This window comes from Rhinolophus sinicus, linkage group LG01 (genome assembly GCF_036562045.2).
Source record: "Rhinolophus sinicus isolate RSC01 linkage group LG01, ASM3656204v1, whole genome shotgun sequence".
Taxonomy (NCBI): domain Eukaryota; kingdom Metazoa; phylum Chordata; class Mammalia; order Chiroptera; family Rhinolophidae; genus Rhinolophus; species Rhinolophus sinicus.
In genome coordinates this window covers 111,973,059-112,045,147 of record NC_133751.1, presented here as the reverse complement: position 1 = coordinate 112,045,147, position 72,089 = coordinate 111,973,059, and the positions used below count along the sequence as shown (strand labels likewise).

Sequence of the window (72,089 nt, the reverse complement as noted above, 5' to 3'; positions counted from 1 at the left end):
GAACAAAAAGAGGATAGAAAAAATTAATATGACAAAGAGCTGGTTCTTTGAAAAGATTAATAAAATTGACAAACCCTTGGCTAGACTCACTAAGATAAAAAGAGAGAAGACACTGATTAACAAAATCAGAAATGAAAAAGGGGAAGTTATCACGGACGCCACAGAAATACAAAAGATCATCCAAGAATACTATGAAGGACTATATGCCACCAAATTCAATAACCTAGACCAAATGGACAAGTTCTTAGAAACATATAGCCTTCCTAGGCTGAACCATGAAGAACTGGAATATCTAAACAGACCGATCACCAGTAACGAAATTGAATCAGTCATTCAAACCTTCCCAAAAGCAGAAGTCCGGGACCAGATGGCTTCACTAGTGAATTCTACCAAACCTTCAAAGAGGATCTAATACCAATCCTGCTCAAACTATTCCAAAAAATTGAAGAAGAGATAATACTCCCCAACTCCCTTTATGAGGCCAACATTACCCTGATACCAAAACCTGGTAAGGACAACACACACAAAAAACTACAGACCAATTATCTCTGATGAATACAGATGCAAAAATCCTAAACGAAATTCTCACAAATTGAATACAACAATGCATTAAAAAGATTTTTCATCACGACCAACTGTGGTTTACCCCCAGGGCACAAGGATGGTTCAACATCCACAAATCCATCAATGTGATACATCACATAAACAAAATCATGGACAGAAATCGTATAATTATATCAATTGATGCAGAGGAAGCATTTGACAAGATACAACATCCATTTATGATTAAAACACTTAATAAAATGGGTGTAGAAGGAAAATACCTTAACATAATAAAGGCCATATATGACAAACCCTCAGCTAATCTCATAATTAATGGTGAAACACTGAAGCCCTTTGCTCTACGTTCAGGAACATGACAGGGCTGTCCCCTATCACTTCTGCTTTTCAACATAGTGTTGGAAGTCCTTGCCAAAGCAATCAGGCAAGAGAAATAAATAAAAGGCATCCAAATTGGGAAAGGAGAAGTTAAATTATCACTCTGCAGATGACATGATGCTACATATAGAAAACTCTAAAGACTGCACCAAAAAGCTATTAGAAACAATCAATGAATATGGTAAAATTGCTGGCTACAAAATCAACGTACAAAAGTCCATTGCATTCCTATATACTAACAATGAAATCTCACAAAAAGAAATACAAAAAACAATTCCTTTTGCAATTGCAGCAAAAAGAATAAAGTATCTTAGAATAAACTTAACCAGCGATGTTAAAGACCTATATTTTGAAAACTATAAGACATTTTTAAAAGAAATTGAAGAAAACAAAAAGAAAAGGAAAGACATTCCATGCTCATGGATTGGAAGAATCAACATAGTTAAAATGGCCATATTACCCAAAGCAATATGCAGATTTAATGCAATCCTCATCCAAATCCCAATGGCATTTTTTAAAGAAATAGAACAAAAAATCATCAGATTTGTTTGGAACCACAAAAGACCCCGAATAGCCAAAGCAATCTTAAGAAAAAAGAGCAATACTGGAGGTATCACACTTCCTGACTTTGGCTTGTACTACAGGGCTACAATAATCAAAACAGCATGGTATTGGCAGAAAAAAACGACACATAGACCAATGGAATAGAATTGAGAACCCAGAAATAAAACCACATCAATATAAACAGATAATTTTTGACAAAGAAGCAAAAAACATACAATGGAGAAAAGACAGCCTCTTCAATAAATGGTACTGGGAGAATTGGATAGCCACGTGCAAAAGAATGAAACTGGACTGCTATCTGTTACCACATACCAAAATTAATTCAAAATGGATCAAAGACTTAAGTATAAGACCTGAAACAATAAACTGCATAGAAGAAAACATAGGACTAAACTTATAGGACCTTATAAACTTATAGGACTAAACTAAAACATAGGACCTTGGGTTCAAAGAGCATTTTATGAATTTGACTCCAAAGGCAAGCGAAGTGAAAGCTAAAATAAATGAATGGGACTATATGAAACTTAAAAGCTTCTGCACAGCAAAAGAAACCATCAACAAAATAAAGAGGCAACCAACTGAATAGGAGTAGATTTTTGCAAACAACGCCTATGATAAGAGGCTAATAATCCAAAATATACAAGGAACTCATGCAACTCAACAACAAAAGAACAAACAACCCAATTGAAAAATGGGGCAGACGACCTGAAGAGATATTTCTCCAAAGACGACACACAAATGGCAAATAGACATATGAAAAAATGCTCAACATCACTAATCATCAGAGAAATGCAAATCAAAACCACAATGAGATATCACCTCACCCCAGTCAGAACGGCTATCATCAACAAGACAAATAGTAAAAAGTGTTGGAAAGGCTGTGGAGAAAAAGGAACCCTCATACACTGTTGGCGGGAATGCAGACTGGTGCAGCCGTTACGGAAGGCAGTGTGGAGGTTCCTCAAAGAATTACGAATAGAATTGCCATATGACCCAGCAATCCCTCTCCTGGGTATCTACCCAAAAAATCTGAAAACATTTATCCATAAAGACACGTGTGCTCCAATATTCATTGCAACTTTATTTATGGTGGCCAAGACATGGAAACAACCAAAATGTCCTTTGATAGATGAATGGATAAAGAAGTTGTGGTATATATACACAATGGAATACTATTCAGCGGTAAGAAAAGATGAAATAGGACCATTTGTGACAACATGGCTGAATCTTGAGAGTATAATGCTAAGCAAAATAAGTCAGACAGAAAAAGCAGAGAACCATTTGATTTCACTGATATGTGGTATATAAACCAAAAACAACAAAAGAACAAGGCAAACAAATGAGAAACAAAAACTCATAGACACAGACAATAGTTTAGTGGTTGCCAGAGGGTAAGGGGGGTGGGGGATGGGAGACGAGGGTAAGGGGGATCAAATATATGGTGATGGAAGGAGAACTGACTCTGGGTGGTGAACACACAATGGGATTCATAGATGATGTAATACAGAATTGTACACCTGAAATCTATGTAATTTTACTAACAATTGTCACCCCAATAAACTTAAAAAAAAAAAAGGAGAAAAAGAAGAAACAGCCATCTGGCCCATGACCCTGTGTCACCTTGAAACTTCACAGGCAATTCTTTTGAGACCTCTACCCCGAGTACAGAGCACTCCCCCTACACACACACACACACACACACACACACACACACACACAACTCCATTTCCCCCGAGTCAGATTGGATCCAGCCCCTAAAGCTGGCCAGGTGGTTTTCTGGAAGGAATGACCTGCACATACATGGGTGTCTCTCTAGTCTCCACTTGCTTCTCAGACTTTTATTCTCTTTTCTGCCCTCCACCAGCTGGCATCTAGCTTTCCATTCCCACCTTATTTCAAAGTCCACCTGGCCCTCAGTGCTTCCACAGCTCTCTTTGAGGTTCTGACCTCTTCCATAGACACCCTGAAACCGCTGTCCCCACTTCTTAGTTCACGTTCAAGCTGAGAGAATGGAATCCATTTGGCTCAGCTCAGCCTCTTGCACCAGGCGACAATCACCCATCCATCACTGACTTAGCCAACAGGGATATAGGTTGTGGGTATTCCCTGGACAGAGGTGAGGCCCGAAGGCAGGGATTGACATTTCCAATACTCCAACAATACTCACGGAATTGTTCTTAGGTTCAAAGGAGATGGGAATATGTGGCTCCTAATTCCAAACCTGATGCACGGCAGATGTTCCCTTCCCCTTTCACCTCCACTCCTTTCAACAGCAGGACAACCTTGCTAGTAGTCTCCACCCTCCCTGAAAAGTAGCCCTCATGCTCCCAGTACTTCCTACCTTCCCACCCAGACCTCCTCACAGCCCCCACTTCTCAGCAGCACTGGCAGCTAGCAGCAAAGCTGGCAGTGTGAGGGCAGCCATTTCCTCTTTCACTTGGAAAGGATGGACAAATGCTTTTAGAGAAGAAAAGAGGCCAAGAGTAAGAGAATGCAGCTGTCCCACACTCTCAGCCTTGCCACTTGCCCAGCTCTGACCTGAAAATCTCCCCCATCCGGCAGAGAGGGCAAAGGTTGGTCTAACTGTTTCCATAGTCTATGCCCCATCTCTCCCCAAAACCTCTTTCATGCCAGAGAGTTTCTGAGCAATCTTGAATGTTCACCCTTTCTCCTCGACGGTGGGCAGATGGTCAAGGGAAAAGGACAAATGACAAACACTGGAAAGTACAGCCAAACAGAAGGCATGTGATCAGGGCCAGAAGTAGAGGCAGTACTTTCACAAAACTTAAGAGCATGGTTTTCTCTGGACCCTTGTACCTGTGGGTTTGAACATAAGCAACAGGCTCCTACCTCACTCATTTTACAGGTGAGATCATGGTTATCCTTATTTTTTAGCGGAATCCTGGCTTCTAATCAGGCTCACACAGCAGTGTGGAATCCTCAAGCACGTTACACAACCTCAGAGCCTCAGTGTTCTCATCTGTAAAATGAGGATAACTGTAAGACCTGATTCACAGAGTCAATGCAAGCTCTAAATAAAGAGATATGTATACAAAACTGAGTACAGAAACTGGCATTTGCTGAGTGGTCAATAAGAGATGGCCATTATCCACTTTATCGGAGAGAGACAACAAGTTCCATCATGTCCCTGTCCTTGACAAATCTGCCCCACCCACTGCCTGCCTCGCCCACTGCTCCACCCCACCCCACCCTGCAATGTTCCAGGAATGGGGCTGGCCAGCTAGAGAAATTGTGTGCAAAGCTAGACTGTTCTCATCCCTTTGGTTAATAGTCTAGCATCTGCAGAAACTACTAAGGCTTGCTTGATAAGACAGCTCTGCCCTTTTCTGTCCCAAGGAAAGTTCTGGTCTTTGAAAGCCAAACTGTGCCATTCTCCAACTCATTTCCTTAGTGCTTTGCCAAGTTCTGGAGAGTAGGCTCACCAAAACTCTCAAGATTTCCATTTTCGTTATTGCTTTGCCTCTTCCTTCTCTGTTTTTCCTATTCCTCTCCAATTTTCGTGCCAAGCTACAGTGAAGACTTGAGGCTTATCAACATTACTGTCCCTTCACCTTCTCCACAGAGTGGCTGGGTGTCAGAACATCATAACCTGGGCGTCACTCAAGCTTTCTCCTTGTGTCAGGCATCACTCGCACAGCACCAAGCAGAATCAGAAGCAGCCCAGACCTGAGCCATAATCGGTGACAGGAATTCCATGCAGCAGGCGTGCGAGGTGACAGACTCAGTCTTACAGTGATGGACAAGGTGACTGCCACTCTGGGCTCTAGCATGTTCCACCACCCATCCTGTGTCTAGACCCAAGTCTCTCAATAATCCAGGAGGCATTCCCCACCCTACCACTTAGGTCCCTGTAAAAGGCAGCCCTCTGGCTACAGGTCATAGGACACTTGTCCAGATACAGCCACTCCTAATCCACATGTTTAAAAGGAGAAGGAAGGAAGCTCTGCCCCATGCCTAGCAGCCCTGGTCTTCCCAACCTCTGCAAGGACATGTGACCTCACTTAGGAGAGAGGAAGGGAGGGAAAGGAATAAAGGAAACAAAGAGAGAGCTGAAGAGAGGCTCCTAGCAGCTAGTGTCAAAATCTACAGGAGATGCATTTCTGTGCAATTCTCCACAAGCCCCAGTGGTCAGGCAGGAATAGAGGGGGCTGACGTGGCCTCTGCTCACATACGCAGCCCTCCACTGAACCCTCTGCAACTCCTTTGCCCCATCCACAGCCCACTTGCTGTTTGGTTTATTCAACAGACATTTATGAGATGCCAACACTGTGACAGTCCCTGTAGCACTGTCCCACCACTGACCTTCATGGCCAATGCCAGAAGTTGGGACAATGGAGAGCTTCCCAGCTCTGGCTCTTGCCAGCAATTACCCTGGAGGGACCAGACAGATCCAGAGCACAGACTTAGTCGTGGTGCCAGAGGCTCCTGGAGAACATAGGAGAGGAGCCCTGAGCCTGAGCCTGGACCAATGGGGACACAGAAACAGAAGGTGAAGGCCATGTTCCTGGGCAGCTCCACACAAGGTGTGGGGAAAGCCCTTATAAAAGATGCCTCCAGGGCTGGAGACTTTGAAGATTTGGTTAAGAGGTCCAGATGGAAATGTATGCCACCTCAGCCTACCCTACGCCCAAGATGCCTGAATAAGAACCGTATGGACTGAGCTGGGGGCAGGGAAAGCGAGCTACTCTAATGCCTGCCGGATGCATGATGCAGCCAGCCAGCCCTCTGACATTTCATTCCTTTGCTCAGAATTATTTTGTTTGTTGGCTTGCTTTCATTCTGTTTCCTTTCCCATTTTTGGCTTCCTCATTAACATCATGTTCCACTGAGAATTATGTGCTTCAGAAGCTTAGGGAAAGGCCAGGAAGCTCAAGCAGGACCTGTGTTTGGAGGCAGCCCTGAAGCCACCACAGCCTTTAAACCTGGTAGAATCATTTGTTTCTAGTGCCATCTTTCGGCCATTTCTGAGAACTGCAACTGATGGAGCTGTAGTTACGGGACTACTTGCCCTTGACACTGAAAAAGCCTTTTTCTTTACTTCTAATTTAGGGAAAACGGCAGTCTAGCGTGGCAAAAAGTCTGAGCTGGAAATCACTGCTGAGTAAATAGATGGTTTTGAAATTTCCAAGAGCTTACAGTAACAGTTAGTGGGCCAAGGGAGGCAGGTAGTTTTCTAAGAAACTGGGAGTTCTTGATGGATAAGGTTTAGCAGGTAGCTCATTCCTCATTTTATTCAATACCTGGATCACATTAGTTTTATATGCGAAAATAACTCTGGATTTTGCCCTTAATAAGAGTTCAATATCCATTTTTCCAGGCCAGCCAGGGCCCCTTACTGTTCTGACCCTTTGTAGCCATCAGCCCCTCACCATCCAGCAGTTCCTGCCTTGGGCTATCAGAGAAAAATAACATCTTCTCAAGGCTGTGCATTCCTTGTGGGTCTAATCCCACCATGGCTGCAGGCATGTGTAGGTGCCGGTGTTGTCTCTCGGCATACAGTGCCCACATGGGGTTTCTCCTGCAAAAGACCTATGACCCATGCTAATCATAAATTCAGGTAGCCAAACCCAACAATGTCATTTCTAGGAATATATTCTCCCAAGAAATACACTAGTGTGCAATGCTATTTGAATAAAGTTATTCATAGTAATGCTTTTAATAGCAAAATATAGGCAGTAATCTGAATGCCTCTCAACAAGAGAATAGAAAATGAATTGTGGTACAATGTAAGTACAATGGAATACTAGGTAGTCATAAAAAAGGAATGATGTGGAAAGATCTCCAAGATATATTGTTATATGAGGAAAGTGCACATAGTATGCTAGCATACACAAGTGTCTGTGTGTGTGTGTGTGTGTGTATAATGTATGCAATTGAATATTTCTAGAAGAGTACACAAGAAACCTATAATACTGGAGACTTTGGGGAGTGGCTGTGGACAGGAATGAGAAGGAGACTTTTGTATCTTTCGATTTTAAACCAATGTATTTTAAATAAGTATATTTACTTTTTCAAAAGTATGTTTTAAAAAGTGGCCTCTGGAGGCCATTGAATGGCTCAGTTGGTTAGAGCGTGAGCTCTGAGCAACAGGGTTGCCAGTTCAACTCCCACATAGGATGATAGGCTGTGCCCCCTACAACTAGATTAAAAACAGTGACTGGACTTGGAGCTGAGCTGCACCCTCCACAACTAAGATTGAAGGACAATAACTTGACTTGGAGCTGATGGTCCTGAGAAAAACACATTGTTCCCCAATAGAGTCCTAGAAATACACACTGTTCCCCTTCCCCAATAAAATCTTAAAAAAAAAAAAAAAAAAAAAAGTTGCCTCTGTCATATGGAGACTGACCAGGAGCTGGAAGGGCAGCATTCCATAGTAGACCATAAACAGAAAATGAATGATACATTTTGCAGATAAATTAGCAAATTTCACACATTTCTCTGTATTTGCTTCTTTTTCTTTTCTTTTCTTTTTTTTTTTTTTATTCCAGGGCTTTTAATAAAGTACTGTTTGAATATTCCAGGCTTATGTCAGCCATGCTGCAGGATTTAGCTAGCAATACCAAAAATACTAAGATACGGGTTCTGCCTTCGAGAAATACTTACAATACCTTGAAATTAATAAATTTGGGTTATCTTTTCTATGCTATTAACTGCCACAAAAATGAGTGGCTTAAAACAATAATTTATCCTTATCTCCTTAACTGGGTTAACTAGGATCAGCTGGCGATTGCAATCTGAAGGTGTTTAATGTGATTGCATTCTAAAGGTGGCTGGGGTTGGAGTCACCTGACCATTCAACTCTGCTGGACATTGAAGGTGACTTCTTTAATCACACGTCTAGTTCTACAGCTGGGTGCTGGCCCAACACCTCTCTCCATGTAGCCCCTCCACATGGCTAATTTGGTTTCCTCACTGTATGGCTATCATAAATGGTAAATGGTTTCTCCCCAAAGCTGCAAGACTTCTGATACAACCTCAAGTCATGGAGTCTCTTCTGCTATATTTGTCAAAGGTGTACCACAGGGCCAGCCCAGATTCAAGGGGAGAGGACAATACGGGGCATGAATACTGAAAGGTATGGTTCCTTAGGGGGTCATCTTTGGAGAATGGCCACCACAAGCTAAGATACAGACAAGTCCAGAGTGCAATAGGAGCCCAGAACTTGACCCTGACTGACTGACTGTCTCTCCCAGAGCTTATTCCAAACCGGAGTCCTTTCATGCTTTTGGGGGGGAAAAAGCTTTTGGAGAGTTATTCAGGACTTCAAACTGCAAGCCCAGAAAAATGAGGAAACAAATCATACGATTTTAAAACTTATTTCTCCTTTACTGTATTAGAAAGACATCGGGCAAACATGCACACACACACACACACACACACACACACACCCTATGGGGAAAAAATGGCTTTCTCAATCTGTCCACCATGAAACAAGACCATCATCCCTGCGGATTTTTTTCTTTTTCTTTTTCTCTTTTAACATTTTTTTATTAGTTTTAGATGCACAAAATAATGTAATACTTAGACATTTATCATTTATGTCCCTCACACAGTGACAACACCCCTCTCCCATCCACTACCCCTCTGAAATCGCACACAGCCATTACATTTCTTTCCACTGTCTCTATTCCTAATGCTGTACTCCGCTTCTTGTAAGTATATACCTATATATAAATATAAACTTATAGTTGACATTCATTATTGTTCAGCTTCAGCTTCAGGTGTACAGTGCAGTGATCAGGCATCTACATCATCCCTGAAGTGGTCTCCCAAATGAGACAAGTGTCCATCAGATACCCTACAAAATCTTTACAACATTCTTGATTACATTCCCCAAATTGACTTTCGTATCCCTGTGGAAATCTTGTGGTTACTGACTGTGCCTTCTAATCCCCTCACCTTCCCCCTTACCCGCGCCCACCCCCCCACCCCCCGCCATCTAGCAAACCTCAGTTTTATCTCTATGTTTCTGAGACTGTTTCTGATTAGTTCATTCATTTATTCTTTTCTTTAAATTCCACATATAAGTGAGATCATATGGTATTTGTCTTCCTCTGTCTGACTTATTTCACTTAGCATAATGTTCTCTAGGTCCATCCATATTGTTGCAAATTGTAAGATTTCATTCTTCTTTATGGCTGCATAATACTCCATTGTATAAATGTACCACAGTTTCTTAATCCAGTTATCTACCGATGGGCATTTCGGTTGTTCTTATGTCTTGGCTATTGTGTATAGTGCTGCAATAAACATAGGGGTGCATAAATGTTTTTTGAATTAGAGTTTTGGATTTCTCTGGATAGATACCTAGGAGTGGAATTACTGGGTCATAAGGTAGTTCCATTTTCAATTTTTTGAGATACCTCCATACTGTTTTCCATAGTGGCTTCACCAATCTTCAATCCCACCAACAGTGCATGAGGGTTCACTTTTCTCCACATCCTTGCCAGCACTTGTTGTTTGTTGACTTACTGATGATAGCCATTTTGACGGGGTGAGGTGGTATCTCATTGTGGTTTTTATTTGCGTTTCTCTAATGGTTAGTGAGGTTGAGCATTTTTTTTCATATGTCTGTTTGCTATCTGAATGTCCTTTTTTTAAAATATCAGTTCATGTCTTCTGCCCATTGGTTGAGTTGTTGTTTTTTTGGAATTCAGTTGAGTACATTTTTTATAAATTTGGGATATTAACTCCTTATCGGATACATCATGGGAAATATCTTCTCCCATTCAGTAGGATCCCTTTTTGTTTTATTGATGGTTTCCTTTGCTGTGAAAAAAAAACGTTTTAGTTTGATGTAATCCCACATATTTATTTTTTCTCTTACTTCCCTTGCCTGAGGGGTTATATCAGTAAACATCTTACTCTGGGTAATGTCTGTCAAGTTTCTCCCTATATTTTCTTCTAGGAATTTATGGTTTCATATCTTACTTTTGAGTCTTTAATACATTTTGAATTTATTCTTGTATATGGCATAAGGAGGTGGTCCAGCTTCATTTTTTTGCATGTGTCTGTCCAGGTTTCCAGCACCATTTATTGAATAGACTGTCTTTACCCCACCGTAAATTCTTGCTTCTACTGTCGTAGATTTAACGACCATATAGGCATGGATTTATGTCTGGGCTCTCTATTCTGTTCCATTGATCTATGTGTCTGTGTTTATGTGTCTGTATCTGTGTGTCAGCCAGTACCATGCTGTTTTGATTACTATATCCTTGTAGTATAATTTGATATCAGGTATTATTATACCTCCCACTTTGTTCTTATTTCTCAAGATTGCCCAGGCTATCCGGGGTCTTTTATGGTCCCATATAAATTTTAGGATTATATGTTCTATTTCTGTGAAAAATGTCCTTGGTAGTTTGATAGGAATTGCGTTGAATATGTATATTGCCTTAGGCAGTATGGACATTTTAACGATATTAATTCTTCCTATCCATGAGCATAGTATGTGATTCCATCTATTTGTATCTTCTCTAACTTCTCTCATCAATGTCTTATAATTTTCTGAGCACAGATCTTTTACTTCTTTGGTTAAATTTATTCCCAGGTATTCTATAGTCATTGAAGTAATTTTAAATGGGATTGTTTTCTTAATTTCCCCTTCTGATATTATATTATTGGTACATACAAATGCAACTGATTTGTGAATATTAATTTTGTATCCTGCTACTTCACTAAATTCATTTATCAGTTTTAATAGTTTTTTGGTGGAGTCTTTATGGTTCTATTTATAGAGTATCATGTCATCTGCATATGATAATTTTACTTCCTCGTTACCAATTTGGGTGCCTTTTATTTCTTTTTCTTGTCTGAGTGCTGTGGCTAGAACTTCCAGCACTATGTTGAATAGAAGTGGAGAAAGTGGGCAACCTTGCCTTGTTCCTGATCTTAAGGGGAATGGTTTTAGCTTTTCCCCATTGAGTATGATGTTAGCTGTGGGTTTATCATATATAGCCTTTATTATGTTAAGATATGGTCCCTCTATTCCCACTTTGTTCAGAGTTTTATCATTAATGGCTGCTGGATTTTGTCAAATGCTTTTTCTGCATCTATTGATATGATCATATGATTTTTATTTTTCGTTTTGTTAATGTGGTGTATCACATTAATTGATTTGCGGATGTTGAACCACCCTTGCATACCAGGAATGAATCCCACTTGATCATGGTGTATGGTCTTTTTAATGTATTGCCGAATTCTGTTTGCTAATATTTGTTGAGGATTTTTGCATCTATGTTCATAAGGAATATCGGCCTGTGGTGTTCTTTTTTGGTAATGTCTTTGTCTGATTTTGGGATCAGGGTAATAGTGGCCTCGTAAAAAGTGTTTGGGAGGCTTCCCCTTCTGGACTTTTTTGAATAGCATGAGGAGAATAGGTGATAATTCTTTTTTGAATGTTTTGTAAAATTCACCTGTAAAGCCATCCAGTCCAGGGCTTTTGTTTGTTGGGAGCTTGTGGATTACTGATTCAATTTCCTTGGTAGTAATTAGTCTATTCAGGTTTTCCGTTTTGTCTTGAGTTAGCCTTGAAAGGTTGTATGATTCTAAAAAATAGTCTAAAAATTGTCCATTTCTTCCAGATTGTCTAATTTGTTGGCATATAGTTGCTCATAGTAATTTCTTAAATTTTTTTTGTATTTCTGCGATATCTGTTGTCACTTCTCCTCCCTCATTTCTAATTTTATTAATTTGAGTCCTCTTTTTTGTTTTGATGACTCAGGCTAAAGGTTTGTCAATTTATCTTCTCGAAAAACCATCACTTGAATTCATTGATATTTTGCTTTTTTTTTTTTTTTTTTTTTGGTCTCTATTTAATTTATTTCCACTCTGATCTTTATTATCTCGTTCCTCGTACTCCCTTTGGGCTTATTTTTCTGTTCTTTTTCCAGATGCCTTAAGAGTAAGGATAGACTATTGATTTGTGACTTTTCTTGTTTCTTTAGGTAGGCCTCCATTGCTATGAATTTCCCTCTTAGGACTGCTTTTGCTGCATCCCATAGATTTTGGGTCGCCGTTTATTCATTTTCGTTTGTCTCAAGATATCTTTTGATTTCTTCCTTGATCTCATGTTTCATCCACTCATTATTTTGTAACATGTTCTGTTATTCAGCCTCCATGAATCTATGTGTCTTCCATTTTTTTTCCTGTAGTTGATTTCTAATTCCATAGCACTGTAGTCAGAGAAGACAACTGGTATGATTTCAGTTTTCTTAAATTTATCAAGACTTGTTTTGTGGCCTAACACGAGGTCTATCTTGGAAAATGTTCCATGTGAACATGAGAAGAATGTGTATTCTGCAGCTTTGGCATGAAATGCTCTGAGACTATTGACTAAACCGAACTTGTCCAATGTGTCATTTAAGGCCGTTGTATCCATATTGATTTTCTGTCTGGAAGACCTGTTCCATGTTATCAGAGTGTGTTGAGATCCCCTACAATTATAGTGTTACTGTTGATCTCTGTCTTTATGTCAGTCAATATCTGTTTTATATATTTAGGTGCTCCTATGGTGGGTGCATAGCTGTTTACTAGGATTATGTCCTCTTGTAGGGTTGATCCCTTTATTATTATATAGTGCCCATCTTTGCCTTTCAAATATTCTTCATTCTTTTTTTTAATTTTATTTTTTTAATTTATTGGGATGACAATAGTTAGTAAAATTACATAGAATTCAGTTGTACAATTCTGTATTACATCATCTATAAATCCCATTGTGTGTTCACCACCCAGAGTCAGTTCTTCTTCCATCACCATATATTTGATCCCCTTACCCTCATCTCCCACCCCCCCTTACCCTCTGGTAACCAATAAACTATTGTCTGTGTCTATGAGTTTCTGTTTCTCATTTGTTTGTCTTGTTCTTTTGTTGTTTTTGGTTTATATACCACATATGAGTGAAATCACATGGTTCTCTGCTTTTTCTGTCTGACTTATTTCGCTCAGCATTACACTCTCAAGATCCATCCATGTTGTCACAAATGTTCCTATATCATCTTTTCTTACCACCGAATAGAATTCCATTGTGTATATATATCACAACTTCTTTATCCAGTCATCTATCGAAGGACATTTTGGTTGTTTCTATGTCTTGGACACCATAAAGAAAGCTGCAATGAACATTGGAGCACACGTGTCTTTATCGATAAATGTTTTCAGATTTTTTGGGTAGACACCCAGGAGAGGAATTGCTGGGTCATATGGTAATTCTATCCGTAATTTTTTGAGGAACCTCCACACTGCCTTCCATAACGGCTGCACCAGTCGGCATTCCAACCAACAGTGTATCAGGGTTCCTTTTTCTCCACAGCCTCTCCAACACTTGTTACTATTTGTCTTGTTGATCATAGCCATTCTGATTGGGGTGAGGTGGTATCTCATTGTGGTTTTTATTTGCAATTCTCTGATGATTAGTGATGTTGAGCATTTTTTCATACGTCTATTTGCCATTTATATGTCCTCTTTGGAGAAATGTCTCTTCAGGTCCTCTGCCCATTTTTCAATTGGGTTGTTTGTTTTTTGTTGTTGAGTTTTATGAGTTCCTTGTATATTTTGGATATTAGCCCCTTATCGGAGGCACTGTTTGCAAAAATCTTCTCCCATTCAGTTGGTGGCCTCTTTATTTTGTCGATGGTTTCTTTTGCTGTGCAGAAGTTTTTAAGTTTCATATAGTTCCATTCGTTTATTTTAGCTTTTACTTCCATTGCTTTTGGAGTCAAATTCATAAAATGCTCTTTGAACCCAAGGTCCATAAGTTTAGTATCTATGTTTTCTTCTATGCAGTTTATTGTGTCAGGTCTTATGCTTAAGTCTTCGATCCATTCTGAATTAATTTTGGTACATGGCGACTAATAGCAGTCCAGTTTCATTCTTTTCCACGTGGTTATCCAATTCTCCCAGCACCATTTATTGAAGAGACTGTCTCTCCTCCATTGTATGTTTTTAGTTTCTTTGTCAAAAATTATCTGTCCATATTTATGTGGTTTATTTCTGGGTTCTCAATTCTAATCCATTAGTCTATGTGTCGTTTTTTTCTGCCAATACCATGCTGTTTTGATTATTGTAGCCCTGTAATACAAGCCAAAGTCAGGAAGTGTGATACCTCCATTATTGTTCTTTTTTCTTAAGATTGCTTTGGCTATTCAGCGTCTTTTGTGGTTCCAAACAAATCTGATGATTTTTTGTTCTATTTCTTTAAAATTGCCATTGGGATTTTGATGGGGATTGCATTGAATCTGTATATTGCTTTGGGTAATATGGCCATTTTAACTATGTTGATTCTTCCAATCCATGAGCAAGGAATGTCTTTCCATTTCTTTGTGTCTTCTTCAATTTCTTTCAAAAATGTCTTATAGTTTTCAGCATATAGGTCTTTCACATCCTTGGTTAAGTTTATTCCTAGGTATTTTATTCTTTTTGCTGCAATTGCAAAAGGAATTGTTTTTTGTATTTCTTTTTCTGAGATTTCATTGTTAGTATATAGGAAGGCAAAGGACTTTTGTGCGTTGATTTTGTAGCCGGCAACTTTACTGTATTCGTTGATTGTTTCTAATAGCTTTTTGGTGGAGTCTTTAGGGTTTTCTATATATAGCATCATGTCATCTGCAAAGAGTGATAATTTAACTTCTTCATTCCCAATTTGGATGCCTTTTATTTCTTTCTCTTGCCTGATTGCTCTGGCAAGGACTTCTAACACTATGTTGAAAAGCAGAGGTGATAGGGGACATCCCTGTCGTGTTCCTGAACGTAGAGCAAAGGGCTTCAGTTTTTCTCCATTAATTATGAGATTAGCAGAGGGCTTGTCATATATGGCCTTTATTATGTTAAGGTATTTTCCTTCTATACCCATTTTATTAAGTGTTTTAATCATAAATGGATGTTGTATCTTGTCAAATGCTTTTTCTGCATCAATTGATATAATCATATGATTTTTGTCCTTTATTTTGTTTATGTGATGTATCACATTGATGGATTTGCGTATGTTGAACCATCCTTGTGCCCCGGGGATGAACCCCACTTGGTCGTGATGAATAATCTTTTTAATGCATTGTTGTATTCGATTTGCTAGAATTTTATTTAGGATTTTTGCATCGGTATTCATTAGAGATGTTGGTCTGTAGTTTTCTTTTTTTGTGCTGTCCTTACCAGGTTTTGGTATCACAGTAATGTTGGCCTCATAAAATGAGTTAGGGAGTACTGTCTCTTCTTCAATTTTTTGGAAGAGTTTGTGCAGAATTGGTATTAGATCCTCTTTGAAGGTTTGGTAGAATTCACTAGTGAAGCCATCTGGTCCCGGACTTTTGCTTTTGGGAAGGTTTTGGATGACTGATTCAATTTCGTTACTGGTGATCGGTCTGTTTAGATTTTCCAGTTCTTCATGGTTCAGCCTTGGAAGGCTATATGTTTCTAAGAACTTGTCCATTTCTTCTAGGTTGTTGAATTTGGTGGCATATAGTCCTTCATAGTATTCTTGGATGATCCTTTGTATTTCTGTGGTGTCCGTGATAACTTCCCCTTTTACGTTTCTGATTTTGTTAATCAGTGTCTTCTCTCTTTTTATCTTAGTAAGTCTAGCCAAGGGTTTGTCAATTTTGTTAATCTTTTCAAAGAACCAGCTCTTTGTCACATTAATTTTTTCTATTGTCTTTTTGTTCTCTATTTCATTTAGTTCTGCTCTAATTTTTGTTATTTCCTTTCTTCTGCTGACCTTGGGTTTTACTTGTTCTTCTTTTTCTAGTTCTTTAAGGTATAACATGAGGTTATTTATTTGGGAGTTTCCTTGTTTCTTGAGATAGGCCTGTAATGAGATAAATTTCCCTCTTAAAACTGCTTTCGCTGCATCCCAAAAATTTTGTAGGATGTATTTTCATTGTCATTTGTTTCTATGTATCTTTTGAGCTCTCCTCTAATTTCTTCTTTGACCCAGTCCTTCTTTAAAAGTATGTTGTTTAATCTCCATGTATTTGTGTTTTTTCCCGCTTTCTTTTTACAGTCGATATCCAATTTCAAAGCCTTGTGATCAGAGAATATGCATGGTATGATTTCAATCTTCTTAAATTTGTTGAGACTGATTTTATGTCCCAATATATGGTCTATCCTTGAGAATGTTCCATGTACACTAGAAAAGAATGTATAGTCTGATGTTTTAGGATGAAGTGCTCTATAAATGTCAATTATGTCCATTTCATCTAATGTGTCATTTAGGGCTACTATTTCGTTATTTATTTTCTGTTTGGATGATCTATCCATAGCTGTCAATGATGTATTTAAGTCCCCTAGTATAATTGTGTTTTGGTCAATTTCTCCCTTTAGTTCTGTTAGTAGTTGCTTGGTGTATTTCGGTGCTCCCTGATTGGGGGCATAAATATTGATGACTGTTATCTCTTCTTGTTGTATAGTCCCTTTACCATTATGAAATGTCCATCTTTGTCTCTTGTCATCTTTTTCACCTTGAAGTCTATGTCATCTGATATCATGGCTACACCTGATTTTCTCTGGGTACCATTTGCTTGGAATGTCAATTTCCACCCTTTCACTTTGAGTCTATGCTTGTCCTTGTAGCTGTGATGTGTCTCTTGGAGACAGCATATGGTTGGGTTTAGTTTTTTGATCCAATCTGCTACTCTGTGCCTTTTTATTGGTGAGTTCAGTCCATTTACATTTAGGGTGATTATTGATATGTGAGGATTTCCTGTCATTCTATCTTTAGTTTTCTGGTAAGGCTGTGTCTCCATTGTTTCTTTGCCTTTTTGTTGTTGTCTATTATTTCTGTGTGGTGGTATTCTATGATGTTTCCCTCTGTTTCTTCTTTATTTCAGTATATATTTCAATTCTGGATTTATTTTGAGTGGTTACCCTTAAGTTTATGTAAAAGAAAGTTTGATATTTAGAGTATTCCATTTTCTTCAGCACGCTTACTTTCTCCATTCCCATATTCCGGTTCAGGCCTTTACTCTCCCCCTTTTTGAGTTTTGTTTGCCACAGATTGTCCCTGTTGATGGTGGTCGAATAGCCTCCTTTAGTATTTCTTGTAGTGCAGGTCGTGTATTAGAAAATTCCCTCAGCTTCTGTATGTCTGGAAAGGTCTTTATTCCTCCTTCATATCTAAAGGATATCTTTGCTGGATATATTATTCTTGGCTCATGGTTTCTCTCTTTCAATAGTTTGAATATTTGGTTCCACTCCCTCCTGGCTTGTAGAGTTTCTGCTGAAAAATCTGATGATAATCTAATGGGCTTTCCTTTGTAAGTTACCGTCTTCTTTTCCCTGGCTGCCTTGAGGATTCTTTCTTTGTCGTTGATTTTAGACAGCTTCAATGCAATGTGCATTGGAGAAGGTCTGTTGGGATTGAGGTAACTAGGTGTTCTATTTGCTTCTTGGATTCGAAGGTCCAGTTCTGTCCCCAAATTTGGGAAGTTCTCATCGACAATTTGTTTGAATATATTCTCTGTTCCCTTCTCTCTTTCTTCTCCTTCTGGTATGCCCATTATTCTTATATTGCTCTTTCTGATGGAGTCAGAAAGTTCTTGTAGAGTTCTTTCATTTCTTTTAAGTCTCAAGTCTCTTTCTTCTTCTATTTGTGTCATTTCCAGGTTTCTATCTTCGATGTCACTGATTCTTTCCTCCATCTGGTCAACTCTACTACCTAAGCTGGTTATTTCATTCTTAATTTCTTCTATTGAGTTCTTAATCTCCAGAAATTCTATTTGGTTCTTTTTTAAGATTTCAATCTCTTTCGTAAAATGTTCATGCTGTTCTTTGATTGAGTTTCTGAGTTCATTTAACTGCCTATCTGTGTTTTCTTGTATCTCGTTGAGTTTTTTCAGAACTGCAATCTTGAATTCTCTGTCATTTAAGTCACATATTTCTGTATCTTTAAGTGCCTTCTCTGGAGATTTTTCACTTTCTTTCTGAGCTATCTTGTTGCCTTGGTTATTCATGGGGATTACTGGTTTACTATTTCTCTTCCTAGACATCTACAGGAGTGACTTCTGCAACAGGTTGATAGATAGCGGTCTTTCTTTTGTTTGCCAGTACTTGTTGGTAGAATGTTTTATTATTTCTCCAACTGCAACTTATTTTTCTTCTCCCACACAGTAGTGCTATGTTTTCTCTGCACTATTCCAACTTCTCACGCAATGGGGGCATTCCCTGGGAGACGGGCTTCTCCTCTGTTAATAGTTCGTCTAGGTCACAGGGCGCAGTGTCCCGGTGGGTATGCGGAGAGCTTTTGATGTTCGAAAGCTCTTCCAGCTGCTGATTCAGAGCCCGTATATTTCAGCAGTTCTGTTTACTCCTGCAGGGATCCGCCCAGATAGGTGGGGTCAGGGGCGGGGTGAGTTGTGAGAGGTGGCCCAGAGCAATGGCGGCGACTACCACCACCGCCGGTCGTGCTTCCACTGCTCTCTCCCCTTTGCCGGAACTAGTTAGGCTGTGAATTTGTGTTTGCGGTCCACAGATCTCAAAACAGCAAATTTTCTGTTGTTTTGATCTGACACTGCTACTGTTTCGCTTCTAGCACCGGGCAGGTGGGGGCGGGGCGAGCTCTGGGAGGGGACGGAGGGGGCGGCTAGTCTCAGTGCCTAAGGCTCCGTTCTCTGCTCGGCAGTGCGGGCTTAAACCACCGTTTTCAGCCTTTTTCCCTCAGTCTTTTCTCTGAGGTCTCTGCCGTGAGCGTTGGGTTCAGCCGTGTTATATGCTGTCCCCTCAGCCCTGTGGAGCCCTGGCGGAGCCCTAGCAGTCCGATCTCCCGCAGCTGCAGTAGCTCCGGGAAGCAGCGAGCTCGGTGCACTGAGCTAGGTCTGAGTCCTGCGCCTGCGCGGTTCCGTCTCCGCGCCCTTCTCCCTTTCCTCCTCCCTCCTCTCGCATGAATCTCCCACCTGTAGGTGATTTCAGTCGGTAGTGGGCCTCTTCGTGTTGCTTGTCTGCTGTGCAGGGAGTCCTTTGTGGAGTTTTTGTTGTTCGATTCTTTGTAAATTCCAGGGGAGCTTTACAGAGGCTCACCTCACTCCGCCATTTTTCCGGAAGTCCCTGATTTTTTTTAATTAGTGTCTTCTCTCTTTTTATCTTAGTCTAGCCAAGGGTTTGTCAATTTTGTCAATCTTTTCAAAGAACCAGCTCTTTGTCACATTAATTTTTTCTATCCTCTTTTTGTTCTCTATTTCATTTAGTTCTGCTCCGATTTTTGTTATTTCCTTTCTTCTGCTGACCTTGGGTTTCACTTCTTCGTCTTTTTCTAGTTCTTTAAGGTGTAACATGAGGTTATTTATTTGGGAGTTTTCTTGTTTCTTGAGATAAGCCTGTAATGAGATAAATTTCTATCTTAAAACTACTTTCGCTGCATCCCAAAAATTTTGGTAGGATGCATTTTCATTGTCATTCGTTTCTATGTATCTTTTGATCTCTCCTCTAACTTCTTCTTTGACCCAGTTCTTCTTTAAAAGTATGTTGTTTTTCTCCATGTATTTGTGTTTTTTCCTGCTTTCTTTTTGCAGTTCATACCCAATTTCAAAGCCTTGTGATCAGAGAATATGCTTGGTATAATTTCAATCTTCTTAAATTTGCTGAGGCTGATTTTATGTCCCAATATATGGTCTATCCTTGAGAATGTTCCGTGTACACTCGAAAAGAATGTATAGTCTGATGTTTTAGGATGAAGTGTTCTATAAATGTCAATTATGTCCATTTCATCTAATGTGTCATTTAGGGCTGCTATTTCGTTATTTATTTTCTGTTTGGATGATCTATCCATAGCGGTCAATGATGTATTTAAGTCCCCTAGTATAATTGTGTTTTGGTCAATTTCTCCCTTTAGTTCTGTTAGTAGTTGCTTGGTATATTTCGGTTCTCCTAGATTGGGGGCATAAATATTGATGACTGTTATGTCTTCTGGTTGTACAGTCCCCTTCACCATTATGAAATGTCCATCTTTGTCTCTTGTTATCTTTTTCACCTTGAAGTCTGTTTCATCTGATATCACTATGGCTACACCTGATTTTCTCTGGGTACCATTTGCTTGGAATGTCAATTTCCACCCTTTCACTTTGAGTCTATGCTTGTCCTTTTAGCTGAGATGTGTCTCTTGGAGACAGCATATGGTTGGGTTTAGTTTTTTGATCCAATCTGCTACTCTGTGCCTTTTTATTGGTGAGTTCAGTCCATTTACATTTCAGGTGATTATTGATATGTGAGGATTTCCTGTCATTCTATCTTTAGTTTTCTGGTAAGGCTGTGTCTCCATTGTTACTTTGTATTTTTGTTGTTGTCTATTATTTCTGTGTGGTGGTATTCTATGATGTTTCCCTCTGTTTCTTCTTTTATTACAGTATATATATCAGTTCTGGATTTCTTTTGAGTGGTTACCCTTAAGTTTATGTAAAAGAAAGTTTGATATTTAGAGTATTCCATTTTCTTCAGCACGCTTACTTTCTCCATTCCCGTATTCTGGTTCAGGCCTTTACTCTCCCCTTTTTTATGTTTTGGTTGCCACAAATTGCCCCTGTTGATGGTGGTCGAATAGCCTCCTTTAGTATTTCTTGTAGTGCAGGTCGTGTATTAGAAAATTCCCTCAGCTTCTGTATGTCTGGAAAGGTCTTTATTCCTCCTTCATATCTAAAAGATATCTTTGCTGGATATATTATTATTGGCTCATAATTTCTCTCTTTCAATAGTTTGAATATTTGGTTCCGGTCCCTCCTGGCTTGTAGAGTTTCTGCTGAAAAAATCTGATGGTAATCTAATGGGCTTTCCTTTGTAGGTTACCATCTTATTTTCCCTGGCTGCTTTGAGGATTCTTTCTTTGTCGTTGATTTTAGACAGCTTCAATACAATGTGCCTTGGAGAAGACCTGTTGGGTTTGAGGTAATTAGGTGTTCTATTTGCTTCTTGGATTCGAGTGTCCAGTTCTGTCCACTAGTTTGGGAAGTTCTCATCGACCATTTGTTTGAATATATTCTCTGTTCCCTTCTCTCTTTCTTCTCCTTCTGGTATGCCCATTATTCTTATATTGCTCTTTCTGATGGAGTCAGAAAGTTCTTGTAGAGTTCTTTCATTTCTTTGAAGTCTCAAGTCTCTGTCTTCTTCCATCCGTGTCATTTCCAGGTTTCTATCTTCGATGTCACTGAGTCTTTCCTCCATCTGGTCAACTCTACTATCTAAGCTGGTTATTTCGTTCTTAATTTCTTCTATTGAGTTCTTAATCTCCAGAAATTCTATTTGGTTCTTTTTTAAAATTTCAATCTTTTTCGTAAAATGCTTATATTGTTCTTTGATTGTGTTTCTTAGTTTATTTAACTGCCTATCTGTGTTTTCTTGCATTTTGTTGAATTTTTTCAGAACTGCAATCTTGAATTCTCTGTCATTTAAGTCATATATTTCTGTATCTTTAAGTGCCTTTTCTGTAGATTTTTCACTTTCTTTCTGAGCTATCTTGTTGCCTTGGTTATTCATGGCGATTACTGATTTACTATTTCTCTTCCTAAACATCTGCAGGAGTGGCTTCTGCAACAGGTTGATATGAAGCGGTCTTTCTTTTGTTTTCCAGTACTTGTTGGTAGAATGTTTTATTTTTTCTCCAACTGCAGCTTATTTTTCTTCTCCCACACATTAGTGCTATGTTTTCTCTGCACTATTCCTGCTTCTCACACAATGGGAGGATTCCCTGGGAGACGGGCTTCTCCTCTGTTAATAGTTCGTCTAGGTCACAGGGCGCAGTGTCCGGTGGTTATGTGGAGAACTTTTGATGTTCCAAAGCTCTTCCAGCTCCATATTCAGAGCCCATGTGTTTCAGCAGTTCTGTTTACTCCTGCAGGGATCCGACCAGATAGGTAGGGCCAGGGGCAGGGTGAGTTGTGAGAAGTGGCCCAGAGCAATGGCAGCAACCACCACCACAGCCGGTCCTGCTTCCACAGCTCCCTCCCCTTTGCTGGAACTAGTTGGGCTGAGAATTTGTGTCTGCGATCCACAGTTCTCAGAACAGCAAATATTCTGTTCTTTTGATCTGACACTGCTACTGTTCAGCTTCTAGCACCGAGCAGGTGGGGGCGGGGCGAGCTCTAGGAGAGTAGGTAGTGGGCGGCTAGTCTCAGTGCCTAAGGCTTCCGTTGTCTGTTCGGCAGTGAGGGCTTAAACCACCGTTTTCAGCCTTTTTCCCTCAGTCTTTTCTCCGAGGTTTCTGCCGTGAGCGTTGGGTTCAGCCATGTTATATGCTGTCCCCTCAGTCCTGTGGGCCATAAGCAGAGCCCTAGCAGTCCGAGTTCTTCCCTTTCCCGCAGCTGCGGGAGCTCCGGGAAGTAGCGAGCTCGGCGCACTGAGCTAGGTCTCCGTCCTGCGCCCACTGGGCTCCGTCTCTGCACTTCTCCCTTCCCTCCTCCCCTGCTCATGCAATTCTCCCACCTGTAGGTGATTTCGGTAGTGGGCCTCTTCATCTTGCCTGTCTGCTGTGCTGGGAGTCCTTTGTGGAGTTTTTGTTGTTCGATTCGTTGTAAATTCCAGGGGAGCTTTCAGAGGCTCATCTCACGCTGCCATTTTTCCTCCTCTGAGCCACATATTCTTCATTTTAAAGTCTATTTTGTCAGAAATAAGTATTGCAACTCCAGCTTTTTTTCTTATTTCCATTTGCATGAAATATCTTACTCCAACCCTTCATTTTCAACTTGTGTGTGTCTTTTGATCTAAGGTGAGTCTCGTGTATACAGCATATACAAGGGTCTTGCTTTCTTATCCACTCAGCCACCCTATGTCTCTTGATTGGAGCATTTAATCCGTTTACATTTAAAGTGATTATTGATAGGGACATAGTTATTGCCATTTTTTTTTTATTTGTAGTTAGATTGTTTTCACCTTTCTTCTGTTTACAGAAGCCCTTTAATATTTCTTGCAATGCTGGCTTGGTGGTAATGAATTCCTGTAGCTTATTCTTTTCTGGGAAGCTCTTTATATCTCCTTCAATTTTGAATGATAGCCTTGCTGGATAAAGCAATCTAGGTTGTAGGCCTTTGTTGTCAATCACTTTGAGTACCTCCTGCCACTCCCTCCTGGCCTTCAATGTTTCTGTAGACAAGTCATTTGATAGTCTTATGGGAGTTCCCTTGTATGTAACCCTCTGTCTTTCTCTTGCTGCTTTTAGGATTCTCTCTTTGTCTTTAACCTTTGCCATTTTAACTATAATGTGTCTTGGTGTGAACCTGTTTGATTTTATCCTGGTTGGAACTCTCTGTACTTCCTGGGCTTGTATGTCAGTTTCCTGCACCAGGTTAGGGAAGTTTTCGGACATTATTACTTCAAATATGTTCTCGATCCCTTGCTTCCTCTCTTCACCTTCTGGTATTCCTATGATGCACATGTTGTTGCGCTTGTTGTTATCCCAGAGGTCTCTTAAACCATCTTCATTGCTTTTTTTATTTATTGTTTTTCTTTTTGTTGTTCCGTTTGGGTGATCTCTGCTAACTTGTCTTCTAAGGTGCTGATTCGATCCTCTGCCTCATCTAACCTGCTGGTAATTCCTTCAAGTGTGTTCTTTGTTTCAGTTATTGTATTCTTTAGTTCTACCTGGTTGTTCATTATGATTTCTCTGTCCTTCTTTATGTCATCACTAAGCTCCTTAAACATTCTTATCGTCAGTGTTCTGAACTCTGTCTCTGACAGGTTGGTTACCTCTATTTCATTTGGTTCTAATTCTGGAGGTTTCTTCTGTTCTTTTATTTGGGACGTGTTTCTTTGTTTCCCCATTCTGTGTTTTCTTCGATGTATTAGGTAGATCCCCCAGGGTTCTTGGTTTTTGCTGTGTTATCTTATGTAGTATGTGTCCTTCATATTTCAGTTGTACCACTTCCTTCTTCTCCTGTGTGTGTGCTCCAAAGGTGACTTTTGCATTGTGTATATTGTCCTGTTAAAGTTGATCATTAATTGCTTTTGGCTTGTCGGTAGTGGGGATTGACTCCTAGGCTGACTAGTTGTGAGACTTGGGTCTGCCCACAGCGGGATGTTTTGCTGGGTGAGGGTTGATCGCTCAAATGAGGCTTGGCCCCTATGGGCTCTTGTCCCTGTAGAGAAGTCCCTCTGGGTGTGTGTTCCTTGTAGGTCAAATCCGATAACACTCTGGTTTGGTCTGGAGTTGGCCTCTGGGTGTGTTGAATCTTGTACCTCTTGAGCTGGGCCCTGGAGTAGGGCAATTTCAGAACAATGCAAATAACCAAGCATAACAACAACAACAACAAAGAAAAAACCAAACACACTCACATGCAAAAACAACCGATAACCCATAACCCACACTCAACACAGGCAAAAATGTTAAAAATACAAAAAAAAAACACCAAAAAAACAAAAAACCCAGTGCCAGTCTTGACTTAAGCCCACCAAACAATCTCCAGGTTGTCCTCTGTTGTACAGAGTCCTCTGTGTCTTGTGCAGGCAGAGCCGGCCACCTGGTGCCCAGAGTGACCCTGTCATTGCAGTTCTAGATGAGTGGGGCTATGGGGTCTGGATAGTAGTTTTTACAAAGTCAGTGCAGTTTCTGCTCTTGCCTGCACATACATGCACTGAGAGTAACACAGCCAGCCCTGTGCCCAGGTCTCCTGAGTCTTAGGGCACTTCTTCCGTGTGTGTGTGTGTGTGTGTGTGTGTGTGTGTGTGTGTGTGTGTAGGGAGCAAGATTTCTGAGCTGTTGAAAGCACAGAGCTGTGTTTGCCACCTGCTGCTGTCCCCTGGGTGTGTCTCCACAGTTGTAATTGCCCTGTCGTAGGCATGCCAGAAAGGGCCTGGGCTGGGAATGGAGGGGTCTTCTCTCTCCCAGCCCAGCAGTGTCACATCTTCCCAGCCTCTTCCCAGGGTTAGAGCTGCAAGGCAGGTCTTCCCAGAGCCTGAGCACTAGGGCTCCTCTGTAATCTGACACTCCTCCTCAGTTCAGGGGCCAGCTTTACTCTCTGGAAGGGTAGGGGTAGGATTGGGAGTGTGAGGGTAGGGGCCCAGGTATGGTTTTTACATCCTTTGTCCAACCTAGGGCTCAGCTGGAGGTCTCAGCTGAGGTTACTACCTCAAATACTGGATACACTGCTCTCTGGGCAGGAGAGATCAGCTGTGGGATGCAGGAAAAGAGCCCACCTCCTGGCTTGTGGTCTCTGTTCTGTCCTGGGACCTCCTGCATCTCCACAGCCACGGATGCTGGCCGTGTCTCCACTCTGCTCTCTTCCCTCTTCCCCTGCTCGCCCAATTTGCCCACCTTCAAGTAATCCTCGTATGAGTCTCTTAGCTGTTCTGTGTGATGAGCAGAGAGTCCTTTGATGGGTTATAGATGTTCAATTTGTGGTAAGTTCTGGAGGAGAATTCAATCGCTGCTGCCATTTCTATGACATCACCCCTGTGGGGTTCTTGCTCTATCCAAATATGAACCCAAATAATCAACAAGGAAGTTTTAAAAATCTTTAAAATACTAGTGAGATGAATTCTTAGACTTCATTCAGATATATATGATATAAAGAAAATAAAATATAAGTACAATAACATATAACTAATTAGAGTAACATCTTTTGAACAAGATTTAATAATATGAGGAGGTGATCATGATACGCTATTAACTGAAAAAAAGAAGACAAACTATTCAGTTTTTATAAACACAGGGAAAAAAGATTAGTTGAAAATATTAACAAGGACTCTCTCTAGAAGTACAATTATGGAAGGCTTTTATTCTTTATTAATTTCTATATTTTCTAAAATGAACACACACGCCTTTTATAAACAAAAAAAAAAATCTATACGTGCATATATATCTACTTTGTTTTCTTCTCTTAAATCCTCTTTCCCAATTCTTACATTAGAATTTCCCTGTTGACTCCAGTGTGAATTTTCAATATTTTTTTTACACCTAAAGCAGAATTTATTACCCTTTAACTTTTCCGTCATGTAGAAGCTAACGTCTAAGAAATAGTTCAGCACACATGTCTTAGTTTCTCGTGTTTTCAATACAGGGTATTACGTATTTGGCATGTTTTCAAAGAACAGTGATGCACACATCATTTTCAAATTTCTTTCAGATTACTAAAATGTCTTTTGCTGAAAATCTCTGTTGATTTTAAAATAAAAAATAATGGGAAATTCCCCATTTGTCACTGGATTCTAGTAAGTAAAGTTCGTGAACCATGTTTAGAAGTACAAAACATCCTGCTGTATTGTTTTGAGATGAATTATATGGGGGAATCATTGGTTGATAACCTGATATAAATTTCAAGTGTACAATCTTACAACGCAGCTTCCGTATACTCCATTGTGTGCTCTGCACCCAATGTCTAGTTTCCATCCCTCACCCTATAGTTGACCTGTTCACACATTTTGTTCTCCCCCCACCCCCATTCCCCTCTGGTCACCACCATTCTGTTGTCTTTATCTATGAATTTCTCTTTGTTTTGCATCTTTGTTTCTTGCTTTCTCTTGTAATCTCACATGGAGTGAAATCACATGGCCCCTGTGCTATTTAGACTGACATATTTCACTTATCTTGGTGGAGAGGGGACTGGTGACAAGGGCCAGTCTCACAAAATAAGTATCAGAAAATTATAGCTAGTGAGTGGCAGAGCCTGAGGCTGCTGGCTGAATGCAGCCCTGACATGCCCAGTGCTGTCCGGTGAGCACCCACCCAGACTAAGGACTCATGGCTGGATGAGCCGCCAGGCTGAAGGTGGGAGCTTGTAGCACTAGGGCAAAGAGAGACTACCAGTGCGGCCACCACTTGGATGGTGAAAGAGGTCAGCGCATGGCAGACCAGGGTGGGTTCCCAGGAGACCGGTGGGTAATAGCAAGCTCTCAGGCAGAAGCCAGAGCTGGCTTACTGGGCCTGGCTGCTAACTGGGGCTCCAGAGGTACTGGGGGCTATGAAGAGTGAATATCCTGCCCCTCAGGTCTGGCCTGGGGTAAGGGTGGGGAGGAGGTGGTGCTATAAACTAGTGGGGGCTCCAGAAGGAGTCTAGTATTTCCAGGGCACCTGTAGTATGCTGGAGTCCTGACAAGTCAGCTCAAGTTCAGGACAAACAAATCCAAGGTTAGCTGTTGAATGAATTTCTCTGCCAGTGGCCTGGTAAAGTCTGTTATTACAAACCTCCATCCACCCATGCCACCTGAGACGAAGAAATTAATATTCAGAGAAGGCCCTGGAGTAGGGTTTGCTGAGTTCCTGGGGGACAGGCCTGGATGTTGCCTAAAATTGGGAGGTCAGGCAGTCACCATTTTGCGCTTCCTAGAGAGTCAACATGGTGACAAACACCAGGGGTTCTGTGGGGCAGCTGGCCACTTGGGGTTCCAATCTCACACCTGCCCTGACTGTCCAGGTCACCCTTATTCATGTTTCAGCTCCAAGTCTGCTGAGTGGCAAGTAAGTCCCCAAAACCTACTGTTTCTGCCTGCCCACACCCCCCTTGGAGCTTTCACTCACCCTGTGTCCTCAGTTTCCTCTTTTGCAAAATGGAACCGGTCGGGCACAAAGCAAGTAGACCCCAACGAGAGTGTTCTGTGATATCAGAGGCTAGTTGACATGCCCTTGGTTCCCCAGGGCTGCCTGGCTGGCAGGTGAGTTGTCCAATCAATGCTTCTTTGAGGGAGGACTAGCCCTTGTCGCCAGCATGGCGTGGGTTGTGGGGAGGGAGAAGGGTGGCGCAGGGTTAAGAAAAGACAGTAGCCATGAATAGAGTGCAAGCACAGGTCAAGGGGAACAGTCTCAGGGACTGAACCCCGTATCAGGCCAATGTGTAGTTTTTATTGGTAAACTTCTAAAGAGGTAATGATTGTTAATCTCAAGATCTGTGTGTTAGTAGCCTGCTGGCTGTCTTTCCGAAAGCTTCCATTGTGTTACAACATGAACTTTGCCTTCACACACACGCACATCTCCAAGGAATCCATTGAAGGGGAGGGACCGATATTATTCTATCGGGTCTCAGTTTGCTGAGACTTCCCCTCAAAGGAGCTTTTCCGATATCTCTCCATCCAGCCTCAGTTTGCTGAGGCACTCCCTTGTGAAATCCTGGGAAGAGCGCGGGGAAACAAACGGTTTGGCAGCTATAAGACAAGAAGCCCTCAATAAAAAATAGCTGTTGTCAGTGCTATTGATGCTGGCCTGTCAGCGACCTCCCTTTTCCCCACTCTCCCTTTGTGTTTTTTCATTACCCTGGAGCCACACTCCTTCCCGACACACGCATTCCATTTGTCTTCTGCTGTAAGCCCTGACCACTAACCTTCTGTCCCTTCAAACTCTCCCTACCAAAATACCAAATTCCCTTGTTGCTCCCAGTCCCCTTAAACCCACCCATTTCTTCTCTTCCCTCTCCCACTTTCCCACATTCTTCATCACCACCCCAGCCTTACCCAGAATCCAGAACCCAACTATTTCACCCTTTTCCAGCTCATTCTCCCCTCTCCTATCCTCACCTTGAATAACCCCCACCTACACAGCAGGCTGCTGTGCCCCCAGCTCTGGGTCCTTTGCTCCTCTCAAGCCCACCACCCAGCCAGGCAGGGACAGCAGGGGAGTGAGTTCCTGGGGCTTGTGGTTTTGTGGTTCTTTTTAAAAGTGGCCTATGGCTCAGGAAGTGCATATGCTGTGCACACTTCTCCCCAGCCATGCTGCCAGGCATACTCCCTCACTTCCTGAGTCAAAGCCAGTCAGAAGGCTGAGGAGACTGACCAAGGTCCAGGCACACAGGGCACTCAAGAGAAAGGCATGGTCGTGCAAGGAAAGGTTGGCTGGGATGTTTGAGGGTCTTTCTGTGTCGGCGTTAAACTGGGACAGCCAAGGCCATCCTAACTTGGATTGTCCTGCTGCAGACGTTGTGTTGAGCCATGTCCCTAAGTGTGTGGGCACTGAGTTCATGTGAGCGCCTGGCTGTGTTTGTTTGTTTTCTGTTAGGGGGGGTGGGAGGGGAGGGCTGTTGTGTGGATGTGTGTGTGTGAGAGGCATGTATGTAGACATACAAGCATGTGTAAATGCGTGTGTGTCTGCATGTGTGTGACTGTCCGAAAATGTCCCTGAGTGCCTGGGTGTGTTTGATTATATGGGGGTGTCATGTGTCTGCTGAAGTGTAAGTGTAAATCGGCATGTGTGCGTCAAGTGTCTGCTGTGCGTACCAATGTCTGGATGAGTGTGTGAAAATTTCATTTTTCCCCACAGAGTTCTGTAAATCTTTTTTTGGGCATTGGTGTGGGGGTTGGATGGAAATGGTAAGGCGAATACAGTCAATAATATTGTGATAGAACGCATGGTGACAGATGGTTACTAGATTAAGTGTGGTTATCACATTGTAAGGTATGTAAGCGTCAGATCACTATATTGTGCTCCTGAAACTAATGTAATGTTGCACACCGGCTATACTTAAAGTACACGGATTTAAAAAACATAAAAGAAATCAAACGAATGAAATCAACAAAAGAAACCTCTGCAAAAAAGACCGTGTGAGCTTCATGCGCTGCATCCCTATGGCCATCAGGGGGCGCACAGCCAGTTATTGCTGGACTGCTTTGAGAGCACGCTTGGTGGCCTGCACGGGTTAAGGGCAGAATCCATCCACATGATGAGGAGACCTTCCCGTCCTCAGGAGGAGGAAGCCCCGCCCATGCTTTGGGAGACTTGGAATCCTAGTCCACCTAAGGGACAAGCTTGAAACTACAGAATATCACACTGAGGGCTAAGTGATTTCATTATGGAAGGAAGGAAGGAACTTTTAAACTCTGAAACAAAGTAAAACACACAATTCATTAAAAACCTCAAAAAGGATTTCTTCCAGGATATTGCAGACCTGTGTGTCATGTTAGGACAAGGTGATGAAGTGTCTACTGTGGGTCGCATGTGTGGTCATCAGTGACTGACGTCAGCCTTTTACCTTTTCTCTAAAGCATCCCATGAAATATTATACTAGGCTTCTTGTTGATCCAAACAGCAGCTCTTTCTAACTGAACTCTGCCAAAGTCCTCAGAACTGTTTCTGAGACAACCACCCCCAGCCCCTGTGAGCACAGCATGGTGGACCCTCTGTCTTAGGATGCAGTGGTCCCCAAAACCTGACTGGGTTATGATGAAATCATAGATTGCAGGGAAGAAGGAGAGTGCCAAACCTGTTTTTCTGAATTGTTTTTCACCAGGATATGAGGAGACAGGTCTGGGCCCCAGGGCAGTGTGATGCCCAGAGCTCCTCAATGGAAATGAAGGAAAGCAGTGAGGACAAGGGAAGGCCAGGCTGCTCTCATCACAGGGACCCAAAGGACAAGGTCTAATCACTGTGATTTCTTTACGAATGCCTCCTTTCTGCTCTGGCTGTGCCCTTGTCTGGCACACCATCCTGGCTCAGGCTCCGTGGTGATTTCACAGGCTGAGGACTTACAGTGACAGTCGGAATCTACTGTTCCTTTCACAGTGATCACTTTTCCCTGTCGACAGCTGAGCCCATAGCCCATGGACTTGCTCCAGTTTCATCTGTCCCTCAGCTCAACGTAGAAGAAGGGCTTTGTCTCTTTGTTGGGCAGACCCTGCCATGTGGATCTGTCTGATGTGTTTCTTCATACTCCTGCCACCTTTACATACTCCATATGTAATATGCAATATGCAATATGACTCCATATGCAATATGACTTTTGGGAACTCTCTTGGATACCTGAAGCCAGGTGTCTATAGAGAGGGGGACTTGGTAATGGGTGGGTTTTTCCCCCTTTATCCCTTGAACCAGGAATCAGACCTCCTCTGGATGTCCTTTGTGCTCAAGCCAAAACAAGAGGTGACACTGAATATGTCACTTCGTGTGTGTGTGTGTGTGTGTGTGTGTTTGTGTGTGTTGGTGTATTTTTCACCGTTTGTGTGGGTTTCTGTTTATTCTGCCTGATGATTATGTAAAGTGTGCACAGAAACGCCACAAATGCAGATGAATAAATAGTGAATTCCTGTCCCTTCTTTTTTCCTTTTTTTCTCAATACTTTCAAGAAAGAAGAGAGCAATTAACATCTCTTGTTGTCTATTCAATTGGCCTCATCCCCATCTCCTGTCCCTGGAGGGCTTAGAATGAGAGAGGCTATTGGGACCCTATCCCCTCTTACTACTGGGACCCAGAGATCAGGTCAGAGGAGCATCCCAAAACACTGATCCCCTTGGCCTGGTGTGTCAGCAAGGGCTCAGTCTGGCGTCCTCTGCTGACAGGGGCATTGTCAACATGAGCCTTGAGGAGAAGCGAGGGTTTTCTGAGCTCCACTACCCTAAAGAGAGCATGTTCACAAATTATCAGTAATTCACTCTGTTGGACTTGAGGCATCCATGAGAGTCAAAGGAAGAAAAGGAGATCCTCTTTCAGGAGGGGCTAATGCCTTTCTTTTTGACCATGGTTAATGATTTCACCAGAAAAATGCAGAAAGTCTATTATCAGGGTTTTAACCATGTGGCATATGTCTGAAAATGAATTAGCATATCGATGCTTAATGAGGGCTTTACCCGATACAGACTGTGTTCTGTGCATGTTTTGTGATTGCACTAGGGAGTATGCTTCTAAAACATTCAATTTATCAATGTTCCCATGTCCTCAGAAGAGGGTTAGGCAATTTGTTCCAAAGTGGACTTTCTGTCTTTAGCAGTTCCTTTGGGGTTAACACCTGTCATTTCAGCAGGTGCCCTTGCATTGCAGGGAGGTGTTAAAAGAGCTGCTTATCCCCCTTACCCTCTGGTAACCACTAAACTATTGTCTGTGTCTATGAGTTTGTGTTTCTCATTTGTTTGTCTTGTTCTTTTGTTGTGTTTGGTTTATAGGGGGTGGGGGGTGGGAGATGAGGATAAGGGGGATCAAATATATGGTGATGGAAGGAGAACTGACTCTGGGTGGTGAACACACAATGGGATTTATAGATGATGTAATACAGAATTGTACACCTGAAATCTATGTAATTTTACTAACAATTGTCACCCCAATAAATTTAAAAAATAAATTTTTAAAAAAAGAGCTGCTTATCTTTGCAGTAGAATTCAGCATTTTTCCACTCCTATCTGTGTGAGAACCTGTGTGTGTGTGTGTGTGTGCGCGTGCAATATGTGGCCCATCTAACTCTTTCATTTTGAGTTTCCTTCCCTCTTTGTCTCTTCCGCTAACATTAGCCAAACTATGAAATGGGGTTTATGACCATATTTTTTACAAAATCTCTGGCTTGGTGGCAGCTACTGATTATTGTCACCATATGATAGTTAGGGTGGCAGGAGGTGCATATCAAAGCAGGAAGAATCCTCTGATCTCAGGCACTCTGTGGGAAAAGTAAGAACCTGTCTTGTCCACAAGGTCAGTGAGTTAGAGACTTTAGCCCATATCACAAGTCTGGAGACAACATTTTGCACTCTGCCATCTGTCATTCACCCAGAAAGGTTTCTGGCCAATTCCATTCTGGACAGAAGAGGTCCGGGTATCATGTAGTTGTCAAGCCCTGGAATTTTCTATTCCCAGACTTGTGTAAATAACAATGTGGGTACACACTGTCAACTGTATTCTGTAATTGGGTCTCTTGTACCTAACAATAGGTCATCAACCTATAATGAAAGTTACATTTATGCTACCATTTCCATGCCTCCCAGGTGTCATTTCACATGTATATAACAAACCCTGCTTATGTATTATTGAACTTTGGGTATGTTACTAATTGTATGTGACTATAAGCAATACACAGATGATCACTCCTTTTTAACAAGCTTGCATAATTGGGGTAAAAAAAAGAAAATTGGGGTAAAATTGTTGGATGGAGAGAAATGATGATTCATCAGCTTCCCGCACATGTTGCCAAGCATTTGTTGAGAAATCAGGCTGTATTCATCACACTGAAAAGAAACCCCGATGGAGTGATGTCATAGGAATGGTGGCAGCAAGGTGGTCTTCTCGAGTTCTCCTCCGGAACTTACCACAAATTGAACATCTATAACCCATCAAAGGACTCTCTGCTCATCACACAGAACAGCTAAGAGACTCGTAGGAGGATTACGTGAAGGTGGGCAAACTGGGCAAGCAGGGGAAGAGGGAAGAGAGCAGAGTGGAGACAAGGCCGCATACACAGCTGCAGAGATGCAGGGGGCCCCAGGACAGAATAGAGATCACAAAAGCCAGGAGGTGGGCTCTTTCCCTGCATCCCACAGCTGGTCTCTCCTGCCCAGAGAGCAGCATATCCAGTGTTTGAGGGAGTAACCTCAGCTGAGACCTCCAGCTGGGCGCTAGGTTGGACAAAGGACAGAAACACCATACCTAGACCCCTCCCTCAACTCTCCCAATCCTACCCCCGCCCTTCCAGAGACTCAAGCTGGCCCCTGAACTGAGGAATAGCGTCAGCTTAATGAGGAGCAGAAGCGCTCAGGATCTGGGAAGACCCAGCATGCAGCTGTGACCCAGGGAAGAGGCTGGGAAGAGTGTGACACTGCTGGGATGGGAGAGAGAAGACCCCTCCATCCCCAGCCCCCACTTTTTCTGGTCTGCCTTGGGCGGGGCAATTACAACTGCAGAGACACACCCAAGGGACAGCAGCAGGTGGCAGAGGCAGCTCTGGGCTTTCAGCAGCTCAGAAATCTCACACCCTACACACACACACACACACACACACACACACACACACACACACGGAAGAAGTGCCCTAAGACTCAGGAGACCTGGGCACAGGGCTGGCTGTGTTACTCTCAGTGCGCATATGTGCAGGCAAGAGCAGAAACTGCACTGACTTTGTAAAAACTACCATCCAGACCCCATAGCCCCACTCATCTAGAACTGCAATGACAGGGTCACTCTGGGCACCAGGTGGCCGGCTCTGCCTGCACAAGACACAGAGGACTCTTTGTACAACAGAGGACAACCTGGAGATTGTTTGGTGGGCTTAAGTCAAGACTGGCACTGGGTTTTTTGTTTTTTTGGTGTGTTTTTTTTTGTATTTTTGATATTTTTGCCTGTGTTGAGTGTGGGTTATGGGTTATCGGTTGTTTTTGCATGTGAGTGTGTTTGGTTTTTTCTTTGTTGTTGTTGTTGTTATGCTTGGTTATTTGCATTGTTCTGAAATTGCCCTACTCCAGGGCCCAGCTCAAGAGGTACAAGATTCAACACACCCAGAGGCCAACTCCAGACCAAACCAGAGTGTTATCGGATTTGACCTACAAGGAACACACATCCTGAGGGACTTCTCTACAGGGACAAGAGCCCATGGGGGGCAAGCCTCATTTGCAGACCAAACCAGAGTATTACTGGATTTGACCTACGAGGAACACGCACTCAGAGGGAATTCTCTACAGGGACTAGAGCCCATGGGGGCCAAGCCTCATTTGAGTGGTCAACCCTCACACAACAGATCATCCACTGTGGGCAGAGCCAAATATGGGTACAGAGTCCCAGAGAGCAGTTTCCAGGCTCTCAGCCTCACATGGTGCGGTTTTGGCTTGAGTAGTGGATGGCCGTAGGCTGTGATTGGTTGGCCATCGGCTGTAACCGGTTAGCCAATTGGCTGCTAATATAACTGCCGTGACAGCACACATTGGTTGGATGGTTGGCAGGCAGAAAAGTGAACAGCATATTGCGGATGATGTAGATCCTACTTCGTGTGTCTCACCCGGCTGTCAGCGAGAATATAGTGGTATGACTCCCCTATCCATGGCTCCATGGGTGTTCCTTTTTGGCCTCACCGTATCCTGCATTCTTATGTGGGGAGCAGGAGCTGAGACCCCGCACGAGTCCCTGCATGACGCATGGCACAGCGAGAAGGGTTTGGTGTTTGCCAAAACTCTCCATAAGGTAATGGAGCAGTTTATACGTATGAAAGCCCAGTTTCAGAAGGCTCATGAGGAGCTTCGCGGAGAACAGAGGCGCGGTCTGCCTGGGAGACTTGAGCCTCCATGTGGCACACCACTCTCTTGGCCATAGAAGGTGTCGCCTTCCTTTTGGTAATCTGCTGCTGCTGTAGGCTCCGAGGGTTGCGGACCTCTTACACTGAGGCCTCCACCCAATCGGATGCCTGGCACGGCGAGCAGGATTCCAGCCAGGTAGGAATGGCGTCTGATTCTGGGCAGAAGGATGTGTGGCCCCCACACATTGTGTGGTGCCCGGTGGCCACTGATCTCAGGAGTTGGACCCCCAAGAAAGGGTGAGAGGACATGGATGGCTCTCCAGCCAGCATAGAGAGGGCCCTGCAGGTTCTAGCTGAGCGGTTGCCAGAGGAGAAGGCTACAGCCGGCCACGTGAGCTGGATGTTCCTCACCGCGTTGCATCGTAACATGGAGGATGCGCTTAATGAAATAGCTCAGGTGCCAGACCAGCAGTCCTGGGGGGAGGCACTGGAAACTCGGGACCACTGGTTGGAGAAGGAGACCCACAGTGGAGACTCTGAGGCAGAGGTGGACGACACAAGTGGAGACAATGTAGCTCCCAACCCCCAAGCCCAGCCCATCCTGAAGCAAAAGGTAAAGCATGAGTAACATTTGGGCCCCGGGGGCGTTGCTGCCGGCAACCCAGATGTGACTGAGTTCACAACCTACACCCCTTACACTCCCACTGAGTTGCAGGAGCTGGGGAGGCGGTACAGACAGCGCCCTGGAGAGCCAGTCTCAGCTTGGGTACTAAGTTTATGGGATGAGGGGGCAGACAGCATTCTCTGCTCGCCAGGCAAATTGGAAAAGCTAGCCTCTGTGACAGTGCATCGGTCCCCACAACAAAGGTTACTGAATTGCCATAGGTTGGCACAAGACCAGGGCAACTACACTCTAATGGAGTGGCTCACTGCTGCGGTACGCACACTATGGGGACAGGCTGGCGAGCTGCCAGACACTGTGAGTAAATGGCAATCATATACTGAATTTACTCAAAGCCTCCATAAAATGGGTATGAGACATGCTATGTTCAACTCTAATATGCAAGGGCTGGATGATGAACATTTTACAACTAGCATGAGAGATCTGGTTTTGGATACTGCCCCTGTAAGTGCTTTTGGATCCACGGTTGCCATTCTTACGCCCTATGTGGGGTGGCAGATCCATGAAGTTACCATTGCCATGGCCACCCTAGGCGATGTTGAAAGTCAGAGGCAAAGGAAGTTATGACAGGAGGTCCGAAAAGTTAAGACCTGGAAGCCCAAATCAAAAGTAAGGGGCCGAGGTCGCGGGCCTCAGAGAGTAACACACATGCAGATGTGGCATGATCTCGTGGCAGCAGGGGTTGATCGGGAAAAAATGGACCAACAACCCAATGCACTTTTGGAACTCTGAAACAGTTGCATCCGGAACAGCAATTCTGGCGAAGCCTAAAGAAGTCCGGGAAAATGCAACCTGTGTCCCTCCAGGACTTCATGCGGCTGCTTGAGACCGACTCCTTTCAGCTTGATTAGGGGTAGGACCAAGGTACCCAATCAGAGGGGACAAGCGGAGGCCCCATGTGGAACTGTCCATACATTGGTCCCCTTCTAATGAGCAGAGGGATTTGGCCCTAGTTGACACTGGTGCAGACTGCAGTCTTGTTTATAAGAAACCATGGCTGTGCCCAGGAAGTCGGGCTGTGCTCAGAAAGACTGCTGGTACCCTAAGAGTTCTGACTGTGCCCAGAAAGTAGGTGGACATCGAGGAACACCCCCTGGGACATTACTTGAACTGGACTGGACCTTGTTTTTTCATGAGCTGGGTTCCTGACACAAAGCCCCTTGCGGAAGATGCTTGTCGCATAGATTGTGAGGGGAGACCTTGTAGGGGTGGAGTGTGGGGACAGAGTCCCAGAGAGCAGTTTCCAGGCCCTATGCCTTGCATGGGGTAGGGAGGGGTGCTGGCTTTCGGGTGGTGGTTGGCCGTTGACTGCTGATGTAACTGTCATGACTGCGTTGGTTGGTTGGTTGGTTGGTTGGTTGGTTGGTTGGTTGGTTGGTTGGTTGGTTAGCTGGTTGGTTGGTTGGTTGGTTGGTTAGCTGGCAGAAAAGTGAACAGCGGATTGCAGATCATGTCAATCCTACTTCGTGTGTCTTGGCCGGCTGCAAGCGAGAATATAGTGGTATAACTCCCCAAATTATGACTCCGTGGGTGTTCCTTTTTGGCCTCACCATATCCTGAGTTCTTATGTGGGGAGGGGAGCTGAGACTTTGCATGAGTCCCTCCATAACACCAAGTCTCACAACTAGTTAGTCTAGGAGTCAATCCGAAATACTGACAAGCCAAAAGCAATTAAAGCTTAATTTTAACAGGAAAATATACACAACACAAAGGTCACCTTTGGAGTACAAACACAGGAGTATAGGGAAGTGGTACAACTCAAATATAAAGGAAACATAGCAGATAAGATCACCCAGCAAAAACCAAGAACCCTGGGGCATCTATATCGAAGGAAACACAGAGAGTCAGCCAGAATGGGGAAACAAAGAAACATGTCCCAAACAAAAAAACAGAAGAAACCTCCAGTACTGGAACCAAATGAAATAGAGGTAACCAACATATCAGAGACAGAGTTCAGAACACTGATGATAAGAATGTTTAAGGAGCTTAGTGGCGACATAAAGAAGGATAGAGAAATCATAATGAACAACCACTTAGAACTAAAGAATACAATAACTGCAATAAAGAACACACTTAAGGGAATTACCAGTACATTAACTGAGGCAGGGGATCGAATCAATGACTTAGAAGACAAGTTAACAGAGATCATCCAAACGGAACAACAAAAAGAAAAAATTATAAATTAAAAAACAATGAAGATGGTTTAAGAGACCTCTGGGATGACATCAAGCATAACAACATAGGCCTCATAGGAATACCAGAAGGTGAAGAGAGGGAGCAAGAGATCAACAACATATTTGAAGTAATAATGACCAAAAACTTCTCTAACCTTACGAAGCAAACCAACATAGAAGCCCAAGAGGTGCAGAGAGTTCCAACCAGGGTAAACCTAAACAGGTTCACACTGAGATAAATTATAGTTAAAATGGCAAAGGTTAAAGACAAAGAGAGAATCCTAAAAGCAGCAAGAGAAAGACAGCAGGTTACATACAAGGGAACTCCCATAAGACTATCAAATGACTTTTCTACAGAAACATTGCAGACCAGGAGGGAGTGGTGAAGGTACTCAAAAGTGATGAAAAACAAAGTCCTACAACCTAGATTGTTTTATCCAGCAAGGCTATCATTTAAAATTGAAGGAGAGATAAAGAGCTACCCAGAAAAGAATAAGCAAAAGGAATTTATTACCACCAAGCCAGCACTGCAGGAGATATTAAAAGAGCTTCTGTAAACAGAAGAAAGATGAAAACAATCTAACTACACATTTAAAAAAAATGGGAATAACTATGTACCTATCAATAATAACTTTAAATGTAAATGGATTAAAAGCTCCATTCAAAAGACTAAGGGGTTAAAAAACAAGACATTTGCATATGCTCTATACAAGAGACTCATCTCAGATCAAAAGACACACACAGGCTGAAAGTGAAGCGTTGGAGTAAGATAGTTCATGTAAATGGAAATGAGAAAAAAGCTGGAGTTGCAATACTTATAGCTGACAAAATAGACTTTAAAATGAAGACTATATTAAAAGACAAAGATGGGCACTATATAATAATAAAGGGCTCAATCCAACAAGAGGACATAACCCTAGTAAACATCTTTACACCCAACAAAGGAGCACCTAAATATATAAAACAGATATTGACTGACATAAAGACAGAGATCAACAGTAACACTACCATAGTAGGGGACTTCAACACAACTTTGACAAAAAGGGACAGGTCTTCCAGACAGAAAATCAATATGGAAACGATGGCCATAAATGACACATTGGACCACTTGGATTTAATCGATATTTTCAGAGCATTTCACCCCAATGCTGCAGATTACACGTTCTTCTCAAGCACACATAAAACATTTTCCAAGATAGACCATACGTTAGGCCACAAAACAAGTCTTGATAAATTTAAGAAAAATGAAATCATATCAATTCTCTTCTATGAAATTAGAAATAAATCAACTACAAGAAAAACACTGGAAGACACAGAAATACATGGAGATTGAAAAAAATGTTACTAAATAATGAATGGGTCAACAATGAGATGAACAAGGAAGAAATCAAAAGATATCTCGAGACAAACAAAAATGAAAACACGATGACCCAAAATCTATGGTATGCAACAAAAGCAGTCCTAAGAGGGAAATGCATAGCAATGCAGGCCTACCTAAAGAAACAAGAAAAATCACAAATCAATAGTTTACCCTTACAGTTAAGAGACCTGGAGAAAGAACAGCAAAATCAGCCCAAAGGGAGTACAAGGAAGGAGATAATAAAGATCAGAGTGGAAATAAATGAAATAGAGACCAAAAAATTCCTACAAAAGATCAATGAACCCAAGAGCTGGTTTTAGAGAAGATAAACAAAATCGACAAACCTTTAGCCAAACTCATCAAAAAAAAGAGAGGACCCAAATTAATAAAATCAGAAATGAAAGAGGAGAGGTGACAACAGACACCACAGAAATACAAAAAATTTTAAGAAATTACTATGAGCAACTATATATGCCAACAAATTAGACAATCTGGAAGAAATGGACAATTTTCTAGAAGCATACAACCTTTCAAGGCTAACTCAAAAAGAAACGGAAAACGGGAATAGACTGATTACCACCAGGGAAACTGAATCAGTAATCAACAATCTCCCAACAAACAAAAGCCCTGGACCAACCAGATGGCTGTACAGGTGAATTTTACAAAACATTCAAAAAAGAATTATCACCTATTCTCCTCAAGATCTTCCAAAAAATCCAGAAGAAAGGAAGACTCCCAAACACTTTTTACGAGGCCGCTATCACCCTCATAACAAAATTAGACAAAGACACTCCAAAAAGGAAAACTACAGGCCGATATCGCTAATAAACATAGATGCAAAAATCCTCAACAAAATATTAGCGAACAGAATTCAGCAATACATTAAAAAGATCATACAGCATGATTAAATGGGATTCATTCCTGGTATGCAAGGGTGGTTCAACATCCGCAAATCAATTAATGTGATACACCACATTAACAAAATGAAAAATAAAAATCATATGATCATATCAATAGATGCAGAAAAAGCATTTGACAAAATCCAGCAGACATTTATGATAAACACCCTTTCGAAAGTGGGAATAGAGGGATCATATCTCAACATAATAAAGGCCATATATGATAAACCCACAGCTAACTTCATACAACGGGGAAAAGCTAAAACCATTCCCCTTAAGATCAGGATCAAGGCAAGGTTGCCCACTTTCTCCACTTCTGTTCAACATAGTGATGGAAGTTCTAGCCAAAGCAATCAGGCAAGAAAGAGAAATAAAAGGCATCCAAATTGGTAAGGAGGAAGTAAAACTGTCATTATATGCCGATGACATGATACTATATATAGAGAACACTAAAGACTCCACCAAGAAACTAATAGAGCTGATAGATGAATTTAGTAAAGTAGCAGGATACAAAATTAATATTCAGAAATCAGTTGCATTTGTATATAACAATAATAAAACATCAGAAGGAGAAATTAAGAAAACAATCCCATTTACAATTGCTTCAATGACTATAAAATACCTGGGAATAATTTGAACCAAAGAAGTAAAAGATCTGTACTCAGAAAATTATAAGACACGGAAGAAAGAAATTAAAGAAGATACAAGTAGATGGAAACAAATACCATGTTCATGGATAGGAAGAGTTAATATAGTAAAAATGTGGATACTGCCTAAGGCAATATACAGGTTCAACGCAATTCCTATCAAACTACCAACGACATTTTTCACAGAAATAGAACATATAATCCTAAAATTTATATGGAACCATAAAAGACCCCGGATAGCCTCAGCAATCTTGAGAAATAAGAACAAAGTGGGAGATATAACGATACCTGACATCAAATTATACTACAAGGCTATGGTAATCAAAACAGCATGGTACTGGCATAAAAACAGACACATAGCTCAATGGAACAGAATAGAGAGCCCAGAAATAAATCCATGCCTATATGGTTATTTAATCTACAACAATGGAAGCAAGAACTTATGGTGGAGTAAAGACAGTCTATTCAATAAGTGGTGCTGAGAAACCTGAACAGACACATGCAAAAAAATGAAGCTGGACCACCTCCTTACGCCATATACAAGAATAAATTCAAAATGGATTAAAGACTTAAATGTGAGATCTGAAACCATAAAATTCCTAAAAGGAAATATAGGAAGAAACTTGACAGACATTACCCAGAGTAAGATTTTTACTGATATAACCTCTCAGGCAAGGGAAGTAAGAGAAAAAATAAACATGTGGGACTACATCAAACTAAAAGTTTTTTCACAGGAAAGGAAAACATCAATAAAACAAAAAGGGATCCTACTGAATGGGAAAAGATATTTTCCAATGATATATCTGATAAGGGGTTAATATCATAAATTTATAAAAAAACTCACTCAACTCAACTCCAAAAAAACAAACAACCCAATTAAAAAATGGGCAAAGGACATGAAGAGACATTTTTCTAAAAAGGACATACAGATGGCAAACAGACATATGAAGAAATGCTCAACCTAACTAACCATCAGAGAAATGCAAATAAAAACCACAATGAGATACCACCTCACCCCAGTCAAAATGGCTATCATCAATAAATCAACAAACAACAAGTGCTGGCGCGGATGTGGAGAAAAGGGAACGCTTGTGCACTGTTGGTGGGATTGCAGATTGGTGCAGCCACTATGGAAAACAGTATGGAGGTATCTCAAAAATCTGAAAATGGAACTACCTTATGATCCAGCAAATCCACTCCTAGGTATATATCCAGAGAAATCAAAAACTCTAATACAAAAAACTTTATGCACTCCTATGTTTATTGCAGCACTACACACAATAGCCATGACATGGAAACAACCAAAATGCCCATCGGTAGATGACTGGATTAAGAAACTGTGGTACATTTATACAATGGTGTATTACGCAGCCATAAAGAAGAAAGAAATCTTACCATTTGCAACAACATGGATGGACCTAGAGAACATTATGTTAAGTGAAATAACATAAGTCAGACAGAGATAAGACAGACCGAGAAAGACAAATACCATATGATCTTACTTATTATGTGTGGAATCTAAAGAAAAGAATAAATGAATGAACTAATCAGAAACAGTGTCAGAGACATAGAGGAAAAACTGAGGGTTGCTAGATGGGAAGGGGCTGGGGATAAGGTGGAAGGTGAGGGGATTAGAAAGCACCATCAGTGTGGTTACACGATTGCCACAGGGTTACGAAAGTCAATTTGGGGAATGTAATCAATAGTGTTGTAAGGATTTTGTAGGGTATCCGATGGACACTTGTCTCATTAGGGAGACCACCTCAGGGATGATGTGGATGCCTGATCACTGCACTGTACACCTGAAGCTGAAGCTGAACAATAATGAATGTCAACTACACGTTTATATATGTATATATATATGTATGTGTATGTGTGTATGTATATACACACATATATATATATATATTATGTATATAGTTACAAGAAGCAGAGTACCGCAGTAGGAATAGAGACAGTGGAAATGTAATGGTTGTATGTAATGTCAGAGGGGTAGTAGATGGCGGCGGAGGGGTATCACTGTGTGAGGGATATAAATGATAAATGTCTAACTATTAAATTGTTTTGTGCAACTGAAGCTAATAAAAAAGTTTTAAAAAATATATAAAATAAAAATAAGTCAAAAATTTATTTTAAAAAAGAATTTTAAGCAACTATATTATTTTGACACAAATCAGAAAACATTAGTTCTAAAATTTTATCAGTCAAAAGTGGACATGCAAAGTATTTTAATATGACATAGCAAGTGAAGAGTGTGTGGCTATTTTGGATATTTTATTACAATTCCAATGAGAACAGAAATGTGTGGGAAGGAAAAATCATGAAATAGTTGTGCAATAATTCCAAAATAAACATAGCATTTATACGTTGCTGAGGAATGGGACGACTTGATGGCAGTTTAACGTATTTTCTTGAGTTAAATATATCAATGGAAAAACAACAAACAGAGACACAGACCTTACACTTTCACAAATATTAACTCAAAATGGATCATAATCATCTTTGAAATGAATCACAAAAGTACAAAACTTCTAGAAGAAAACCTATGTGACCTTGAGTTTGGAAATCAGTTTTTAGATAACATCAAAAGTGCAATCCATGAATGAACAAGCTGATCAGCTTGACTTCATTAAAATTAAAACACCTTTCCTCTGTGGCAGAGTGTCAGGAAAATGAAAAGAGAAGTAACAGACTGAGAGAAAATATTGGTAGAAGACATATCTGATAAAGGAATTTTATCCAAAATACACAAATAACACATAAAACTCAACAATAAGAAAATGAACAACCCAAGAAACAATGGGTGAAAGGGTTGAACCTACACCTCACAGACGAAGATGTACTTATGGCAAATAAGCATATGAAAAGAAGCCTGGCATTGCATGTCATTATAGAATTGCAAATTATGACATACCAGTACATACCTGTTAGAATAACCGCAACCCAAAACATTGGCAACACTTAATACTGGAGAGGATATGGAGCAGAAGAACTCTTTCATTGCTGCTGAGAATGCAAAATGATACATTCACTTTTGGAAGACAGTGTGGCAGTTTCTAATAAAATTAAAACTAGTCTCTACTATACGACCTAGCAATTGCACTCCTTGGTATTTACACAATTGATTTGAAAACTTATGTTCATACAAAAGCCTGCACAAAATGTTTATTATTCCCAGTTGCAACCACTTGGAAGCAACCAAATGTCCTTCAATAGATGAATGAAAAAACAAACTGGGTACATCCGTACAATGGAATATTATCCATGGACTTTAAAAAAAAGAGCTATTAAGCCACGAAACGTCATGAAGAAAACTTAAATGTATATTTTAAGTGAAAGAAGCCAGTCTAAAAAGGTTACTTAGCATATAATTCTACCTATATGACATTCTGGAAAAGGTAAAATTATTGAGACAGTAAAAAGATGAGTGGCTACCAGGAGTTCAAGATTGGAAAGCAAGAGGGCAGTGGTTGGACAGACAGAGCATATGAGATTGTTAGGGCATGAAACTACTCTATGATAATGGAATGCTGAACATTATGCTAGATGACATTACGCATTAGGTAAAATCCATACAACCGTACAACACACAGAGTGACTGCTAATGTAAACTAGTTTGGACTTTAGCTATAACAGTAATAATATATCATTCCTTAATTGTACAAAATATACCACACTAAAGTAAGACGATAACAGCAGAAACTATGCTTGGGGTGATGAGAAGGGGTATTTGGGAATTCTTTGTACTTTCTGCTTAATTATTCTATAAACTTAAAATTGCTCTATAAAAGTCTACTAGAAAGAAAAATTATGTTATTGTGTCCATATAGCTCTAATTTGATGTATACGCACATTGAGTTTCAAGGACGGTTTATCTATGGACATGCAAAATTGATACAATAATAATTTTATTTAGGATTGCATGTGTTGTCAAGTGTTACTTGTGTCATTTGAACAGCTAGTTTATCACCTGCCCACCACCACCCTGCTGGTCACAGATGTTAGTTACTATTCTATGTTAATGCTGGCTCCATTTTGTAGTATCTATTGTATTACACAGCTGAGAAAGAGATGGTTGTGTTTGTGTACCTTTACTTCTCTTGACAGCTTGATACTTCTGGAGAGGCATTAAACTCTCTAACCTCACTCCATCCCCTCACATCCCAAGTATTTTCCTGCGTAGTAAAAAGAAATTAAAACACTCCGAATAGTAGAAATAATAAATAAGCGCCATATACATGTATTACATAGATTTCATAATTCTTAACTTGTTGCCATTATTTCCTTTCCCTAATTGCTTTGCTTAATTTTAAAAAAATAAATTACAAACTCGATTTCATAACTGTAAAGATACCAGTATATATCTTTAAAAAATAACAATTTCCAACATCGTCCAAATATTATCTCACCTTCCCAGGTAATGATTAATTTTCCTTAATATTTCTAATATCTAGGTCATATACATGTTTCCCCAATTTTTGGATCTTGAACCTGTTGTTTTTCCAACCAGGATCCGAGGGAGAATCACGTTGTGCAATGAGCTGTAAGGTCCTAAAGTTAAAGTCTAGCCCCAATCCTCCGTAGACCCTGGAAAATTTTCCAGGGATCAGGTCCAAATGTCGCGTCCTCCAACTGGCTAAAGAAGCTGAAACGCTTCAAAAATTACTTCCTGCGGTTTCAAGGTTTAATGGGAAATGTAGTCCTCAAAGTGTGGGCTTACTGCGAAGCGCTCCGGCAACGGGGCTTCGGCCGCCGCTCTGCGCATGTGCGCCCCAGTAACGCCTCCTCTTGTCCACTCGCTCGGGCCTGAGAGGCCTTCTCAGCGTCGCTGGATTTGTGCAGCAGCAGAGGCTGCGAACCCGGCGGTGAGTGCACTGGGCCCCTGCGGTCAGGTCGGCTGGTGTCTGGGTCACGGGAGGGGCAATCCCGGGGACCTCCAGTGTGTCCTCCCTCCCCCTGCCCCGTGTGCGTGCGGGGTGGGCCCGGGCGGACCCGGCGGCGCAGTGGGGCTGAGCCCCGGTCAGGAGAAGGTGCTCGGTGCGGCGGGTGTGGGGGCTGCAGACGGCGGGAGGGGAATGCACCTTTATGACGTTCACATTAAACTTGAGGCTACTAATAGGGCATCGCATTGTGACTCTGAGAATTAGATAAGGTGTGATGTGCAATAAATACATTTTGTCAAATGCTTGTAATCACTGTGTAAAGTGCTACCAAAAGACACTTTGTTCCCTTCGTTTGTTTCATTTAACCGTCACAACAAGCCTACTTGTCAGTATAAACATGCCGTTTCCCACAGTGAAAGGACTTTCATGGGTGAAATGATGTACCCTGAGGGCACAAGCTGGTAGGTGAGAGAGGTAGGACCAAAATACAGATTTTAACTACCCATCTCTTGCTCTTCCTAATATCCTCCCTGCCCCAAACCCAGAGCTCCAACCTTTGGGGCACTTAGCAGAGTAGCCTGTCCTCAAATTCCCAGAGACATCATTGTGAAGTAAATGCGGACAGAATCTTGCCACGTGGTAAACATATCCTGGGATGTGTGGGTTTTCTCCAGAGCCCCTGGGTGGGACTGTGAGGCTCTCGTGCCTTCCTGCACTGTCCAGGCTGCCTCCATCCTCAGAGGCCCAGTCTGACAAACCAGTGCAGTGCTGGCCGGTAGCAAGGTAATGCAAATGTAATATAAAAATATAATTTAGAAATGTTCAGTAACAAACAGTACAAAGAAGAGATGAAGCTGATTTTACTGATTCACTTAATGCAGTGCATTCAAAGTACTATTTTGACTCGTGGCACTAGCCACACTTCCGGTGGAGCAGCTGCGTGCAGGGAATGGGTACAGTGCTGCACAGTCCAGTTTTCATGAATTCCAAAAGGGTCAGGTTTAGGTGTTAGATAAAGGTTTCAAATGAAGTGAATTTGTTTCTCAGGCTCAGGTCCCAGCCCCTCTGGAGCAAAGTAACTCTTAAGTCAGGAAGAGGGAGGTGCCCCAGGAATAACTGCCCCTTGGGGGAACAGCTGTGCTGACAGACTTCTCACCAGAGCTGTAGAGTAGAGGCAGAAGTGTCTAGAAGGAGTAGGTCCTGATTTGCTCCACCAGAAGCAGTTCTTGATACCCGGGGAAGCCTGAGTCAGACTTGGGGTGTCACCACACCCAGAAGCCATCACAGACTGTGACGGTGGATACTGTGGACCAACTTGCAGAAGGTGGTATGTGGGGTTGAGAGGGATGGGTGCCTGCCAGGTGCACAGGAAAGGTCACCTGACTGGATGGCTGGTGAGGACTGATGTCCAGGGAAGGTGTAAGCAGCCAATGCTGACGAAATCCTAAACAGCACCTTATTTCCTTTGTTCTGTCCTCACTCTTTCCAGATTCTGAGCTGCTCTCACACCATGTCCATCCCCTCATGTTGTATCTAAACTTACGCTCATGCTCCCTCTTTCCTGAACGTGGAGTTAACAGAATCAGAGTACAAGAAGGGTTTTCTATATTTGCCACTTAGGGAACCCCCAAAATATTGGGCCCGCAGTGAATGATTTTTGTAGTCACGCCGGGCAGAACTGAACAATAAGCACACGGCTGTTTATGTCACCGGTAAGTTCCATAAACATCTTAACAGTTGGTTTTTAGAAACCACAACCAATTTAGAACAAAAGTTAAACAGTATACTTCTTGTATAAATTATCCCATCTTTATTTTAGTTGTCTGGGGAAACTGTAATTCAAGGTGTAAAGACAACAAGAACTTGATGAACAATCCAGCCAAGAGTCCTGGATTGACATTAGTTTTAATGAAGGTAGGGGGACTTCTGGCAGATCTGAATTTGTTTAACCAGCCCTCTGTTTTACTTACTTTTTTTTTTTCAATTAGTCAGAAGGGGACATCAATTGTGAATTCCTTGACAAAAAGCAGTTGACCTCCCTCGGTGAAAATGCAAGGTGAAGCCCACGTGCTCATATCAGAGATGCACGTGAGCAGGTGGTGCTGCTTCTTCCTGTTCCTTCTCCAGAATGTCAGAGGGACGTGCTCTCACATGGAGGCTTTTCCTCCAGGTGGTATTAGGAGATTTGTAGGCAGGTGAATATAGGAGTTGTAAGGAAGACCAGGTTTCTCATGACCCCATTTCACTTTCCTCCTCACCAGTGGAACCTTCAGTTTTTCATCTTCTTCCAGGAGCAGCAGAAAATGAACATGGCTCAGGTGAGTTCAGTTGTCAATACCCTGTTTATTAGTGGAAATTATAAAGGCTAAACTGTCTCTGTGTTAACATGGAAAAGTAGAAATAGAGATGGATGAGATGCAGTCAGAGAATTTGTAAAAATAACAGCAAAGGTAGCACATGGAAATATGCAGATTCTGTGATCCTACAAATTTACCAAATTGGAGCTTGAAATTTATTTTTGAGATTGTTCATGTATGTCAGTGTCAGAAAATACTTCTTTAAAGGCTGACATTGGTGAGAAGATAAAACAAGCTATTTCCTTATAGAATGTAAAGACAATTGAAGATAAAAAATATCTTTGTTGATTTCAAGTAGGTGATTTAGTTAACAGCTTTGCAGTAATAATCCTAAAATAATACAGAAATTTGCCTCTACTTGTTCTGCAATAAAAATAGGAAACTTAATGCTAACTATATACTTGGTCAATACTATTTTTCATAAACTCAAGCACGGGTTTAATTAAGACATTTTTGTGATGAATCAACTTGAATATCCTTTAAATTACTCTGCATAAATATTTCGAGTACCCATAATATTTAGGTTGCTCAGTAGACAGTTTAAAATTCTATTCTCTTTCACATATTCCAACACTTCCCACTCATACTTTAAACTTCTGCTTGATGCCTTGGTTTCTCTCCCCACTTGCCTGTGATCTTGTGATCAGAGACTTGATTATAATCAAATCCATTGGGGCTTGTCTAATCCTTTCCTTACTTGACTTTTCTGTATCAGTTGTCTCTTCTTCTCGCCTCTTTCCTTCTGGAAAGTTTGTCTGTTAGTGTCTGTGACACCCTTCACTGGCACTGCCCTCACCCTGCTGCCATCTTCATGGAGTCGTCATCTCTCCCTTGTCCTTACACGGCTCACCCACAGTTTCCATCCTTGGTCCTTTAGTCTTCTTTGTTGTCCTGTAAGGACTTCATCCTGTCTCATTTTTTTTCAAACAGCTTTATTGAGATTCATTCATGTACCATGCCATTCACCCATTTAAAGTGTAAAATTCAATAATTTTTAAAAGTACTCACAAATATATGCAAACATCACCACAGTCAATGTAGAGCATTTTCATCACCATAGAAAGCAATTCTGTAAACTTTACTGTCCCATCATCCTGTTTCCCCCTCCTAAGCCCCAAGCAACAACTAATCTACTTTCTTTCTCCACAGATTTGCAGAACTACTTTCTATGTTATTTCATATAGGTCAGTTTTGCCTTTGACATATTGTGTTTTTGTTTATTTTTCAAGGTTACAATTTTTACGTTTTTGCTGGGTATAGATTTCGTGGTTGACAAGAATTCTTTCTCTGTAGCTGTTGAAGTCTCTTTCACCACTTTGAATAGGTCACCTCACTGCCTCCTGTCCTCCATCGTTCTGATTAGACATCAGCTGTTACTGCTGTTGCACATGATGAGTCACGTTTTCTTGCTGCTTTTAAGATTGTCTGTCTTTTTGACGGATTGATTATCTGTTTCAAGGTATGGCTCTCTTCAAGTTTATCCTACTAGAAGTTTGTTGAATATCTTGGATGTGTAAATTAATGTTTTTCATCAAATTTGAAGACTTCTTGACCATTACTTTTTAAAATATTCCTTCAATCTATTTCTCTTTTCTGTCTGGGACTCTCATTGTGCATTTATTTGTAAACTTCATGCTATCCCGTAGGTATCTTTTATCATTGGTTTTCCTTTCTGTTTCGTACACTGCATAATTTTAGTTGACATATACAGTTTGTTCATTCTTTCACATGCTCAAATCTGCTCTGGAATTCCTCTAGTGAAAGTTTTGTTTCAGTTATAGTACTTTGCAATTCTTGAGTCTCTATTGGGTTCCTTTATATAATGAATATCTCTTTATTGATACTTTTTATTTAGTGAAATATTGTTCTTATACTTGCCCTTACTCGTTAGATGACCTTTCCTCAAGGTCAACTTCTTTGACCGTATTTAAAACAGCTGATTTAAAGTCATTGCCTAGTAAGTCCAACATTTGCTTCCTCAGGAGCAGTTTCTATTGATAACACTTTTTCCTGCATGTGGTCTTCTTTTTTCTCCTTGCTTGGCAGTTTTTGTTGTTGTTGTTGTTGTTAATAATTGGATGTTTCAAATAAAATAATGTGGCAACTTTAAAAATCAGAATTTCTCCCCTCCATAGGGGTCATTCCTGAAATGTATTTGTTTAGTGACATTTCTGAACTAATTCCATGAGCCTCTATTTCCTGTGCTCTGTCGCAGTTGAAGTCTCTTCATAAATTTCCTTCAATGCCTGGAATCAGTACGTGTCCCAGTCTTTGCTCTGTGCATGTCAGGCATTCCTTCAGCGGTCAGTCAGGCAGTTCACAAGTCTGCAGTAACCTTCACTTCCTTCTTATGCCAAAGCTCATGGTCACCTAGAGGTGACAGCTTAGGGTCATCTCACGTGTTTTCTGAGCATGATCTCATCCCTGGGTATATGTACAGCTCTATTCTTCTATGTAGCCTTGTAAATTCTAAGAAATATATCAGAGCGTTTCAAAATCTTAATTAACATCCCATTCCCCAGCATTTTCTCTTAAGCTTCTCGATTCTGCCATTTTTTGGCCCTGCTGTTATCCAGCACCTCAGATAGCCACTAAGTTAAACACATGCCTTTAAATGTTTTGGATTCTGAGGATGAGGCTTTTCACACATACTGTGTGAATCTCAAGTTACAGACACTAGTTTAGTTCAAATAGAGATCCTTCTAAGTAGGCTCTTTCAGAGAATCACCAACAGGTAAAATGACTCCAGCTTTATGGGAATGACGCTTTCATGGAACTTGAACGCAGTTCTGCCCCACCTGTAGTTGCCAGGCTGCTGGCTGCAAACCTTTGGTTCTCAAACTACCGCAGAGTTTGATTGGAATAGAGTAAATTAAAAGGATACAATGTCACTGTTTTTACTGTAATTCATTTTTCTTGCATATTTCTACAGATTGCCTTTGTTCTATGCTTTTTTCCAGGTGTTTTTTTTTTTCCATTGTTTCTGTAGTGGAGAGAATTTTCTAGGATCCCTACTTCAACATTTTCACCACTGTCACTTATTAGCTTAATTTATTTTAATCGAGTTTATTTTTATTAAACCAGATATTCAACATAAAACAAAAATAGAAAAGAATAACATTTCTTACTAATTTTTTTGTTTCGGAAAATATAAATTTTCTTTATTTTTTTAGATGAATGAAAATGAATTTAATGAAATGTGTTCCTGTTGTATTATTCATTTGTTTTAGTTCACTGCTACTAGCACTGAGCTGCACAGAGAGAAGGTTTTCACTCAGTAACACTGAAGACTTAAATGAACATATAAGTGGATACATAACACTGGAAAAAAACTTGTGTCTGTCCCCTATCTGTTAATCTGCTTTTTATTTTATATTTTCATTGTGATAAGAACAGTTGACATGAGATCTGTTCTCTTACAAATTTTTATGTGTCCAATTCAGTATTGTTAACTAGCAGCACAAGGTTGTATAGCATTTCTCTACAAATTAATATTTTTCTCAAGTGAAATTTTATATGGCAGCTCCCCACTTCTCCCTTCTCCCAGCCCCTTTGAAGTCTGTTGGTATGGAAACTTTCCCTTTCTCAGTTTCCAAGACTCTGCCCTCTCACGGTTCTGTTATGACCTTTTAGAAAAGTTCTTCTCTGGCTTTGTGAGCTGTAGGTTTTCTTCCTGGCTCTTTAATATCCACGGTCCCTCCAAGACTGGTTTTGGTACTGTGCTTTCCGCCATCCCAGTGTGCTCAAGGTGCTGTCTGATGGCCTCTGAAACCTTCAGTTACCACCCAAATCGCTCCTAACTCCTTAATGCTTGTCTTCATCCTGGACCCCCCTCTGTGTTCTACACCCATGTGTGTGCTAGTTTAAGGGACAGTTCCAGCTTCATGTTCCACAGACGTTCGGGAGCAACAAGACCAGATCTGTCTCACTGAAAATTCTACCACTATTTTTTCCTTTTATGTCCCCATATCAGTCTTTGCCCCCAACATTGAAGAAGCTGCTCATGTTGCTTGACTGGGTAGCTGTATAAGAAAGTAGTTACCACATTGGGTGCTGCCTCTGCTCTGTGGTTCCATCCCTACCTTATATCCACTGCTGTTACTTCACTGTACACAGTTGTCTTATACAGGTTCTGTGATTCCAAGGCCTTGGTAAGTTGTGCTTTGCTCTTCATAAGCTCTAGATTTATATATTGTATGTTCATTTAGACAGAAGTTCAGTCGTGTATGTTATCTCCTGAGCTTCCATGTACCCCTTCCATGGCTCCCAGCATTGTTGGTAGTGGTGTCTATGGAGGGATTGAAAGTGCTGGAATTCTCTAGGATCGTCCCTTGGGATGTAGAAGAAGAGTTGTAGGAAGTCTGTTTATACTGAAATTGTTTTGCCTTAAAAAAACCACAATTCATAAATATATAGAAATTAATTATGGTATATTAAGAAGCTTTTTAACTAATTGAGAAACTCCAAAGTTTAAGACAATTTAAGTAAAAAATAGACATGCTTTATATCTATTTCTTTTAGAGCCTTAAGCGTAAGCAGGAAATAGTAGTTCAAAGGTATTTGCTCTGTCACCTAATTCTGAACTTTTGAACAAAATGTGTTACCACAGGGATCCCTGTCATTCGAAGACGTGACTGTAGAGTTCACCCAGGAGGAGTGGCCGTACCTCGGCCCCGCTCAGAGGGCCCTCTACAGAGATGTGATGCTGGAGAACTACAGCCACCTGGTCTCCGTGGGTGAGCAGACCTTACCATCTGACTCCCTGTGGAATACAATTCCTTTTTTTAAATTATCAAATCACATGCACCTTCTATAGAGATTAACGTTATTCAGGCTTTTGATTACATGGCCGAGGTAACTGAAACCTTTAGAGAAACAGAAACAATGTTTGTGTCATTACTTTCCCATTGAAAATAGTAAACGGGCGCTTTCATTTTGCTGTTGCTGCTGCATCTTTCTTCACAGTCAGAAACCAGAAAGCCCATGGATCGAGTCTACATATCCCTTCAAATTGTTATGTTCACAGGGTATTGCATTACCAAACCCCAGGTGATCTTCAAGTTGGAGCAAGAGGAAGAGCCCTGGTCCTTAGAGGAAGAATTCCTAAACGAGAGGTACCCAGGTGAGTGAGCACGGACAGAAGGAATCTCCAGGGGTAGTTAGACCTTAGAGGGAAACACTTCTGACAGTTGTTTTTCTCTTTAAACAGCTTTATTAAGATGTAAGTCACATATCACACAATTCATGCATTTAAGGTATATAGTTCACTGGCTTTTAATATATTCATAGGTATATATAAACATCACTACAGTCAGTTTTCTTCACCTCAGAGAGAAACCCCATACCGTTTAGCTGTCAGCTCCCTATGTCCTGTCCCCTCTAGCCCTAGCAACCATTGATCTTTCTATCTCCGTAGATTTGGCTATTCTGGGCATTGCATATAAATGCTATTATACTTTATGTGTTCTTTGGTTATTGGTTTCTTTCACTTTGCATTACAAGGTTTATATTATTGGATGTATTAATACTTCATCCTTTTAATTGTAAAATAATATTTCATTGCCTGGATATACCACATTTGTTTGTCCATTGATTTGTTGTTGAACATTTGGGATTCTACCTTTTGGCTATTATTGAGTAATGCTGATACAATCATTATTTACAATTTTTTGCATGTTTCCTTGTAGTTCATAGCTAGGAGTGGAATTGCTGGGTTCTCTGGTAACTCTGAGGAACTACCAGGCTGTTTTCTTGAGTTGCACCATTTTATATTCCTAATGACAGAGTATGAGGGTTCTGATTCCTCCACATCTTCACTAGCACTTACTATCTGACATTTTGATTGTAGCCATGCTAGTGGATGTGAAGTGCTATATCATTGCTGTATTAGTCAGCTGGGCTGGCATAACAGAATACCATACCCTGGGTGGCTTAAATAACAGAAATTTATTTCTTATAGTCCTGGAAGCTGAAAGTCTAAGATCAGGGGGCCAGTATGGTTGATCTCTGGTGAGGCATCTCTTCCATTCCATCGTAGGGAGCATCACACACACTATAGTCAGACTGCGGGCAATGTAGACACTCCACTTCACATAACATGTACATCTTAGGGTGTGAGAGGAAGCCAAAGTACCCGGAAAAACCCCACGCAGACATGCAGAGAACATGCCAACTCATCGTGGAAAGTGGCCCTGGCTAGGAATCGATTTTTTTGTTCTCATCAATGTTGCCACGAAACAAAATTTAATGAAAAGAAATTATTTGAGGACCTGCTATACTTCTTCTGATAAAGTAAGAAACATATGGATATTAAATAAGTATTCCTGTAGAGAATATAAATGATATTTGTATTAAAGTAAGACATATATTTATATATGTATATGCTGAAATCAAAGGACAAGCCTTTCAAATTCCCAAGGAACAATACGATTGTAAAAATACAGTTTTAGTCTAAATGAATACAGTAAATCCAACTAATTAGAATCACTGCAAATAATATTCTCTCAGCATACTTTGATAAATCTAGTAATTAATGATAAAATGAGTAAAAAAAAAAACTTTCAATATGGAAGTGTAAAAAATTATCTTTTAAACAAAGTATAACAAAGGAAATCCCAAAATTGCATGACATTTATAAAATAAGAATAAACGTGCATATTTGAAACCTTAGGATATACCTAAATTAGTGAATAAAGGTAAATTTTTAGCATTGTATTTATATTAATAAATTAAGTAAGAACAATAACAAAAATACTAATGAAAGGAGAAGAATTTAAAAGTGAAAATAATAAACTGGGAAACAAATTGTAGAATGTTCTTAGTATGAAAAACAATAAAATGGGTAAAACTTTAGCTTATGCTAACAAAGACAAAAGAAAAGCACTTTTTATATTAAAAAATTCAAGTGGGGATCCATTTGTAAACATTTAATGCATTAGCAAACTAAATCCAATTAATAAAATACAACGAACTTGCTCTACCACATATCAAGGATTTATGTAAATCTCTGAGTAGTTAAGTATTGTGCAGCTAGGAGTGGGATAGTTTAATAAATTAGTGAAACAGAAAAGAAAGCTTAAGAAAAACATGCTTTATAGACAATTGGTTTTTGACACATGGCACTATCCCTACAGAACAGTGGGGAAAAAATTCTGAGGAACCTTATGGATCAAAACCAAAAAACTGAATTCAGGTACCTAATCACCTGGTTTTCAAGGCAAAACTAGAGAGATTCTATATGATGATCAGGAAAACGTGTTCATGAGTGTGCTGAGGGAAGGAATTAATAAGATACAAAAAGGCTTAACCAGGGGAAAGATGGGGTAAATATATTCCTTCCTACTTCACCCACTAAGTTCAGTTAAATGTGTACTTGTACACGTAGTACATCTATACATATAGGTGTGAGTGTGTGTGTGTTTATATATATATATACATATATATGTATATATATATGATAAGATTCTGAAAGATGGAAAGAAAAGTGAAGATGAGTTAGGGACGTTGGCACCTGATGAAACACTGGGTGCCACTAGGAGGCCTGTGGGGGCCTGCTCTCACCCCTGCCCAGTGTTAAAGTGGCATCTTCTCCAAGTAGGGAACCTGGACTTCTCTCCTCACTTGGCAGTAGTGAGGCTGCACCCCACTTCTGTTGGCGTGGTTTCAGAGGAGGCTGGCTAAAACTGAACATCAACTTTGATACAGTCCAATTCTTTAATTTTCTCTAAGGACCATGGTTTTGTTGTCTGGTCTAGAAACATCAGAATTCAAAGGAACACAGATTATTCCTGTGTTTTTTCCTAGAATTTTTTAAATTTCACATGTTATGCTTTGTGATCTATTTGGTGTTAATTTTTTAGAAAGTGTGAGATATATGTCAAGTTTAAATTTTTGAAGCGGGAGTCCAGTCATTTACAACCATATGTTGGAAACATCATCGTTTTGCCATTGAACAGCATTTCAAAACCTGAGAAAACAGATGGGAATATTTGCATATTTCTGCATATGTATATATTTTACATAATTCTGTAAGTCTAAGATTATATATTTCTGTGGCATCTCTAGTCTTTTGATTCACCTACATATCCTTATGCCAATAGCACATTAACTATATAACGCTAGCTTATTCATTAATTCTTGAAATCACGTAGCGTGAGTCCACCAACTTCCATCTGTATCAGTTTTGTTTTGCTTTTTTTTTAAAGATTTTATTGGGGAAGGGGAACAGGACTTTACTGGGGAACAGTGTGGACTTCCAGGCCTTTTTTCCAAGTCAAGTTGTTGTCCTTTCAGTCTTAGTTGTGGAGGGCGCAGCTCAGCTCCAGGTCCAGTTGCCGTTGCTAGTTGCAGGGGTCACAGCCCACCATCCCTTGTGGGAGTCGAGGAATCAAACTGGCAACCTTGTGGTTGAGAGCCCACTGGCCTATGTGGGAATCGAACCGGCAGCCTTCGGAGTTAGGAGCATGGAGCTCTAACCACCTGAGCCACCGGGCCGGCCCTGTATCAGTTTTAAAATGAGCTTCTTCATTTGTCCATAAAAGCATCCTGGCCTTTCAGCATTGAAATCTATAGATCAAATTGAAGATAACTGACATCTTAATAATGTTTGGCCTTCCAGTCCGTAAATAACATATACCTCTCCATTTATTTAGGATTTCTTTAATTACAATTTGTTTCAACAGGAGGTTTCAGTACAGAGATACCTAGTGGTGTGTGTGTGTGTGTGTGTGTGTGTGTGTGTGTGTGTGTGTGTGTATATGTGTGTACTCGTGTGTGTGTATGGGCAGTTGTGCGCTATGGTAAATTATGATTATCTGATTTCAAATTCCAGTTGATCATATTTGTTATATTATTGGACTCTGTATATTGGCTTTGTATTTTGCCTTTGCTAAAAACACTTACTACTTAAGGAGCTTTTCTGAAGATCTTTTTGTGATTTTTCTGTGTAGACTTCCCCTGTATCTTTCATTTTTATTCTTGTCATATTTCATTGGTTGGAACTTCCACTACACGCTTAAGGAGAAGTGCTAAGAGTAAACAGTTCTGTCTTTTTTCTCAATCTTAGGGTTAAAGCATTCAGTCTCAGCTTTTTGTAGATTCGTTGTACTAGGTTAATGAATGAATTTTGACTTTAGTAAAATAATTTTTTACTTTATATGATTGTGTGGTTTTAATTCTTTAGACTGTTTATATGATGGATTAACTTTTTTTTTTTTATGGATTAACTTTTAAATATGTGAACAGTTTGCATTCTTGGGATGAATCCCACTTGTTCCTGATTTATTATTTATATTTACATATTGCTGTGTGCTTTTTTTTTTTTTAGTAAGTGACAGAATTTATTTACCGCCAGTGCGCTCTTTTTCTATTTTTTTTGTTTGCTTGTTTCAGGTGCATGAAACACTGTAAGAGTTACACATTTATCATTTATATTCCTCACACAGTGATAACCTCCCTTCACCCCATCCACTACCCTCTGACATTGCATACAGCCATTACATTTCTACTGTCTCTATTCTTAATGCTGTACTCTGCTTCTTGTAAATATATATATATATATATATATATATATATATATATATATATATAAAATTGTAGTTAACATTATTGTTCAGCTTCAGGTGTACAGTGCAGTGATCAGGCATCTACATCATCCCTGAGGTGGTCTCCCTAATGAGACAAGTGTCTATCAGATACCCTATAAAATCTTTACATTATTGATTACATTCCCCAAATTGACTTTTGTATCCCTGTGGCAATCTTGTGGTTACTGATTGTGCTTTCTAATCCCCTCACCTTCCCCCTTATCCCCACCCCGCCTCCCATCTAGCAACCCTCAGTTTTTCCTCTATATCTCTGAGACTGTTTTTGAATATTTAATTCATTTATTCTTTTATTTGATTCCACATATAAGTGAGATCATACGGTATTTGTCTTTCTCTGTTTGATTTATTTCACTTAACATAATGTTCTCTAGGTTCACCCATGTCATTGCAAATGGCAAGATTTCATTCTTCTTTATGGCTGCATAATACTCCATTGTATAAATGTACCACAGTTTCTTAATCCAGTCGTCTACTGATGTGCATTGCGGTTGTTTCCATGTCTTGGCTATTGTGTATAATGCTAAAATAAACACAGGGGTGCATAAATTTTTTTGAATTAGAGTTTTGGATTTCTCCAGATAGATACCTAGGAGTGGAATTGCTGGGTCATAAGGTAGTTCCATTTTCAGATTTTTGAAATACCTCCGTATTGTTTTCCATAGTGGCTGCCCAATCTGAAATCGCACCGACAGTGCACAAGCGTTCCCTTTTCTCCAAATCTTCACCAGCACTTGTTTGTTGATTTATTGATGACAGCCATTTTGACTGGGGTGAGGTGGTATCTCATTGTGGTTTTTATTTGCATTTCTCTAATGATTAGTGAGGTTGAGCATTTTTTCATATGTCTGTTTGCCATCTGTATGTCCTTTTTAGAAAAATGTCTCTTCATGTCCTCTGCCCATTTTTTAATTGGGTTGTTTGTTTTTTTGGAGTTGAGTTGAGTGAGTTTTTTATGAATTTAGAATATTAACCCCTTATCGGATATATCTTTGGCAAATATCTTCTCCCATTCAGTAGGATCCCTTTTTGTTTTGCTGATGATTTCCTTTGATGTGAAAAAGCTTTTTAGTTTGATGTAATCCCACATGTTTATTTTTTCGCTTACTTCCCTTGCCTCAGGGGATAGATCAGTTAAAATCTTACTCCAGGTAATGTCTGTAAAGTTTCTTCCTATATTTTCTTCTAGGAATTTTATGGTTTCAGATCTCACATTTAAGTCTTTAATCCATTTTGAATTTATTCTTGTATATGGCATAAGGAGGTGGTCCAGCTTCATTTTTTTGCATGTGTCTGTCCAGGTTTCTCAGCACCACTTATTGAATAGACTATCTTTACTCCACCATAAATTCTTGCTTCCTTTGTCGTAGATTAAACGACTATATAGGCATGGATTTATTTCTGGGCTCTCTATTCTGTTCCATTGATCCATATGTCTGTTTTTATGCCAGTACCATGCTGTTTTGATTACTGTAGCCTTGTAGTATAATTTGATGTCAGGTATCGTTATATCTCCCACTTTGTTCTTATTTCTCAAGGTTGCCGAGGCTATCCGGGGTCTTTTATGGTTCCATGTAAATTTTAGGATTATATGTTCTAATTCTGTGAAAAATGTCCTTGGTAGTTTGATAGGAATTGTGTTGAACCTGTATGTTACCTTAAGCAGTAAGGACATTTTAACAATGTTAATTCTTCCTATATATAGCATGGTATGTGTTTCCATCTATTTGTATCTTCTTTAATTTCTCTCTTCAGTGTCTTATAATTTTCTGAATACAGAACTTTTATTTCTTTCATTAAATTTATTCCCAGGTATTTTATAGTCTTTGAAGCAATTGTAAATGGGATTGTTTTCTTAATTTCTCCATCTGATATTTTACTATTGGTATATACAAATGTAACTGATTTCTGAATATTAATTTTGTATCCTGCTACTTTACTAAATTCATTTATTAGTCTAATAGTTTTTTGGTAGAGTCTTTAGGGTTCTCTCTATATAGTATCATGTCATCTGCATATAATGACAATTTTACTTCCTTCTTACCAATTTGGATGCCTTTTATTTCTTTTTCTTGTCTGATTGCTATGCCTAGAACTTCCAGCACTATGTTGAATGGAAGTGGAGAAAATGGGCAACCTTGCCTTGTTCCTGATCTTAAGGGGAATGGTTTTAGCTTTTCCCCATTGAGAATGGTGTTAGCTGTGGGTTTATCATATGTGGCCTTCATTATGTTGATTTATGATCCCTCTATTCCCACTTTCTTAAGAGTTTTTATCATAAATGGCTGCTGGGTTTTGTCAAATGCTTTTTCTGCATCTATTGATATCATATGATTTTTATTTTTCATTTTGTTAATGTGGTGTATCACATTAATTGATTTGCAGATGTTGAACCACCCTTGCATACCAGGAACGAATCCCATTTGATCATGGTGTATGATCCTTTTAATGCATTTCTGAATTCTGTTCGGTAATATTTTGTAGAGGATTTTTGGATATATGTTCATTAGAGATATCGGCCTGCAGTTTTCTTTTTTTGTAGTGTCTTTGTCTGATTTTTGGATCAGGGTGATAGTGGCCTCATAAAAAGTGTTTGGGAGCCTTCCCTCCTTCTGGATTTTTTGGAAGAGCTTGAGGAGATTAAGTCATAATTCTTTTTTGAATCTTTTGTAAAATTCACCTATAAAGCCATCTGGTCCAGGGCTTTTCTTTTTTGGGAGATTGTTGATTATTGATTCAATTTCCCTGGTGGTAATCAGTCTATTCAGGTTTTACGTTTTCTTGAGTTAGCCTTGGGAGGTTGTATGCTTCTAAAAAATTGTCCATTTCTTCCAGGTTGTCAAATTTGTTGGCATATAGTTGCTAATAGTAATTTCTTAAAATTATTTTTATTTCAGTGGAGTCTGTTGTCACTTCTCCTCACTCATTTCTCATTAATTTGGGTCCTCTATATCTCTTTCTGATGAGTCTGGCTTAAGCTTTGTCGATTTTGTTTATCTTCTCTACAAAAAAACTCTTGGGTTCATTGATCTTCTGTATTGTTTTTCTGATTTCTATTTCATTTATTTCCACTCTGATCTTTATAAAGTCTCCTTCCTTATACTCCCTTTGGGCGTGTTTGCTGTTCTTTTTCCAGATCCCTTTAGTGTGAAGATAAACTATTGATTAGTGATTTTTCTTGTTTCTTTAGGTAAGCCTGTGTTGCTATGAATTTCCCTCTTAGTACTGCTTTCACTGCATCCCATAGATTTTGGGTCATTGTGTTTCCGTTTTTGTTTGTCTCGAGATATCTTTTGATTTCTTCCTTGATCTCATGGTTGACCCATTCGTTATTCAGTAACATGTTATTCAACCTCCATGAATTAGTGTGTCTTCCATTTAATTCCTGTAGTTGATTTCTAATTTCATAGCACTGTGGTCAGAGAAGACAATTGGTATGATTTCAGTTTTCTTAAATTTATCAAGACGTTTTTTGTGGCCTAATATGTGCTCTATCTTGGAAAATGTTTCATGTGCACTTGAGAAGAATGTGTATTCTGCGGCTTTGGGGTAAAATGCTCTGAAAATATCGATTAAATCCAAGTGGTCCAATGTGTCATTTAAGGCTGTCGTTTCCATACTGATTTTCTGTCTGGAGGACTTGTCCCTTGTTGTCAGAGGTGTGTTGAAGACCCCTACTATGACAGTGTTACTGTTGATCTCTGTCTTTATGTCAGTCAGTATTGTTTTATATATTTAGGTGTCCTATGTTCAGTGCATAGATGTTTACTAGGGTTATGTTCTGTTGTCGGATCAATCCCTTTATTGTTATCCCGTTAGTGCCCATCATTGTCTTTTAATATATTCTTCATAAAGTCTGTTTTGTAAGATATAAGTATTGCATCTCCAGTTTTTTTCTCATTTCCATTTGCATGAAATATCTTACTCCAACCCTTCACTTTCAACCTGTGTGTGTCTTTTGATCTGAGGTGAGGCTCGTGTATACAGCATATACAAGGATCTTGCTTTCTTATCCACTTAGCCACCCTGTCTTTTGATTGGCACATTTAATCCATTTACATTTAAAGTGATTATTGATAGGAACATAGTTATTGCCATTTTTTTTTTTTTTTGTAGTTAGATTGTTTTCATCTTTCTTCTGTTTTCAGAAGAAATTTAATTATTTCTTTTAATATTTCCTGCAATGCTGGCTTGGTGGTAATAAATTCCTTTAGCTTATTCTTTTCTGGGAAGCTCTTTATCTCTCCTTCAATTTTAAATGAAAGTCTTGCTGGATAAAGTGATCTAGGTTGTAGGCCTTTGTTTTCCATCACTTTGAGTACCTCCTGCCACTCCCTACTGGCCTGCAATGTTTCTGTAGAAATGTCATTTGATTGTCTTATAGGAGTTCCCTCTTATATAACCTGCTGTCTTTCTCTTGCTGCTTTTAGGATTCTCTCTTTGTCTTTAACCTTTGCCATTTTAACTATAATGTGTCTTGGTGTGGACCTGTTTGGGTTTATCCTGATTGGAACTCTCTGCATTTTTTGGGCTTGTATGTCAGTTTCCTTCATAAGTTTGGGAAGTTTTCGGACATTATTACTTAGAATATGTTCTGAGTCCCTTGCTCCCTCTCTTCACCTTCTGGTCTCTTAAACCATTTTCATTATTTTTAATTCTTTTTTCTTTTTGTTCCTTTTGAGTGATCTCTGCTATTTTGTCTTTTAAGTTGCTGATTCGATCCTCTGCCTCATCTAACCTGCTGATAATTCCTTCGAGTTATTGTATTATTTAGTTCTAACTGGTTGTTCATTATGATTTTTCTATCCTTTATGTCATCACTAAGCTCCTTAAACATTCTTATCATCAGTGTTCTGAACTCTGTCTCTGACAGGTTGGTTACCTCTATTTCATTTGGTTCCAATTCTGGAGGTTTCTTCTGTTCTTTTATTTGGGACATGTTTCTTTGTTTCCCCATTCTGGCTGACTCTGTGTTTGCTTCGATGTATTACATAGATCCCATAGGGTTCTTGGTTTTTGCTGGTTATCTTATGCAGTATGTGTCCTTTATATTTGACTTGCACCACTTCTTTCTTCTCCTGTGCGTGTGCTCCAAATGTGACTTTTGTGTTGTGTATATTGTCCTATTAAAATTTATCTTTAATTGCTTTTGGCTTGTCAGTTGATCTTTAATTGCTTTTGGATTGACTCCTAGGCTGACTATTTCTGAGACTTGGCTTTACCCACAGTGGATGTTCTGCTGCGTGAAGGTAGACCACTTAATGAGGCTTGGCCCCTATGGGCTCTTGTCCTTCTAGAGAATTCCCTCTGGATGTGTCACTTGTAGGTCAAATCCAGTAATACTCTGGTTTAGTCTGGAGTTGGCCTCTGGGTGTGTTGAATCTTGTGCCTCTTGAGCTAGGCCCTGGAGTAGGGCAATTTCAGAACAAAGCAAATCACCAAGCATAGCAACAACAACAATAACAACAACAAAGAAAAAACCAAATACAGTCGCATGTAGAAACAACCGATAACCCACACTCAACACAGGCAAAAATATCAAATATACAAAAACAAAACAAAACAAAACAAAAAAAGCAGTGCCAGTCTTCGCTTAAGCCCACCAAGTAATCTCCAGGTTGTCCTCTGCTGTACCAGAGTCCTCTGCGTCTTGTGCAGGCAGAGCTGGTCACCTGGTGCCCAGAGTGTCCCTGGGACTGCAGTTTTAGATAAGTGGAGCTATAGGGTCTTCATGGTGGTTTTTGCAAAGTCAGTGCAGTTTCTGCTCTTGCCTGCACATATGCACACTGAGAGTAACACAGCCAGCCCTGTGCCCAGGTCTTCTGAGTCTTAGGGCACTTCTTCTGTGTGTGTGTGTGTGTGTGTGTGTGTGTGTAGGGCGGGAGATTTCTGAGCTGCTGAAAGCCCAGAGCTGTGTCTGCCATCTACTGCTGACCCCTCGGAGTGTCTCCGTAGTTGTAATTGCCCTGCCCTATGCAGGCCAGAAAAGGTGGGGCTGGGTATGGAGGAGTCTTCTCTCCCAGCCCAGCAGTGTCACACTCTTCCCAGCCTCTTCCCTGGGTCAGAGCTGCAAGCTGGGTCTTCCCAGATCCTGAGTGCTACAGCTACTCTGTAATCTGACACTACTCAGTTCATGGGCAAGCTTGAGTCTCTGGAAGGGCTGGGGTAAGATTGGGAGAGTGGTGGGAGGGGTCCAGGTTTACGTCCTTTGTCCAATCTAGTGCCCAGCTGGAGGTCTCAGCCGAAGTTACTGCCTCAAGTGCTGGATATGCTGCTGTCTTGGCAGGAGAGATCAGCTGTGGGGCACAGGGAAAGAGCCCACCTCCTGGCTCTTGTGGTCTCTTGTCCTGGGACCCCCTGTGTCTCTGTAGACATGGATGCGGGCCACAGTCTCCACTCATCTCCCTTCGCTCTTCCCCTGCTCGCCCAATTTGCCCACCTTCAAGTAATCCTCGTATGAGTCTCTTGGCTGTTCTGTGTGATGAGTAGAGAGTCTTTTGATGGGTTATAGATTTTCAATTTGTGGTAAGTTCCAGAGAACTCAAGAAGACCGCCTCGTTGCTGCCATTCCTATGACATCATCCCCCCATTGCTGTGTTCTTTTAGCTTCTATTTTTTAGTGTTTTTATTTTTATGTCATGGGGAATATTGTATTCGTCTGTAGGTTTCTGGGTTGTTTTTTTTTTTTTTAATTTTCTTTTGTTTTGCTGTGAGGATAATACAGGCCTTATAAAATAATTTAGGAAATATGCCCACATCTTGAATGTTCTTGAGCAGATTATGTAAAATTGATATTATTTCCTCTATAAATGTTTGCTTGAATTCACTAGTTAATACCATGTAGTCCGGGACCTGCTTTTTTTTGACTACATATTTTTGACCGCATATTCAATTTTTTAAATAGATCTACATGAGTGACTTTGGTACTTTTTTGTTTTTAGGAAATTTGTCCATTTTGTGTAAATTTTCAAATTTATAGCATAGAGTTTCTCTTAATATTTTTTATTATCTCTGTAATATCTGTTGTTTCAGTACTTATATCCTGTCTTGATTTTATTTCTGATATTGATCATGTGTCTTCCTGTTTTTTCTGTGTTGGTTTTTATCATTGTCAGTTTTTTTTTTAATCTTTCCATAGAAGTAAGCTTTGGCTTGATTGATTTTTTTTTGTTTTCAGTTTCATTTTATTCTCTAATCTTTATTATTTTCTTCCTTTTCTATTCATTAGGTTTGCCCTCTCTTTGTATAGTTTCTTGAAGTGGAAGCGTAGCTAACTAATGAGAGGTCTTTTTTTCCTAATGTGATAGATTTAAGCTGTAAATTTATCTCTGAGTACTATATTAGCTGCATGCCACAAATTTCTGTGTTTTGTACAGTTTTTTGTTTTCGTTTACATCAAAATCTTAATGTTCTGTGAGACGTCATCTTTGACACGTGGTTTAATGGAACTGTATTAACCTACAACTATTTTGTATTTTTCCAGGTAACTTAGTGTTACTGATTTCTAGTATAATTTCTCTATGGCTTGAAATCATACTCTATGTGATTTCTCTTCTTTATAATTGTAAAGATTTGTCTTACTGCCCAAAATGTGGTCTGTTTTGATGAACACTTCATGTGCATTTGAGAATAATGTGGATTCAGCTTCTTTTTAATATATTGTGCCTTTAGGTTTTGAGAGCATGGCTTTTACAAGTGCTGCTTCATCTCTTCTAGCTGCATATTGGGCCTACTGTATCTTCCTGTCTCTTTTTTTAACTGTGCTTTTTTTGTTTTCCTTTTTATTTTCCTACATGCTGTGAGTTGGCCAGGAGTGCCCTAAATGAACAGATGTGTTGCTCTTGCCCATGCAGATTTCATAGAGTAGATAGGAGTATGTTTCCAGGTGGAATTTTGGTGGTGACATCTTCCAGACATCTTCCAGATGTCTGAATGGGAATTTCTGAATGGAAATTTCTCAGGATTCTTCATGATCTTTCCGATGAGTTCTTGGTTTGCCTCAAGGATAGTTTTGAAAGTGTGTACGAATCCTTTTCTATCTGTATTGCAACCACAGAGAAAAGTTTTTGTTTGTCTTTTTTTTGTGTGAGGAGGTTGGCTTGAGTATGATGGATAGTGTCAAAAAGGTTTTCTCTTCTATTAGAGCACCTTTTTCTCAGATCTTTAGCTGGATGAAATAGGCTTTTCTTGGAGGTCTTTTGTCTCTGCCTCTTGTTGGCTTTGGATTGCAAGTTTCTCTAGCACTTGAGCACCCCATATAAGATATATGGGAAGCAGAAAGCAAATTGGAATTCTTTTCCATGTCATTTCTTAAGTCCAGGAGTCCACCGTCTTTCCACTGTGCAGCATCTTCGTTTCATAAATTTTTTGTTCCCCCATGGATTTCCAGTTGTAAGAGGGAGGACTTGAGAAGAATGGGGCTGCTCCGTCTTGGACAGCACTGGAAATAACTCGTTTTTTTCTTTTAAAACATAAGTAAATAAATAACAACATGGATGGTGTAGAGAGAGATAAACAGAGACAGACACTGACTGTGTCTGTCTTTCTGTCTGTGTGCATGAATTCTTAATTTTGGAAACATGAACTGAAACTTTATAACACATGACAAAACATTTGGCTATAAGCTCCTCTCAATAAGAAATGTAAGATTCATATGCTGTTTTCCATTTTTGTCATTTTAGGATATTACCAAGTTGATGTCCACATTGAGGGGAACCGGGAAAATCAAAAGAAACCTCCGTGGCAAGTAATATTCAGTGATAACAACACACTGAGTAAGAAAGGGCAGAAAGTTTTAGGAAAACCAGTTAATTTGGATTTAACTCCACATTTTTCAGGAAAAATGCCCTGTAAATGTAACTCTTGTAGAATGAATTTGCCACTTGTTTCTGAATTAATTGTTAGTGATACAAACTGTTCAAGAAAGAAGGCTGATTACATGAATGTGTATGAAAAGTTGCAGCTTGATATTAAACATGAGAAAATTCATACTGGAGATCGGTCTTGCAAATATAATAAAAATGGGAAAGCTCTCAGTCATACGAATAATCATCAGAAATTTCAAACTCTGGAGCAGCCTTTTGAATGCAATGAACTTGGAAAATTTTTACATGATGAGACTGTTCTATGTGTTACACCTCAGAGTTGTCTAACAGGGGAGGAACCTTGTCAGGATGATGAATTTAGGAAAAACTGTGATAAAGCAGTTGTATTTAACCAAATGAGAGCTGGCACAAAAGAGAAATGCTTTGATATTAATGACTATGGGAGATCCTGTGACAAAACCGCCATTGTGGAATACAGTGAAGTTCACAGGGCTATGACAAACTATGAATATAATGAAAGTGAATATAACTTCAACAGGCATTCACCCTGCACTCAACCTCAGCAAACTGTCATAAGACAGGGTGCTTTTGAAAGCAGTATATGTGAAGAAAACTTGAACCAGAGCTCAGTCTGCTTAGTACATCAGAAGATACAAACTGGAGATAAGTTCTATGTTTTTAATGGATGTACAGATGCCTTCTGCCAGGAATTAGACTTTACAGTGCACCAGAGGACTCAAACAGAAGAGAAATTCTACAAGTGTGGTAAATATGGGGAATATGGTAAATATGGGGAATGCTCGTATCAAAATTCACTTCTCAGTGTACATCAGGAAAGTTACACAGGAGAGAAGTCATTTGAAAGTAATGAATGCAGGAAATCCTTTTGTTCAAATTCACTCACTATTCATTATCCTGCTGCTCATATAAGGGTCAATCTCTGTGAATGTAATGAATGTAGGAAAACTGTCTGTCAGACGTCAAACCTCAGTGAACATCTGACAGTTCACACAAAGAAGCAACCTTATGATAACAATGGATGTGGGAAATCTTACAAGAAATCTGCCCTCTTAGTACACCAGAGAATACACACAGAGATGAAACCCTATCAAAGTAATAAATATAGGAAATCAATCTCCAAGATGGCACAGCTCAAAGAACCTCAGAGAATTCACACAGGAGAGAAACTCTATGAATGTACTCAATGTGGGAAAACTTTCTCCAAGACATCACATCTCGGAGCACATCGGAGAATTCATAGAGCAGAGAAACCTTATACATGTAATGAATGTGGGAAAACTTTTTCTCACAAGACACACCTCAGTGCACATCAGAGAATTCATACAGGGGAGAAACCCTATGAATGTACTCAATGTGGGAAAACTTTCTCCCAAAGGACACACCTGTGTACACATCAGAGAATTCACACAGGGGAGAAGCCCTATGGATGTAATGAATGTGGGAAAACTTTTTCCCAGAAGACACACCTCAGTACACATCAGAGAATTCATACAGGTGAAATACCCTATGCATGTAGTGAATGTGGGAAAACCTTCTCCCAGAAATCATACCTTAGTGGACATGAGAGAATTCACAAAGGGGAAAAACCTTACGAATGTCATGAATGTGGGAAAACATTTGTCTATAAAGCAGCCCTCATAGTCCATCAAAGAACTCACACAGGAGAGAAACCCTATGGATGCAGTGAATGTGGGAAATCTTTCTCCCAGAAGTCATATGTCAGTGCACATCAGAGAATTCATACCGGGGAAAAACCTTATGAATGTAGTATGTGTGGGAAAGCTTTTGCCCATAATTCAACTCTGAGAGTACACCAGAGAATCCATACAGGTATAAAATCCTATCAATGTAATGAATGTGGAAAAACTTTCTCCCAAAAATCACACCTATGTGCACATCAGAGAATTCACCGAGGGGAGAAACCTTATGGATGTAGTGAATATGGGAAAACTTTCTATAAGACATCACACCTTAGAGCACATCTGAGGACTCGCACAGGGGAGAAACCCTATGAATGTAGTATATGTGGCAAACTTTTTGCCCGTAATTCAAACCTTAGAGTACATCATAGAATTCACACAGGAACAAAACCCTATGAATGCACTGAATGTGGGAAAACTTTCTCCCAAAGGACACACCTGTGTGCACATCAGAGAATTCACACAGGGGAGAAACCCTATCAATGTAATGAATGTGGGAAAGCTTTTGCCCAAAATTCAACTCTCAGAGTACACCAGAGAATTCATACAGGGGAGAAACCCTATGAATGTAATGAATGTGGGAAAACGTTTGTCCGTAAGACAGCTCTTAGAGTACATCACAACAGAATCCACACCAAAGAGAAAAAATAATAAATCTGGGATATCCTAAAGGAACTCACAACACAGTGGAGAAGCTCATGGCATATGGACTGGCAAGTTGTTTAAATATTTATTTTTGTGCTAGGCACATAGCCTGTCTAAATTTCCCAGTCCAGGTGGGGCTGGTCATGGAATATGATGCTGTTACATTTAAGCTAAATCGGACCTTAAAAAGTCACCTTGTATTGTTCCTGTCTGTGTTATACTGGAATGTAGAAATTTCCATGGCAGACTTTGGTGCTGTGTATTGAACATAGAACAGCAGGTTTAAAAAGCTAGAGTCTGAATAATTGGGTGAATCAGAATCCCCCACTGACAGATCTTCACCAGTTTGTTTTGTTTGTTTGTTTGTTTGTTTGTTTGTTTGGCAAGATTTAAGTTTCTGCTCTGTTGAGCTCTTAAAGATTTGTGTCTGTTGTTTAAATGCATGTAGTTTAGGCAACTCTGTTAAAGGGGTATGAAATGCTATAAATATAGTAAATGTCAGAAGACCTATCAGGAGTCAGCTTATCATTGTACTTCAGAGACTTCACATGAGAAAGAAAACTGTCAATGTTCTGAATAATTAGAAGACTTCGTTAAAAATCAGAGAAATCTGAAGGAAAAACAAAAGCCTTTACCGCCAAGTAAACTTCACTAAACATGAAATAATTAAGATTATGCTAAAACCTTGTATTTTGATAACTGTAATTTTTGAACATATACTGTTTGCATCAGAGAATTTTTTAAGGACATGTATCAATAAATTCTTCACCTAGAATTGATGTACCAAAACTTGTGATTTATATGTAATACTATGTTTTATAGTAAATACAGAAGAAAATATTTACATATGCACAAACACTGTGGAAAGTGAAGTTTTAAAGATGGAAGAATAATGTGAACTCTGTGGACAACACCAATAAATGTTTGTGACTAGTATGTGAGCTATGTGGTACATCGGTATGAGAATGTAACAGATTTCATTACTGCTTCTAGTAGGAGGCAGTAGCCAAAACTGCTCTGGACCTGGTCACTTTCTTTTGAGTGATAGTCTATGTGCTGCTTCTCTTGGCTTCCCTCAGCTTAGTGCTGTTAGACTTTCATCTGCCTGCTCTGTCTGAATATCAGTCTGGCCCTGTGTTTCTAGGACTTTATCAATCCATGAGATTTCTCAAGGATTCTTTGTGTGTGTATGTATGCGTGCACGCACGCGCGTGTGTGTATGTAGTGGATGGTGATTCTTACATGCTCTTTGGCCTTCATTTTACGCCTGCTAGTGGTTCATTTTGTGCTAATTAAATAGGAAGTCTTTGGGAGACAGGGGCTTATCACTTTGTGAGGGGTGTAAATGTCTATTACATTGTTTTGTGTACCTGAAGTTAATTAAATAAATAAATAAAAAGCAAGTTGTCTTAGCCCCCTTGTTTACACGTAGCCTGACAATCCTGTCTAGGATTTTTGCAAGCCCATGATGCTTGCTCACACTGCAACATTGCAAACCAGTTAATTTCTACCATTCTTGGATAGCAAGGTTTAGAATTGGAATAAAATCAGGGCTACTTTCATGTCAGAAGCACCACACTGGTATTGAAAAACACTCAATTTGGGGAAACAATGTAGTATAGTCTTAACCAAAGAAATACTTTGTCAGTCTGTCATCATTTCAGGCTACATGGTTTGGTCAGCACTGAGAAGTAACTGAAATTCTCCTTTTTAAAACCTGGACCATTGGGCCGGGCCGGTGGCTCAGGCGGTTGGAGCTCCATGCTCCTAACTCCGAAGGCTGCCGGTTCGATTCCCACATGGGCCAGTGGGCTCTCAACCACAAGGTTGCCAGTTCAACTCATTGAGTCCCGCAAGGGATGGTGGGCTCCGCCCCCTACAACTAAAATTAAACACGGCACCTTGAGCTGAGCTGCCGCTGAGCTCCCAGATGGCTCAGTTGGTTGGAGTGCGTCCTCTCAACCACAAGGTTGCCGGTTCGACTCCCACAATGGATGGTGGGCTGCACCCCCTGCAACGAGCAACGGCAACTGGACCTGGAGCTGAGCTGCGCTCTGCACAACTAAGACTGGAAGGACAACAACTTGACTTGGAAAAAAGTCCTGGAAGTCCACACTGTTCCCCAATAAAGTCCTGTTCCCCTTCCCCAATAAAATCTTTAAATAAATAAATAAATAAATAAATAAATAAATAAATAAATAAATAAAACCTGGACCACTAAAAACTCTCAGCCGTGGACATGTTGTTTACTGCAAGTATGATCTGATAGATTCAGAATGTGGAAAATACTCAGGTCAGCGGATTCCCTGAGTAAGTTTTCTATTCCCTATTTTGTGTTGATATGGTGAGAGGAAAAATGATGATATAACTTTAGCACTAATTGAAGAACAGGTATTTCTTTGACAGTGGCTTATCAGCACTTAACTTAGTGGCATCCCTGCCGAAGGAAAGAGCCAGGAGTGAGAGCCCACTGCTGGATGAAGGCTGTATCATGGGATCTCCAGGGCTGGCACATGCACCACAAACTGAATCAGCATTCCTTTTTTCTTGAAAGTTCCAGCAGCTAAGAAAATGTTTGCCTCTCAGTCTCTTCAAACCTTGAAACAATGTGAGCTTATAACCAAAAGGGAAATAAAAGTCAAAAGGCATCTCTTTCTACATGCTTGATTTTTCAGAAAACTGGTGATTTACAGAAAACTGAAGGAAATGATCTAACCTGGCGTACTTTAATTTTTTTGTAATTCACTTCAGTTTAGAATAGTTGTAGATTTAAAGAAAAGTTACCATAGTAATTTCCTATATATTCCTCACACAGTTTTTTATTACACTGGTACATTTGTCATAACATTGATACATTATTAACTAAACTTGAATGATGAGCGGGGAAAAGAAGGAGGGACACAGGCTAGAATGAGGCTAATTAACTTATTTAGTAATATCTAATCAACTTATTTAGCAATATGC

The 72,089-nt window shown here is 40.3% G+C and overlaps 1 protein-coding gene across 4 annotated transcripts; it reads left to right on the top strand.

Annotated features, from left to right (window-relative positions):
* The first annotated feature begins 45,833 nt into the window (after nt 1-45,833).
* Nucleotides 45,834-70,528, top strand: LOC109438109 (uncharacterized). Of its 4 annotated transcripts, none has more exons than XM_019717715.2 (6): nt 45,854-45,957; nt 47,596-47,687; nt 48,267-48,293; nt 52,942-53,068; nt 53,359-53,454; nt 66,616-70,528. In XM_019717715.2, the coding sequence occupies exons 2-6, from the start codon at nt 47,679-47,681 to the stop codon at nt 69,129-69,131; spliced, it is 2,775 nt and encodes a 924-aa protein (XP_019573274.2). In that variant the 5' UTR covers nt 45,854-45,957; nt 47,596-47,678; the 3' UTR covers nt 69,132-70,528. The 4 variants fall into 4 exon arrangements, with proteins under 4 accessions (XP_074190904.1, XP_019573276.2, XP_019573274.2 ...); XM_019717714.2 differs by having other exon boundaries at nt 48,237-48,293; XM_074334803.1 differs by lacking the exon at nt 47,596-47,687 and having other exon boundaries at nt 45,834-45,957; nt 48,237-48,293.
* Nucleotides 70,529-72,089: the final 1,561 nt, after the last annotated feature.

Bases quoted from the DNA above. Each gene is read 5' to 3' on its own strand.
- LOC109438109 (XM_074334803.1), top strand. From the start codon at position 45,856: ATGTGCGCCCCAGTAACGCCTCCTCTTGTCCACTCGCTCGGGCCTGAG. The intron at 45,958-48,236 runs GTGAGTGCACTG...CCTCCTCACCAG, and splicing joins CAGAGGCTGCGAACCCGGCG to TGGAACCTTCAGTTTTTCAT. The intron at 53,069-53,358 runs GTGAGCAGACCT...TTATGTTCACAG, and splicing joins CAGCCACCTGGTCTCCGTGG to GGTATTGCATTACCAAACCC.